Source organism: Macrotis lagotis, chromosome 8 (genome assembly GCF_037893015.1).
Source record: "Macrotis lagotis isolate mMagLag1 chromosome 8, bilby.v1.9.chrom.fasta, whole genome shotgun sequence".
In the NCBI taxonomy this organism is placed as follows: domain Eukaryota; kingdom Metazoa; phylum Chordata; class Mammalia; order Peramelemorphia; family Peramelidae; genus Macrotis; species Macrotis lagotis.
Window position 1 is genome coordinate 100,720,269 of NC_133665.1, and position 71,677 is coordinate 100,791,945.

Genomic DNA, 71,677 nt, shown 5'->3' on the forward strand with positions numbered 1-71,677 from the left:
TGGAATATTACTCCTTGCTAAGAAGTGACAATAGTTTCTGAGATACCTGGGGTAACTTGTATGAAGGGAGCTGAACAAGCAGAACAATTTATATAATAACAATAACATTGTAGAGAAAAAACCAATTTTGTAAGTCTTAAGAACTCTGATCATTGCAGTGATGATCAATTATCATTCCAGAGGACAGAAAATGAAGACTTATACACCTAATAGGAAAATGATGGATTCAAGTTGCAGAATGAGACATATAAATACATTTTTGAACATAACTAATGTGTGGTTTGTTTTCCTTAGGATGGAGCTATGGCTATATGGCTATTAGCATAGAAAACTTTTCCAGTTGAGGAAATTTCCTCTGTGCCATAAGTTTTTACCTTCTCTATGAATTATAGTCTTAGAAAGTTACCTGAAACATTGAAAATTTAAGTGACTTGTACAAGATCACAGCCAGTGGATAACAAGTAGAATTTGAGCCTAGATCTTTAAAACCAGCCCTCAGTCTGCTATGCCAAAGCTGTCTCTCACTGTTTTGCTTAACTATACTTACTTATGGTGAGGGTGGTGGGTTTTTTTTCCCAAAATAACGATTTGTGGTTTCTCAAAATCTTAAATTTCTGTTTCATTTTATATATGGAAATGTTCATTTTGTCAATTTATTATAATCACAGTAAGAAATATCAGTTGCACAGGTATAAGACCAGAGGGATGCAAGCTTAACATCAAATCACATGAAGGTATTTGGAAGGCAGGGTCTTAGTCAAATAAACTCTCAGCATGAATTAATAATGTGATCTTGTTAATGAAAAAGTCAATTTGATCTTGGGCTGTATTCAAAGACATTCTGGAAAAAAAAAAAGATGACAGTCACCCTGTCCCCTGTTCAAATTACTTCTGAAGAACTGAGTTCACAGTTGGGTTCTGCCATTTTAAGATAAACATTAGCACACTGGGGAATATCTACAGAACAGTGATCAGAATACAGTAAGATATGGAAACAGTTCCATTGCAGTATCAGTTTAAAGACCTGAGGATATTTAGGCTGGAGAAGAAAAGACAGGGGGTCCAAGAGAGTTGTTTTTAAGTATTTGAAGAGATATAGATGAAAGAGTAGAGACCCCATGACCAAGGTGAAGTAATAGAGAAAATTTTGGCACATTTCTCAATGGGAAGCCTTTCCTGATTCCCCTTAACTTTAACATCTTCCTTCTGGTGATCGTCTCCAGTTTCTCCTGAATATTGGTTTGTTTTTATATAGTTGTTTGCATGTTGTTTCCTCCATTAGACTGTGAGTTTCTTCGAGAGCAAAGACTCATCTCTTACCTTCTTCATATCACATAGTAGGTGCTGAAGAATAGCTGACACAATATAAAAAAAAACTTTAAAAAAACCTCCAACAAATTTATTATGTATTTTTAATATTCATTTTTTAAAATTGAGTTCTGAATTCTTTCCCTTCCACCTGCCCATTCCCCCCACTGAGAAAACAGGAAATGTGATATCAATTCTGAAATCATGAAAAACAAATCTCCGTCTCTCATCCATGTGGCAAAAAAGCACAAAGAATAAAATGAAAATATAATGCTCCAATTTGCACCTCGATTTCATCAGTTCTCTCTGCAGATAGCCCTCATCCTCAGAAGTCCTTCAGGATCGTCTTAGATCCCTAAGTCTTTGACAGCTGATTCTCCTTACAATATTGCTGTTTATTGCGATCTGGGTCTGCTCTGAGACCATTCGGTCTGTCATTTCTTATAGCAAAAGTGATCCATCAAAATCCTCTATCAACAAGGAAGACCTTTTAAGAACTTCTTAAACATAAATTTCATTTAATGATCATTTCAGTTCCCCAAATCTTGTCTCTCTTTGTCGCTTTTTCTCCTTGTCTGTCTGTCTATCTCTGTCTTAGAAGACACAGCCCTCCTGCCCCCGCGGAGAGTCTGAAAGGAGGTACGGGGTCCCCAGAGATGCTGTCCCGGCCCTTGGAGGTTGCCACCACCGGGGGCGCTGTGCGGAGGGGCCGAGGAGGCCCCCGCAGCAGGGGGCGCTGTAGAAGGGGCTCAGAAGGCCCCCGCAGCAGGGGGCGCTGCAGGGAGGGGTGTCCCCGGGGCTACGGAGCGCCTCGCGGAAGGGCCACTGGTTATGGTTGCGGGGGCTCCCGGCAGGGTGCTGGCGAGGGCTGGGGCGCCCCTGCTCCCGCGGCTGCTGCCGCTGCTGCTGCTCTGGCCGTGCGGCGTCCCCGGTGCGGGCCCTCCGTGTTCAGAGGGTCGGCGGGGCGGGGCGGGGGAGGGGCACCGGGCCTCCGTGTGCGCTGCCCGCGCCAGGCCGAGGCGCTCCTGGGCCCGGCGCCCCACGTGACGCCGGGCCCACCCCACGTGACGCGGGGCGCCCCCCACGTGACGCCGGGGCGCCCAGGGCCGCGCTCTGCCCTCGGCCTGCGGCCTGGCGGGGCCCGCGGAGGGAGGCGCTTCCCTGGCAAAGGAGGGGGCGCCTTCGACGGACCCCCAAGTGAAGCCCTTTCCCAGGCCCCAGGAGCCCCTTTTATCCCCCCAGTGGGAGAAGTCCAGCCTGCCACTTCTCTCTGCCCTGCTTCTCTCTCTACTCTCTCGCCCTCTCTTTGTCTTTCTAGTTTTCTTGTTTTCCTCTCTTTGCTTTCTCTCTCTCTGTCTCTCTCTCTGTCTGCTTTTTTCTGTTTTTCTGTCTGCTTCTCTGTGTCTTTCTCTGTTTTTCTTTCTTTACTCTTTCACTCTCTTTCTGTCTTTCTAGTTTTCTTGTTTTCCTCTTTCTTTGCTTTCTCTCTCTCTGTCTCTCTCTCTGTCTGCTTTTTTCTCTCTCTTTCTGTCTGCCTCTCTGTGTCTTTATCTCTCTGTTTTTCTCTTTCTTTACTCTTTCACTCTCCTGTCTTTCTAGTTTTCTTGTTTTCCTTTCTTTGCTTTCTCTATTTCTGTCTCTCTCTCCGTCTGTCTGCTTTTTTCTTTCTTTTTCTGTCTGCTTCTCTGTGTCTTTCTCTCTGTTTTTCTCTTTCTTTACTCTTTCACTCTCTTTCTGTCTTTCTAGTTTTGTTTTCCTCTCTTTGCTTTCTCTATCTCTGTCTCTCTGTCTGTCTGCTTTTTTCTCTCTTTTTCTGTCTGCCTCTCTGTGTCTTTATCTCTCTCTGTGTTTTTCTCTTTCATTACTCCTTCACTCTTTGTCTTTTTATTTTTCTTGTTTTCCTCTTTCTTTGCTTTCTCTTTCTCTATTTGTCTCTCCCCATCTGTCTTTTTCTGTTTTCTGTCTGTCTTTATCTCTTTGTTTTCCTCTTTCTTTGCTTTCTCTATCTCTGTCTCTCTGTCTACTTTTTTCTCTCTTTTTCTGTCTGCCTCTCTGTGTCTTTATCTCTCTCTGTTTTTCTCTTTCTTTACTCTTTCACTCTCCTGTCTTTCTAGTTTTCTTGTTTTCCTTTCTTTGCTTTCTCTATTTCTGTCTCTCTCTCCGTCTGTCTGCTTTTTTCTCTCTTTTTCTGTCTGCCTCTCTGTGTCTTTATCTCTCTCTGTTTTTCTCTTTCTTTACTCTTTCACTCTCCTGTCTTTCTAGTTTTCTTGTTTTCCTTTCTTTGCTTTCTCTATTTCTGTCTCTCTTTCCGTCTGTCTGCTTTTTTCTTTGTTTTTCTGTCTGCTTCTCTGTGTCTTTCTCTCTGTTTTTCTCTTTCTTTACTCTTTCACTCTCTTTCTGTCTTTCTAGTTTTCTTGTTTTCCTCTTTCTTTGCTTTCTCTATTTCTGTCTCTCCCTGTCTGTCTGCTTTTTTCTCTGTTTTTCTGTCTGCCTCTCTGTGTCTTTATCTCTCTCTCTGTTTTTCTCTTTCATTACTCCTTCACTCTTTGTCTATTTTTCTTGTTTTCCTCTTTCTTTGCTTTCTCTTTCTCTATTTGTCTCTCTCCATCTGTCTTTTTCTCTGTTTTCTGTCTGTCTTTATCTCTTTGTTTTCCTTTCTTTGCTTTCTCTCTCTGTCTCTCTGTCTGTCTACTTTTTTCTCTGTTTTTCTGTCTGCTTCTCTGTGTCTTTCTCTCTGTTTTTCTCTTTCTTTACTCTTTCACTCTCTTTCTGTCTTTCTAGTTTTCTTGTTTTCCTCTTTCTTTGCTTTCTCTATTTCTGTCTCTCTCTCCGTCTGTCTGCTTTTTTCTCTGTTTTTCTGTCTGCCTCTCTGTGTCTTTATCTCTCTCTGTTTTTCTCTTTCTTTACTCTTTCACTCTCTTTCTGTCTTTCTAGTTTTGTTTTCCTCTCTTTGCTTTCTCTATCTCTGTCTCTGTCTGTCTGCTTTTTTCTCTCTTTTTCTGTCTGCCTCTCTGTCTTTATCTCTCTCTCTGTTTTTCTCTTTCATTACTCCTTCACTCTTTGTCTTTCTATTTTTCTTGTTTTCCTCTTTCTTTGCTTTCTCTTTCTCTATTTGTCTCTCCCCATCTGTCTTTTCTCTGTTTTCTGTCTGTCTTTAGCTCTTTGTTTTCCTCTTTCTTTGCTTTCTCTATCTCTGTCTCTCTCTGTCTGCTTTTTCCTCTGTGTTTTTCTGTCTGCCTCTCTATGTCTTTATCTCTGTTTTTCTGTTTTTTACTCTTTCACTCTCTGTCTTCTTATTTTCTTCTGTTTTCTCTTTCTTTGCTTTCTCTTTCTCTATTTGTCTCTCCCCATCTGTCTTTTTTCTGTTTTTTTGTCTGTCTCTCTGCTTTTCTTTCTTTGATTTCTCTATTTCTCTCTGTCTCTCCCTGTGTCTGTCTTTTTATCTCTGTTTTTCTGTCTGCCTTTCTATGTCTTTATCTCTCTCTGTTTTTCTCTTTCTTTCCTTTCTCAGGTTCTCTGTCTTTCCCTGTCTCTGTTTCTTTCTCTCTCAGTCTCTTCTCTCTATTTTTCTCTCTTCACTTTCACCTCCTGTCTTTCTGCCTATCCCTGTCTGATTTTCTGTCTTTCCTTTCTCTCTTCTTTTTCTTTCTGTGTCTTTCTCTATCACTCTTTCTGTCTCTGTTCTCTCTCTCTCTCTCTCTCTCTCTCTCTCTCTCTCTCTCTCTCTCTCTCTCTCTCTCTCTCTCTATGTATGTATCTATCTCCTTCCTCCTTTTCATGTCTGGCTAACTTCTTCCCTAGGCATACCTTGTGGCCAGTATCATCCATTTAGGAAAATCATTCAAGGACAGAATGCTGTACCATGTAAGTGGCCCTGGCATGTGAGCCTGAAAATTCATCATTTGTACTCATGTGGAGGAAGCCTCATTGATACTGAATGGGTGTTAACAGCAGCGCATTGTGTCATGTGGTGAGTTTCCCCCTTTGCCAGACCACACACACACACACACACACACACACAGGAGGAAAACTATTTCAGATATTATCATGAATTCCTCCACAAAATCAGAGAGCTGAAAATACCTTATGTTCCTCTAGGAAAATTGTACCTAAATTTCTCTTCCACTTATCCCACCAATCAATTAATCAAAAAGTATTTATTAAGTGTATCAGACCCTGAGCAAAATATCTTCTGAGGGACCTTCAATATTCCACTTGGCATTCGAAGCCCTTTATAGCTTGGCCCCCCTTACCTTTCCAGTCTTCCTCCATCTTACTCCCTGAAATGTCGTCTGCTTCCATCCAGTGATACTAGTCTTCTGACCAAACAAGACACTTCATCACTTGGCTTCAGGCATTTTCTCTAGTTGTCCTCTATCACTGGAATGCTCTCCCTTCTACACTCTAATGACTTCCTTGGTTTTCTTTAAATGCCAACTAAAATCCCATCTTCTACAGGAAGTCTTCACCAATCCCTCTTAATTGTATTGTCTTCCTCTATTAATCATGTACTATTTGGGGCTAGGTGTTGCAGTGGATAGAGTATTGGCCTTGGAGTCAGGAGGATGGGAGCTTGAATCCCACCTCAGATACTTGACTCTGACTAGCCGTGTGACCTTGGGCAAGTCCCTTAACCCTGATTGCCTTATCTCCAGGGCCATCTCCACTTATCCTGATTCATATCTGGCCACTAGACCCAGATGGCTCTGGAGGAAAATGTGAGACTGGTGACTTAGCACAATGCCCCCTCATTCAAATCCAGTCCATGTGCTTGTCATGGCATCATATGATATCATGGTCTTCTTCAAGATCAAAGGACAAACATCATCATGTCCTATTTAGTCTCTAGGTGGCTTATTTTATACATATTTGTTTGCAAGTTATTCTCCCATTAGACTGTAAACACCTTGAGATCAGAGATTGGTTTTTGTGTTTTTGCTTCTTTTTTGCATCCTGAGTGTAAGCAAAGGGCCTAGTTTATAAATGTTTATTGATTGATTGATTATACTAGGGGGATCCTTGTTCTCAGAGCTTAAAATCTTGTTGGGGATTTAGAATGTATACAAAAAGAGTATATGTAAAATCATGAATCTCTATTTTGTACAGATTGCTTTTAAAAAAGTATATATATATATATATATATATACATACATATTATACATATAAAACCTATAATGAATAATCTAATGATTACATGATATCAAGGGGAGGTGGAGAAGGAAGAGGGGGGGAAATGTGGAACTCAAAATCTTACCAAAAATTGAATGATGAAAACTATCTTTGCCTGTAGTTAGAAAACAAATTTATTAAAGAAATAAGAGAACTAACCCCCCCCAAATAGCATTATAATAAATGTAAAGAATGCATGAAAAGACTTTGCATAGATGCTTACTAGGGTGCTAAGCTCTATACTAGATACTAGAGATATAAACACTAAACAAAATTTGTTTCTGCTTGCAAAGAATTGCTATCCTTCCATGGGAGGGAAACGTGACCGGGAGGGCCAGTCTAGTCTGGAAAATTTTAGATTTTGTCTGGAACAATGGTGGCTACTAAGCAATGGGATGGATCCCAGAGTGGAAGTTCCAGATGGGAAAGAATTAAAGCCTCTGGTTTAACTGGTTCAGCTATTGAGAAGATGACCCTGTGAAAATCTGAAGATGTGTATAACAGATGAATAAGTACAGTTTAGTCAGGATTATAGGAACTCAGGAGAGACAACTTGTTGTGGGTTGAGGGGTCAAATAAAGTTTTTTGGAGGTCTTGAATTTCACTGGGTTTAAAAGAAGGAGCAGTAAGAAGAAAGGGGGGTACCACTGTTCCCAAAAGTAGGTGGGTTGGGAAGAAAAGGATAAGGCAGTGTGACCAAAGTTCCAGATGAAAGGGAAGAGAATGACATTTCTGAAACAAGCAAGAGATGAGTAAAGTTGGAGCTGAGGGTCCACGTGAACAGGTTAAAGGAAGCTGTGAAATCCTAGAAAGATATTTTCATATGAAATTAAGCCAACTACATATTTTATGATGTTTTCTCTTTTTCCACAGGAATTATGATTATACTGTGGAGCTTGGAGATATATATTACAACTCTAAGGACAGTACTGTCGCCTATGTCAAGGACATCATCATCCATCCTTCTTATACAGACTTATTTATCATCAAGAATGACCTTGCCCTTATACAATTGCAATCTCCTGTGAACCTCTCCCGGAAGATTCAACCTATCTGTCTCCCATCTAATAAATTCAACTTGAAGAATGGGACCCGCTGCTGGGTGACAGGATGGGGCCTAACTCAAAGACCTGAACAAGGTGAGAGAGGAGAATGTGGTTGTTGGTCTCCCCAATACAGAGCCAAGAGCTGTTTTTTTTTTCAGCTTAGTCTACAAGATTGAAGCTCAGAGACAGTGGGAGCCCTGGCCTCTGGCTGGCTAACTTCCCTTACCAGGATGACAAGAGCCCTCTTGGAGGTCAGTGGTGAGGGGGCTGGAGAGGGAGGGAGCAGAGTGGGAAAGGCTGGAGCTAAGGGTCTTTAAATAGTTTGTTTAGTGCCCATTGGCCGACAAGAGGTTGTATAGCTTAGTAGGGCAGAAATTCTAAACTTTCATTTGTCATGGGACCCTTTAGGCAATCTGGTGAAACCTATGGAATCCTTAGAGTAATTGAGAGAGCCAGAGTGATTTAGGGCTGGTAAACCCTAAGAAAACTTTCCAGATTTCAGTGTTCAACACTGATCCATTCCTTTGGTCACAACACCCACAGGTAAGGAAGGGTGTGATAATTTATCTTGTTAGAAGGAAGGGAAAGGAAAGCAGAAAGGAAGGAAGAAAGTAAGAAACAGTTGTGTTGTTTAACTGGCCAGCTGTGGGGCAGTTCCTACTGCTCACCCAAGCTGTTGTTTGTCTTTTGTTCCTGAACTGGGAGGTGATATCATGACATACAAATGAACTGGATTTGAGTGAGGGAGGCTGTGCAAAGTTACCAGTCTCACTTTCTCCTCCAGAGCCCCTCTGGGTTCAGTGGCCAGATACAGACTTGGATGATTAGAGATGGCTCTGCTTGGCTCAGACTGAAAGTAAATAGCAATTGTTTCTGTTTGGGCCAGAAACCCTGAGGGTCTTTCCCTCCAGAGTGATCTTTTTTTTTGACTAATCAGTGCCTCTGTCAAACTGAGACTTGTTAAAGACCTTAGCTTAAAGAGGCCAAGTTCTATTGCATCCAGGGCCATCTCCAGTCATTTCTAGCCACTGGACTCAGATGACTCTGAAAGAAAAAGTGAAGCTGGTAACTAACAAATCCAATTCACTTGCATGACATGGCATCACCTCCCTGATGTCATGGTCCTCTTTGAGAATGAAAGATAAACTGGGGGTAGCTAGGTGGAGTAGTGAATAGCAAACCAGCCCTGGAATCCAGAGAATCTGAGTTCAAATGCTGCCTCAGATGCTTGATACTTATTAGCTTAACCCCATTGCCCCACAAAAATGAGAGAGAGAGAGAGAGAGAGAGAGAGAGAGAGAGAATGAAGCATAAACAACATGTAAGACTTAGTATGAAACATAAACAACAACATGTAAGGCTTAGTATGATTGTTTTAAATGTATTAGTGAGAATATTTAGTAATTCAAAGGAAGACAATTATATTTGAATGCAACCTTCAAAATACAGTTAGCCTTTCCACATTTCAACTTTCCCCATTGGGGTTTAACTGCATTGTTGTCAACATATGAAATTAAATGAGAATTTTGGGAGAGTTTTGAGGAAGTTGCAGATGACATGTGCAAACTAGCAGATTACACAGAATCTATGACCAAATATTTAATCCAAATTTTACAAAAATACCCCAAAAAGGAAAAAAATTCAGACTTATTCTCTAGTATGAAGGAAGGGCCAAATAATTTTACATATATTTAACAGATTACTGGGGTGGTAGTTGGGGTGGGGAGAATGCCATGCCCCTAACCCCCTCCATGTGATAAGGTAAATTATATTAAAAACTCATTCCCAGACCCCAATTTAAGAATTCCTAGGGTAGTAATATGAAAATGAAATTGGATCAAGAGAAATTAGGACAAATTTGCTCACATTGTGAGCAGTTCCCTATTGGAACAGGCTGCCTTCAACCAAACTTTTGGTTACTTAAAAGTTTCATGCCAGCTCTAGATGACTATTATCATGAATAAAGTAAAAGGGATTCCCCATCTAGTTGGAGAGAGGACTAGGGACCTCCAAGGCTCCTTACTGCCTTGAGATTCTAATCTCAAAAGACTCAGTGTCTTTCTGACCTTGTGTTTAGCAGGTAAGCAGACAGGGTTATAGGAACTCAGAAGAGGGAAAATTCACTGTGGGCTGAAGGGGTCAGAGAAGTTTTCTTGGAGGTCTTGAAAAGAAGAAGAAAGCAGTGAATTCATGCAAGCAATTATAATTATTATAAGTGGTGAGTCTCACTACCTGTACCCACAGAGTATTTCTTCTCTAGCCCTTTCTCTCCCTCCATATGCATGTCTCTCTCATCTGCCTTTCCCTTCCAGACTTTGCGATTGTCCTCTGCAACTGAGGGACACCAAGGCTTGGCATTCTGAACCATTGGTGGGTGGAGGCTTTGCTTTTGTAGTGAGTTCTGGCTTTGGGGTATGTGCTTGAGCAGGAGCAGGATGTGAATGGTTCCTAGGGTAGCAGAGGCCTCAAGAGAAGACTGGATGGTGTAGAGGGATGGTGACCTTTTGTCTGTATTATTGCCTGTTAATTCCTAGCCTCAGAAGATGACTATCCTAGTCGACTCCAGGAAGCTGATCTATACATCATTGAAAAAAATCACTGCAACAAAATGCTGGCAAAAGCCCTGTTTTTTACAACAGTTTTCCCCATCATCAGTAATGAAATGCTCTGTGCCTATCACCCACAAGGAAAAGATTCCTGCCAGGTTAGTTCCTCCCATGCTCCCTCTACCTCCCCCTCTGCCACCATAGATTCTAACTAAATATTATCAGCAAAAGTCAGGATTGCCTGAATTACCAGTCTTTTTGGACCTTTGCTAACTAAATGGTTTGGGGCCATGGGGTTAAGTGACTTGTCCAAAGTCACACAGCTAGTAAGTGTCATGTGTGTTTTGCCAGATTTGAACTTAGGTCCTTCTGACTCCAGGGCCAGTTTTCTATCTACTGTGCAACCTGGCTGCTCCAACTCAATAGTTCTTAATGTGTGATCCTTAAATGTTTTTGGTAACATTTTGTTAAATGAATTTCAATGTAACTGGTTTCCTTTGTAATCCAATATGATCTGTTTTATTCTTTTAAAAATATTATTTTGAAAAACTTCCCCAAAAGAAGTTAAGAGCACCTGGGTAGAAGATGAATGGTCAGCCATAGAGAAGTGTCACTGCTTTATGGTCATTGGAAAGTTTAGGTCTAGACAATGGAGAAGAAAAAGAGAGAGCTGAAACCTCCCCTCTCCAAAATCTGTGGAGAAGAAACCAAATACAAATAGGGTCCAAAGAGGTAAGATTCTAAAAATAAGTAGATAGAGCCAGCTAGAGGAAGCAAGATGATAAAGTTAAGAGTTGGGGTGAGGAGCTTAAAAATCTATAATTACACTAATTCCATTCAAGTGGAATTGGGTTGTTGTGAGACAGATTGTGTCTCTCTAAATCCTTCTTTGGATTTGAGGTCTATGGTATGGGACCCCTATAATATATTCCTAGCCCTGTCACTAGAAAGGTATATGATGTTAAGCAAACCATTTCTTCCTTTGGAATCTCAGTTTCCTTATCTGTATAATGAAGGAGTTGGATCAGATGGTCTCTGTGATCCCTTTCACTTCTGACATTCTAAATCTTCTGAGCAAATGTCTAGGCCATAATGGAAATAGATAGTTTCTTTTCTCTTTTGCCCCCTACATAAATCCTTTGGACCTCCCTCCTTGGATTTATGACTTTTTGCTTCCTGGAAAAAATCTGGCAAAAAAAAAAATCATTGTGCTGGAAAGATTAAGGATTTCATCAAATTCTCCTATTGAGTGTTTGTGATGTAGGTCCCTGTAGGAGAGCCTGCCAAGGTCCAGAAATCATCTGCCTCTGTCAAGCCTCTGGCAGGCATAAAACCTATGGCGAAACAGAGAACAGGATGGTGAAGAAAAATGGAGGAAAGATGAGATAGGGAGCCATGGCTGCAGTGGGGGTGGGGATTTGAGTTGGTCTCAGGTAGTGACGGAAGTCAGGGAATAATCATGTGTGTGTGTGTGTGTGTGTGTGTGTGTGTGTTAAATTGAGAAGTGGTGGGAGAAGTGGTTTCTCATTCCCAGCTCCTACAGAATCCCTTCTGTGGTTCTTCTACCCTTCCTGAAGTGTCTGGAATTCAGTAAAATCTCATCATTCATCCATACTCCAAGTCTTAAAGTTCTAGTTTCTACTATAACTTTCTCTCTCTTTCTCCAGGGGGATTCAGGGGGCGCTCTTGCCTGTGAAGTTGGAGAGGACACCTGGGTACAGGCAGGGATAGTGAGCTGGGGAATTGGCTGTGGAAATCCTGAAATACCTGGAATTTATACTAGAGTCAGTTCATTCTCCACATGGATCATCAAAACCATAAACCAAAAAAACTCTTCATTTTTGGCCTCTTCCTGTCTCATATGTATCTCGATGCTGCTGTCCCTTTGTGTCCTAATAACTCTGTGACACAGCTTCCTCATGTCCCTGCAATCTCTGCTCAACTACCCTTCTTTTGCCTTCTTTCAAACCCTCCTCAAATCTTACTGCTCCCTCGAAGGACTTCTCAGCCTTCCTTACTTTCAAAACCCGGTTTCACTGAGTGGCAAGAGGATGAGTCAGTTACTGTATGGAAAACACTTGAGAGTTGCTATTATAGGTTGTAATGGTTGTTTTTATTATAATTCCCCATCGAGTAGGTGCCATGATCTGGAGTGTGGTCTTTGGCCATAGGAGATGGATGTAACATAAACCAAGGCAAGCTGTTGGGAAGATGGGTAGAACCTTTGGCTTTCAAAGTTCCTGAGGTCCTCCATCCTCAGCTCAGTTCTTTCCTCCCTTCAAGAAGCCATCAGAATTATTCTTTTCCCTTCTCCCAATCTCTATCTACTCCCTAACCAGAGACTTAAGGTCCTTCACTTCCCCTTTGTTGGATGGATAGGATATGGTTCCCTTTGATCCATCTTGCTTTGATCATTAATGCTTCATGTTAATAAAACTTCAGAAAAGCATGCAGCTGACTGAGAGAAAAGCTATTATCTCTGAGTATAAAGGTTTTGGAAACTGATGATAAACTTCTCTGGTGTTATCCAAATGCCCATCCTCTCATTGAACAAGGCCTTGGTGGTGTTGGTGGCCTGTTTTGTTGCACCCATTGCTTGAAGAACATTGCTGCCCCTGTAAGCAAGGGACTGAATGCCCTCTTCATTGATGGGTGGAAGGATTACTTGAGCTGCTTTAAGAGAGAATTTTGATCACAACCATGTTCTATCTATCATAGAACACCAATATCCTCTATTCAATTTTTAATATGTGTCAGGTCCTGTGTACAGCAATGCAGAAGCAGGCTTGAAAAAAAATAACACAAGAGTTGTCCTCAGGGAGCTTAGAGTTTAATGGGCAAGTTACTCAAACTTTCTGTGCCTCAGTTTCTTCATCTTAAAGTAAGAAGGTTGGACTAGTTGGTTTCTAAGGGTCCCTCCCAGCTCTGAATATATGATGCTATAAAGGAGAAATTTCAAGAGGAGGAAGAGAGAAATTCTCTAAGGTGAAGATGAGGAGGGAATAAACACATTCCAGGTGTGGGAACTGGCCAGTGCAAAGGCATGGAGATAGGAAATATAACATCTTATGTGAGGAATGAAAAAAGGTCATAAATCAGATGGATCATGATGGAGTGCAAGAAATGGGATAATTGGAGTGTGGAGAGAAAAGAAGAGAATCCAGCACAGAACCTTGAGGGACTCACATACTTAGAAGACAGGAGACAAATGATGATCCAACAAAAGAAACAGAGCAATTACAAAATCAACAAGAGAATCAAGACTGAGTAGATTCAGGAAAGACAAGGAAAAGAAAAAATATCCAGGAAAAAGGATGGTAAAGGATCCAAAGTTGCAAAAGGTCATATAACAAGAGAACCAAGAAGAGACAGTTGTATTCACAATTGGCTTGTCTGCTTAAGAATTCAGTCCCCACACCTGGAATGTGTTCATTCCCTCCTCATCTTCACCTTAGAGAATTTTTCTCTTCCTCCTCTTGAAATTTCTCCCTTATAGCATTGCATATTCAGAGCTTGGAGGGACCCTTAGAAGCCAACTAGTTCAACATTCTCACTTTAAGATGAAGAAACTGAGGCACAAAAAGTTTGCATAACCTGCCCATTGAACTACCAAAACAAGAGAACCAAGAAAAGACAGTTGTATTTCACAGTTAGTTTGGCAGTTTAGGAAGACAGAAGTGGAGGGAAGGCCTGAATATCCTTATAGGTAGTGACAAAGGACCCAGTAAATAGTGAGAGACTGAAGGTTTGTGATCAAAGGGGTAAGCTCTTGGTGGAGAGGGAGGGAAGGAGATCAAGGCACAGACAGAGGGGTTTGCTTGGAAAAGAAAAGGCTGCCTCTTTCTTAGAGGCTCATGCTAGGTAGGAGAGAATTGCTGAGGTGATGGAGAAATATTAAGGCATGCAAGAGAGGAGATGATAGGGATCACCCCTGATGACTTTAATTTTATTTTAGAATCAGAGACAAGGTTATGTGCTGAAAGATAAAATTTGGACAATGGGTTTAGAAGCTTCAGGAGAAAGGTATTGGAACAGCCACTGAGAGGACCATGATAGAAACACAAAATAATAGGAATTAAAATATTGCCTTGCTGAAGTATGGGTCCAATTGAGACTAGATATGTGAACTTCTGAAGACATGGTCATCATGTTTGTGTCATCTTCAGCAGTTTTTAATAGCACAAGAGTGGGGAGAAAAGAAAGTGGATTGTCTAGGTTGGAAGATTGGCATATTCTAATGGCTGTAGGACAAAGAGGCAAAAAGGCAACTGCACAGTCAAACTGGTTAATACAAGGTCAAGACTGAGACCGAAGTAGGACTGACTGTGAGACTATGGAAAGATGGAGAATCTGGATATCACATAGGGAGATGATGGCCAGTCTGACATTGACCATTAGGTATTGAGCTGCCCTCATGGAGATGGCCTCTAGTTTGAGATGAGAGCTTCCCTCAAACTTGATAAACATTAAGGTTGAAATCTAGTTCTAGTAATCTGTGGAATCAAATAACCATAAATACCTTAAAAATGGAGAGAACCAAGGTTGAGGGAAAGCTGGAGGGTCAGCATATTATGATTATGGAAGGAGATTTAACAATTCAGGATCATGGAAATGGAATGTTTTTGGTTCATAGTAAAATTTATAGTATAACCCCTCCTGTAGGCCTCTGAAGTGGGGTGGGAGGTCATGGGAACTGAAGAATTATCAGAACCTTGGAGTCCAGAGCAACAGAGGTGATTACTCAAGGGAATCACTTGTCTCCAGTTTCTCAAACCAGTATTGCTCTTCTTTTTCTTGGTGGTCTCTGTGAATATGCTTTCCCATTCTCTGCTTGTTGTTCAGAGGCTCCAGCTCTACCCTCTTTCAAAAGAAATTTTAGGATCATAATTTAAAGCTGAAGAGAAACTTTGGGGTAATCTAACCCCTCATTTTACAGGTGAGAAAACTGAAGCCCTGAGAGATTTGACTTGCCCGACCTGACAAGAGTAGTAATAAATAAAACCAAGGTTTGAACTACAAGCCTCTGACCATGATCCCACCTAGAATTTACTGGATTAAAGAATTTAGGGCTAGATGGGAAGTTGGAAATCATTAAAACAACAATAACAACTCATTGTCCTAGTAAATTCATAGGAAAACTTCATACCATCAAAAAACAGTTAGTATTCATACTATACAAATTGTTCCTAAATATAAGAAAATACCTATCAAGTGCCTTTTATGAGACATATGTAGACATAAAGCACAGAATTATACATGAATGTCATAAATGTATATCAATTCAGAAATTTTAAATAAAATCCTGTCATATAGATAATAGCAACTCATTCAAGAAATCTTTCCTTGTAACCAATTTATACCAGGAATTAAGGATTTTTCAACATTAAAAAAGAAATCAAGGTGATTGATTATATTATAAACAAAAACATTCAAAACACATGATTATCTCAATAGATTCAGAAAAACTTTTGATAAAGTACAACATCCATTTACCCTATAAAGCATAGGCATGGAGGGGTTTTACTATCATAAAGAGCATCTATTTAAAATTAAACCAAAAGTAAACATCATGTGCAAAAGAGATATGCTAAAACTTTTCACAATAAACTGAGGAATAAAACATATATGTCCACCCTCTCCATTATAACTTGATATTGTTCTGGAAATGTAAATTAGCATAAGATAAAAGAAAGGAATTAAAGGCATAAAGATAGAAAAAACTATTCCTATTTGCTGATGATCAGGAAGTCCTAGGAAATCAGCAACACTATTAAATAATACAGTATCAAGATTTCAGGCTACAAAAATAAACACTCAAAAGAGCAGCATTTCTGTGTAATAGTAACAAAAATCCAAGAGACAACAATAGAGAAATTCCATTCCAAATAAACATGTTCAGTAGTTTCAGTCAGATCCAAATCTCCATGATCTCATCTGGGGTTTTCTTTTATTTATTTGTTTGTTTGTTTATTTTTGGTTTTTGCTAGGCAATGGGGTTAAGTGGCTTGCCCAAGGCCACACAGCTAGGTAATTATTAAGTGTCTGAGGTCCCATTTGAACTCAGGTACTCCTGACTCCAGGGCGGGTACTCTATCCACTGCGCCACCTAGCTGCCCCATCTGGGGGTTTTCTTGACAAAGATACTACTACAGTGGTTTCCCATTTCCTTCTCCAGCTCATTTTACAAATGAAGAAAATGAGACAAATTGGGTTGAGTGACTTACCTGGGAGTCACATAGCTAGTAAGTATCTGAGTTTAGATTTGGACTCAAAAGGATGAGTCTTTCTGACTTTAAGTCTGGCTCTCTATGCATTGCATCTCCTACCTGCCTAATAGCTGTAGAATGAGTAAAAAAATCTAGGGAACAATCTACCAAAAAGTTTAAATAGAAGATGCTTTTTAAAAGAAAGAAATAAATACCTAGAGGAATATTCTGTGCTTGTGGGTGGGACATGTCAATAATAAAAATGACAATACTACCAAAGTGAATTTCCCAGATTTAGTACTAGGCCAATCAAATTATCAAAGGGACACTTTACAGAAAAATAATAAAATTCTTTTGGAAAAACAAAAGATCCAGAATAAAAAAAAGGCACTAGTGAAAATAAATAGTGATGAAGACGGAATGGCACTAGTACTTCCAGACCTCAAACTGTGGGTTAAGGCAGCAGTCATGAAAACCATCTGGTACTAGTTTAAAAATAAATATAAAGGAAGATCAATGGAACAGACCAGACAAGGGAGAATCAGAAACAATGGAACTCAATGACCCAGTTTTGACAAATAGGAAAACATAATTCTATTTGATAAAAATTGCTAGGAAAACCAAAAAAAGAAGGATGGTGGAAATTAGGCTTAGACCAATACATTCCACCATATTCCATTTTACATTCTAAATGGATATATGACTAAAATATCAAAGATCATACTATAAAATATGGAGAGAAGCAAATCATATATCTCATAGTTATGAGTAGGATATGTTATCTTTTTTAAAAATTTAAATATTTATTTTTCCAACTACATGCAATGGTAGTTTTCAACAGTCATTTTTTTGCAAGGTATTGAGTTTTACATTTTTCTCCCTCCATCCCTTCCCTCCCTCTCCTCCCAACAGAAAGCAATCTAATATAGGTTCTACATGTATAATCATGCTAAGCATAGATCCATATTAATCATATTGTGAAAGAAGAGTCAAATCCAAACAGAAGAAAAAAGAACATAAGGGAGAAAAAAATTATATCATACATATGACAACTTTTAAAAATTTAAGGCAGTGAGCTTTTGTCTGTATTTAAACTCCACAGTTCTTTCTCTGGATGTGGATGGTAGTTTCCATCACAAGTCTTTTATTTATTTTTTATTAAAGATTTTATTTTAGTTTTACAATTTTTCCCCAATCTTACTTCCCTCCCCCACCCCCACCCCCATGGAAAGCAATCTGTCACTTTGTTTCCATGTTGTACATTGATCCAGATTGAGTGTGATGAGAGAGAAATCATATCCTTAAGGAAGAAACAAAAAGCATAAGAGACAACAAGATCAGACAATAAGATATCTGTTCTTTTTTCTAAATTTAAAGGGACTAGTCCTTGAACTTTGTTCAAACTCCACAGTTGTTTTTCTGGATACAGATGGTATTCTCCATTGCAGATAGCCCCAAATTGTCCCTGATTGTTGCACTGATGAAATAAGCATGTCCATCAAGGTTGAACATCACCCCCATATTGCTGTTGGGGTGTACAGTGTTTTTCTGGTTCTGCTCATCTCACTCATCATCAGTTCATGCAAATCCCTCCAGGCTTCCCTGAATTTCCATCCCTCCTGGTTTCTAATAGAATAATAGTGTTCTATGACATACATATACCACAGTTTGCTAAGCCATTCCCCAATTGAAAGACATTTACTTGATTTCCAACATGTCTTTTAGAATTATCTTTGGTTATTGTGTTGCTGAAATGAACAAGTCCAACTCAGTTGATCATCACCCATTATTAATGTTAGTATGTACACTGTTCTTCTGATTCTACTCATTTCACTCGGCATCAGTTCATGTAAGTCTTTCCAGGCTATTTTGAAGTCTGTTCCCTCATGATTTCTTATAAAACAATAATGTGACATCACATTAATATACCACAATTTGTTCAGCCATTCCCCAATTGATGATACCACTTCAAAAAGAGATGCTATGAATATTTTTGTATTTGTATGTAACTAAACAAAGAATAGGTGTTTAAAATAGGTAACTGATTTCATTATACTGAAAAACTCCTGAAAAAAACAAATTATTTGAAGCTAGGAAGCTAATGATTTAATAGGGCAAAACTATTTGTATTAATTTTTTCTGATAAGGATTTGGTATACAAAAAAAAATGGAAACAATTGACATTCATATAAGACCAAAGACAAATTAAGTGGTCAAAAGATATGAACAAACAGTTCTTTAAAAAATTGAAAACTATTAGCAGCCATATAAAAGGATGCTCCAGATTGCTAATAATAACCTTGAGATTTCATTGCAAATTGACAAAGATGACAAATGATGGGAATGGTCAATGATGAAGGGATTATGGGAAAATTGGGATACTAGTGAATTATGAAAGGAGCTGTGAAATGTTATAACCATTTTGGAAAGCAATTTGGAATCAGGCAAACAAAATGACTGAAATGTCCATACCCTTTGACCCAAAGAGTCCTTTACTAGGCTGTTACCTCAAGGAGGCCATTGATATATAAGAAGGAAGTCCCCACATAGTCCCCCAAAAGCTCTGGAAACAAAGATGTTCATCAATTGGGAAATGGCTAAAATACTGTGAAAGATGAATGTAATAGAATATTACTATGCTCTAAGAAATGATTAATGTGATGAATTTAGAGAAACATGGAAAGATCTACATAAAATATTAAAGAGTGAAGTGAGCAGAACTAAGAAAACAGCATACCCAATGATGACAACAATATAATTGGAAAGGATATATAACTATAAACACAAAATGTTACAAAATTATAAGGATTAAATATGATCCAAATAGGCATAGATAAGAAGAATTTGATCCCCCCCCCAACCTACTCTTTGTAATTGTGGGAGGATCAGAGATAGTGCATGTTTTCAGACTTTTTCAATGCATTGATCAGTTGTGCTCATTTTCCCCCCCAATTTTAAAAATACTATTTGTTATATGGGATGACTTTATGGGAAAAAGAAAGGGAGGGATATTGGATGACATTATGATTTTAAAAAGCCCAAAAGATAGAAGTAAAAACATTATTATTATTATTATTATTATTATTATTGTTATTGTTATTATTATTATTATTATTATTATATGGAAGGTCTATACTTTTCCACTATTGAAAGTAGTTCAACTCTTGGGGAGGGGGAGTGGAGAGAAAGGAATCTTTCCCTCTCCATTAGGTCACATTATGCTTTCCAACTTCTTGACCTTTGTATCCTTAGTTTGTGTACTCCCTTGTCTTTGGGAGAGGTGGGGAGGAGTAGTTTTTGTTTGTTTCTAATAGGAAAGCCTTCTTGTGCTTTCAGTTTTATCCTGTTGGACAATAGCCTATCTTCCTAATAAGTTAGATAACAGAGGGAATGGTCCTCCAGTCCTTCTGTATTCTTTTGCATTCAGGAAAGCAATCTATAAACAATCTTAGTTCCTCACTTGGTTTGAGAAAAGGACTTTGAAAACTTTAAAGAAACATATAAATATGACATCCTCATAATAAGAGAATATATTATTTCAGTCACTGCCAGTGACATACACCAATTCAGCACAACCTGTAAGGAAGTTCCTTCAATCAATAGTCAAAAAATATTTATTAAGTACCTATTGTGTATTTAGACTTGCCAAGCATAAAGTAGGTGCTTCAGAAATACTGACTGAATAAAAAAGAGAAAAGAATTCACATGTACTAAAATATTTATAGCAACTATTTTGTGGTGGCAAAGAATTAAAACTGAGGAATGGCTGAACAGGTTGTAGTATATGAATGTAATGGAATGCTATTACTCTACAAGAAATGATGAGCAAGTGGATTTCAGAAAAACCTGGAAAGAACCAGCTAGGTGGTACAATGGACAGAAAAACCTGAAAAGATTTACATGAACTGATGCAGAGTGAAGTGAGCAGAACCAGGAGAACATTGTACACATGAACAGCAACATTGTGTGATGGTCAATTATGATGGACTTAGCTCCTCTTAGCAGTTCAGTGAATACAGACAATTCTAAAAGACTTGTGATGGAAAATGCCGTCCACTTCCAGAGAAAGAACTATGGAGTCTGAATGTAAAGTATACTATTTTTACTTTTTAAATATTTTTTTGTTTTGTTTTTCATGGTTTCTTCCCTTCTGATTCTTTTTTCATAGCATAACTAATAGAGAAATAAGTTTAACATGGCTATGCATGTATAACCTATATCAGATTGCTTACTCTATTGAAGAGGTGGGAGGGAATGGCGGGAAAGAGAAAAAAACATTTTAATGAAAATGTTATTTTTTTCAATTACATATGAGGATAGTTTTCAACATTCATCTTTTTGCAAGCTTTTGAGTTCCACATCTTTCTATGGTCTTCTCTTCATCCTCCCCTTCCTATAACAATCTGATATAGGTTATGCACATACATGTACACTCATGTTTAACATATTAGTCATGTTGTGAAAGAAGAATCAGAACTAAAGGGGAAAAAGCCATGAGAAGAATAAAAATAAAACATAAAACAAGTTTTAAAAAATGAATATCGTTTGATTTGGCTTACATTCAGACTCTGTAGTTTTTTTCCCTCTGGATGTGGACGGCATTTTCCATCCATACGTCTTTTATAATTGTCCTTGAGGGACTGAATCCATCATAGTTGATCCACCCACAATGTTGCTGTTAATGTGTGTGATGTTCTCCTGCTTATCCTCACTTCACTCAGCATCAATTCATTTAAGTCTTTCCAGGCATTTCTAAAGTAGGCCTATTCATGATAGTACTCCCATCACATTCATATACCATTATTTATTCTGCCCTTCCCCAATTGATGGGCATCCCTTTGTTTTCCAATTCTTTGCTGTACTAAAAGAGCTGCTATAAATATTCTTTTTTAAAAGATTTTCTATTTTGAATTTCACAATTTTCCCCCTAATCTTGCTTTCCCCCCGCCACCCACAGAAGACAGACTGTTAGTCTTTACATTGTTTCCATGGTATACACTGATCTAACATGAATGTCATGAGAGAGAAAGCATATCCTTAAGGAAGAAACATAAAGTACAAAAGTAGCAAAATTACATAATAAGATAACGGATTTTTTTAAATTAAAGGTAATAGTCTTTGGTCTTTGTTCAAACTTCACAATTCTTTCTTTGGATGCAGATGGTATTCTCCATCACAGATAGCCCAAAATTGTGCCTGATTGTTTCACTGATGGAATGAACAAGTCCATTAAGGTTGACCATCACCCCCATGTTGCTGTTAAAGTGTACAATGTTCTTCTGGTTCTGTTCATCTCACTCAGCATCAGTTCGTGCAAATCCTTCCAGGCTTCCTTGAATTCCCATCCCTCCTGGTTTCTAATAGAACGATAGTGTTCTATCACGTACAACTACCACAGTTTGTTAAACCATTCCCCAATTGAAAGACATTCATTTAATTCCCAGTTCTTTGCCATCACAAGCAGGGCTGCTATGAATATTTTTGTACAAGTGATGTTTTTACCTTTTTTCATCATCTCTTCAGGGTATAGACCCAGTAGTGGTATTGCCAGATCAAAGGGTATACGCATTTTTGTTGCCCTTTGAGCATAATTCCAAATTGCTCTCCAGAAAGATTGGATGAGTTCACAACTCCACCAATAATGTATTAGTGTCCCAGATTTCCCACATCCCTTCTAACATTGATCATTGTCCTTTCTAGTCATATTGACCAGTTTGAGAGGTATGAGGTGGTACCTCAGAGACTCTTTAATTTGCATTTCCTCTACTATTTAGTGATTTAGAGCAATTTTTCATATGACTATGGATCCCTTTGATTTCCTCATCTGTAAATTGCCTTTGTATATCCTTTGACCATTTGTCAATTGGGGATGCTATAGATATTTTTGTACACATGGGTCCTTTTCTCTTTTTTTCTGATTCCTCTGAGATACAGACCTAGCCCTGGTATTACTGGATCAGTCTGCACCATTTTATGACCTTTTGGTTGTAGGTCCAAACTACGCTCCAGAATGGTTGGATCAGTTTATAATTGAGGGAGAAAATTTTATAAAAATGAATGTTGAAAACTATCTTTACATGTAACTAGAAAAATAAAATTCTTTTAAGACTTTTTAAAAATTCTGATTGATGGACTCCTGGAATTGAAATGTCTTCATTTTTGGCTTTCTCCAACTCCAATGCCATTTGCTTCACCAACTCAAGAACTCTGTTGTTCCTTTCCTTTTCATGTCTTGATTAATCTCTCTCATTTAAGATCTCCTCTCCTAACCTTCCACCCAGCCAAGAATGACCATAGGTGCCATAGGATTTATTGAATTTCCTTTCATTTTAAGCATCTAAGCAGAGGTTGGATGTCACTCATCAAGGACGCTTTAGATGAGGAAGTTCTTCCCTGATATACAGCCCTTAAAGATTTTTCCCAATTCAAAATGATTTGAATAATTGTTTTCACTCTAAGAGCTGCTACAGAGGGCTTTGACTATCCCTACTACTGGACATGGCTATATGTAATGGAGAGGGTAGGGGCAAGAGAGAAAGGTGATCTTCTAATCAGAACTCCCATATCTATATCATTTTAAAGTTTCCAAAATATTTGTATCCCAGTAATTCTAGGATTGAGGTAGACAGTTTTAAGTCTGATTATCCCTGATTCATAGATGGGTGACAATCAGAGAGGGGCAAGGAACATCCAATTTGCTGGCCCTATAGGGCACTCCTTATAAGGCCACTGCAGAACTCAAAATTCAATAAATCTAGGAGCTTTATAGGAGTGAATTAAATATTTGATCACATTTAACAGGTTAATTTTTACATTGATAATTTTGTATGGCCCTCAAATGATGTTATAAATATCCAAATAGTACTTAGCAGAATAAAGGTTCCCCACTGCTTTTAAGGTATGCACAGCTATTAAGCATCACACCCAACATTCTGTCCTAGGTGTCCTGACTTTAATAACAGTGCTCTTTCCACTCCACAAAATATTTTTCTAAGAGTTAGGGGACTGTAGCTAGAGGGACCCTGAAATCTCCAGCAGCAGAGGATTTTCTATAGGATTCTATAGAGATGGAATTCTGAAGTCTCTAGTTCTAGAGAGCTCTTCATAGAAGGATCCCTGAGCTTACCAGCAATAGGGGATTTATGGAGAAGAATCCCTGAGTTTGCCAGCTCTAGAAGCTTTATGGAAAGGGAACCCTGAGGTTATCAGCTTTAGGAGGTTCTATGGAGAAGGACCCCTGAAGTTATCAGTTCTGGGGGCTCTATGGAGAGGGATCCCTGTGGTTACCAGTTCTAGAGGGTTCTTTGGAGAAAGAGCTCTGAGGTCACCAGTACCAGGGGCTTTGTAAAAACTGGGTCATCCTATTTTTAATTCCTCCATAACTAAGATAGAGACAGGGCTTTGTAATCGTTTCAGCAATAGGGGGCTTTATATTGGATATTTGGGTTGACTGCCAGTGAGGAATCAAAGATGACCCTGAGGTTTCTAATCTGAGTCACTGGCAAACAGAAGTATGAAAGTTGGGAAGAAGGGGAGGGCTTTGGGGAAAAGAGAATGAATCTCTTTTCTTATTATAAGCTGTGTAACTAGGAGTTAGTCACTTAAACTGTGTTTTAATCTCATCTGCAAAATGGTAATAATAGTAAACTTACCTCTCAGAGATGATGTGAAGATAAAATGAGAATATTTATAAAAGGCATTGGAACCTTAAATGTTATGAAAATGCTAGCTATTAATATATTCTTTTGTATAAGCATTGTACCAATTCACAAGTCTACAATTAGAATCCAGGTGGGTGATATTTTTCTGCGATGACTACTCTTATTTTATCATTTTTAGCTAGCTTTGCCAACATAAAGATGGTAGATGGAATTTTGGAGTTGTTTTAGCTTTTATTTCTCTAATCACTGGAGTATTTGAAAAGCAGTTGTTTATAATTTGTACTGTCTTTTTTGAGGATTGCTTATAAATATCTTTTAGCTACTTATTCCTTAAGCATAGCTATGATTCAAAAATTTGGACTAATTCCACAAAAGTTTTGAATGCCACATTACATGTGACATGCAAAATATTTGAGACAAAAACTTTCCCCCAATTTGTTAATTCCTTTTTGTTCCAGACACATTTTTTTTTGGTTGGCAAAGTCTTTTTGTGTTTATATAATCAAATCCATTATTTTTCCCTTTAATTTCTTCTATTTGTCAGATAGATAAAAATCTCCTCTTGCCAAACTGTCATAGTCTTTTTTCTATTTTATTTTAAATTTTTATTATGTGTTTTGAAAAAATGGTAATAGAGGGCACGAGATGGGAATTTAATGCTATTTTTTCTATTTGCTAATTTTATATTACAATCTTTCCTAATAGTTTAAACAGAGTAATAATTCTCCCCCCCCCTTTTTGTGATCTTGGGTTTATCAAACATTACTTTATTTGTGGAGTATACAGGATATTAAAGAAAGACTAGCACCTCTGGTGAGGTGGCTTCTGAGTTTATCTTTGGTGTCTACCTGCCACCCAACTCTCACCTGGGACTCCAAGAAGCTGTAGCAGGTGCAGCAGGCATACCTGGGTAAAACCATTTAGGCACAGGCTAAACTAGATTGAGGATAACCAAACAGGGAAAACCATAGATGAGTTAGCAGAGTTTCTATCCCAAGCATGTGAAGATTTCCCCTAGCAGAATTGGCAGATGAGAACAATTTTCAACAGCCATAAAGGCAGCAGAAGCCTGTACTATGGAATTCTTAGAGCTTGGTTAAACATCAAAGCTGCTAAGGTCATCCACAGCATCCTGAGCTAACTCCAGTTGTCTAGCCACTAGACTCATGACTGGAAGAGAGAGGGAGACTGACTCCTTTGAGCATCTGCTTCATTTAAATCCAATTTATGCAGGAGTCAAAAACATCAGCCATATCATTTTTACCACTCCTGGGGCAATAGGTAAGTGTCAAAGCAGTAAATACAGATACAGTGGGGGTTGTATTCACAATCCTACACATAGGTGGCCCAAGATATAGGGGTGTCTTTTCACAAGTCTGAAGCAGAAATGAGATTTAGCAGCTCCCTGGGTTTCTGAGCAGCCTTTTTGAAGACTGAACTTCTCACTCCTGGGGTGAGGAAGGGGCTAGAAAAGGTGCCCTAAAATTGTCCCATTATACCTAACCTAACCCTGGCCTATTTACCATAGCAAGTGGAGGGTGACAGAGGTATGTGGGTAGGAGAGAAGAGGGGAATCCTACCCTGTGATTAAAATACACCAAACAATGTACAAAAATTTTTGCAAAGGTTATTCCACTTTGTGCATATTTATGAACAACAACAGTAGACCTGAAAACTGAATGGCTTTGTTATGAGAAAACTTATCAGATATCAAAAGAAAGGTGAGATACACAAATTCAGACCTCTCCAATGTTCATATGTACTATTTGTGCTCAATCTGTGATAGAGCCCTCCAAGTTCATAATGATATAATCAGTCATAGTCAACCATTCTTTAATTTGACTCCAACATAGTAGTGTCATTTTGGTCTTCTTTGAGTATGAGAGTCAACAACCTCTAAGTACATCCCTGGTTCTAATTCCAAATCATGTAATCAATAAGTATTTGTGAATGGACCACAACATGCTAGGTGCAGTACTAGATACTGAGAAGATAAATACAAAGAATATAAAAAATCTTTATTTAAGGATTTTACATTCTAATGGTAGATATAGCAAGTATATCCATATATATATATATATATATATATATATATATATATATATATATAGTATAACTATAAGGTGAATAAATACAAATATAGATGCAAACTAATTAAATACAAGATAGTTTCAAAAGAAGATTGGAGAGAACCAGGTAAGTGTTTAAGGAGAAGACAGTGCTTGAGAAATGTGTTAAAGGAAGAGAGGGACTCTCAGAGATGGAGGTAAGGAGGAAGGGAATTTCAGGAATGTAGGGTAACCTCAGAATGCTGGTCAGAGTAGGGAGAAATGTCTAAGTAGAATGAAAAGAGAGATCGGGACCATGTTGAATAGAACTTAAAGAATGAAATGAAGGAGATCTTATTTTATCCTAGAAGCTATTTATTGAGTAGAAGAGTCACCCTAGATTGGTCAGAACTATGTTTTTTAGCACAAGTGGGTGCAAAGGATAGACTGGAGTTGGGAGACAAAAGAGGTAGTTTTAGTCTCCAAGTAGGATGTCCCACCAGTCTTCCTTGTCTGAAACCCTGTCCTTATTCTGCAAGGATTTTCTTGGCAAGCCTAGGCCTTTGAGAAGTTTTAGCCTTGGTCTATTCTCCTAGACTATTTGAGATTACAAGGCCTCTGAGAGAAATATTTATTAAATAACCAATTATTGGGGAAATCCAAGTTTTTCCCCCTTACTATTTCCTCATTCTCTGCTAGTTCAAGCTAGCATCTTAAGACATTATTGATAATGATAATGGATTAATTTCTCCTCAATTTTGTTCTGACCCCATCCATGTGGGGAAGCCCAATGTGTTCTACTCAGGTATAGGTGAGTGTGGGTAGATCCTTGCCCAAGACTGGGGGGTAGTCTGGGAGTAAGAGGAGTATAATCAATCACTCACAATTCTCTCATTAGAATAGGTCAACCTCTCATATTATTCACTTTCTCAATAATCATTAACCAAACAGTTGATTACAGTCAGGAACCTCTCGCCATTTCAAGGTCATATAAGGGTAGAGAAGTGTCATAATCCATTTTTGGTTCATGAGAGATGGTCAAAGGATCATCCTTTAATTAATTATCCACTAACTGATGATTAAAATGATTAATTATCCAGAAATTATGTCTCTTGAACTTCTTCTACATCACACCTCCTTGACTTCCCTCTTGCTCCTGCTGATCCACACCTTGCACAGACCCTTAGAGCATGACCCTCACAACCACCTTGCTGGACCTTATGATCTTACTTCAAAACTCTGCAAATGGGAAGCATAGATGCTTCACTCAAACCACTGCTACCCTGAATGCAAAGCTGTGCAGCTGATTACAGACCAAGTCAAGGGGACAGGTTCTGGTGATGAGAAGATCAGTCTCCCAGACTCCTTGATTCCAATGACCAGATTCTCCAGAAAAAAGGGTCTTTAATCCTATGGAAACTTCCAATACAATTTTCTTTTAGGAATTTTCATGATATCTAGAACAGAAGGTTAACAAATATCATTCAAAAAGTCATCAAAGATTGAAGAATGCAAAAAATCTTTAATTTTAGCTAAAGATATAAACAGTAAATTTATATAGCATTTTATAATTTGCAAAATGTTTTATAGATGCTATCTCATTTGATTCTGTGATAGTTGTGAAAATGTTAAATTCTGACAAAGCCAAGAGTTTAAAACAAATTGTTCTTACCAAATTCTTAATTGTATCCAAGCTAGGAAGCAGCTAGGTGGTGCAGTGGGAAGACCTGAGTTCAAATCTGCTCCCATGTATTTACTCACTTTGTGACCCTGGGAAAATCATTTAATTTCCTTCAGTCTCAATTTCTTCATCTACAAAATGGAAATAATAGTAGTAGGTGCCTCATAGGACTGTTGTGAGGATAAGAGATAATATTTGTAAAGTGCTTTTACAGATCTTCAAGAGTTAGAACAAAACTCGATGATCTGGTCACACCATGTGCATCTCGATTTCTGACCCAGATCCAATTAGTCCTCACATTTTTATCTCTAGGTTTGGTGGCATCAGGAATATGGAATCAGAGGACTCTATTGAATCTCAGTGTTGCTGCTACTAGTCATGGATCTCCAATTAAGCACTTTTATCTAGGGCTCAGTTTCTTCTATAACATAAAGAAATTGGACTAGATCAATAGTTCCTTTTTTTCTACAAAGCAATGGGATCAAGTGACTTGCCCAAGGTCATACAGCTAAGTAAGTGTTAAGTGTCTGAGGCTGGATTAAATGCCAAGGTTGGTGCTCTAACCACTGTGCAACCTCACTGCCCTAGATCAGTAGTTCTTGAAGTGGAATCTAGGAACACCTGGGAATCCAAGATTATTTCAGAGGATTCACAGGGTCAAAACTATTTTCACAATGATTCCAAGATGTTTTAATTTTTGATTTGGTAAATATTGATTAATTTTAAAAAATTAAATTTAATTATTAAAATTTGGTAAATATCAATAGACATAATCCATCTTTTTAAAAGTTCTTTGAGGGAGTCCTCAATAATATTAAGAGGTTAGAGGTGACTTGAGGCCAAAAGTTTGAGAACCACTGGATTTGGTGATCTCTACATTTCCTTTCAACACTAAATCTTAGGGTTCTTTGCCCCGAGTCAAAGGCAGAGTTTTCCTGGGAATTTCTTATTTACTGGGGTCTATAGGCAAGAGATCATTTCCAGAAAAGATGGAGAAGAAGGGGTAAACATAATCTCTTTATAAGGCAGGCATTTAGAAGAGAGATAGGATTGGTTCCACTTGACCCTAGTAGGTAGAACTTACAGTGATAATGGGGTGAATAGGGAGCTACAGAGGCAGAATTCCAGAGAATATGAGGAAATCTTTCTTCTTTATCAGATTTGTTCAATACTGGAATGGGCCATCTCAATAGATGGCAAAATCCCTTAACTGGTGATGCTCAAAGATATATAAGACCTTTTTGCTAAAGATATTGTCCTCGGGATTCTTATTTATGCATTAGATCAGGCTACATGACCTGCTCCCTCACATGGTGGTCCCTTCCAACTCTGATAGCCTGATTTAACCTGTAACAACACCACTCTTTTCAAAGGTCAGATTTTTCAAGAGGCTTACAGACTTCATGGACTAGTATGGGGAGAACTGAGTTGCCACCTTGGATTAGTAGAATCTCCCTAGAAGGAGCAGACATTGGATCAGAGTTGCCAGTTCTGAGTCCAGTAGTTTCAAAACCCATGGTCAGTCCAGAGGAGCTTAATGCATTTAGATGGGGTCTGGTCCCACTTGATCACTTTGAAATGGTTGGGTGCCTAAGCAAAAGACTGGGGTGCTATGAGAGCAGCCTCCCCACTTGAGAGGAAAGAAAAGAAAGAAACATTCACTATGTACTAGCTACTGTGCTAAGGGCTAGAAGTACAAACACAAACAAAATGAAAGTCCTCTTAAGGAGCACATATTGTAACAGATGAAAGCATCCCATGAAAAGGAACTGAAAAATGAAGGAATTAGGGAAGGATACAGGCATCTTGGAGCATGGTTTTGAAGTCCAAATAGACAATATCAGAGCTAAGAGACTAAACCACGGAAAGAAATTGAGGGTGTACTATTCCTATCCACTATAAATTGGTCTCATTAATTGGTCAGTGGAGCTTGAGTTCCCAGAATGCCAAAGCTCCTGAGTAAAGGTTCTGGTAGGTGGAGGACCTTTTAGCATTTTTTGGACCATAAGTTGGCCCAATGAAAAGGGGCTTCCAGCCATTTAGTCATTCCTGAAACTATCTTCCTCTTGGATCCATCCCTCAGGAGGCACTTTCCACTCTAGGCTTTAGTAGACAGTCAGCAACAAACCCTTTACCCTATGTCTTATTAACTCCCAAGATTCCTTGTTGTTAATGGGTGTTGTATGTCCGATGTTTCCAGACCACCTTCATTTTGAATTACTTGCATGTGGCAGCCAGTCATTGCTTTCTACTTTCATTTAGCACAATTCCCCCTAGTTATTGCCCAGACTTCACCAATGTCTTCATGATTGTACCATCACTATGATCCTGGCAATCCAATGTCCTCTCTGATGATCCCTCAGATCCAGGTCACAAACCATTCAAAGAATCTCATCTGGCATTCATACCACTCTCAGGAGGCATCCATGCTTTTCTTGAACAAAACCATACCATAACCACAGACCCCCTTCAATCCATGATTGGCATGCCTGAAATTGATGCCAGTCCTTTTGGATCAGTTGGAATAGGTTCTGTTTTCAAGAAGCTACACTTGGAAGAATAATTAAACCTAATATGAATTTGCCAAGAGGAAGAATGGAAAAAATACATTTCAGATGTGGTCCAGAAAATGCAAATGTCTTGTGAGGATATTTGGACTTTCAACCACAGCTGCTTCTTTTTGGTGATTCACAAATGCCTTTTTTTTGAAACCTTGCAGATGAGGGTGTGATGTGTACCTCAGTGTCATGCTAACCTGCTCTCTCCAGAGATCATTCACAAAACATCCAATTCTGGTGCAACTCTGTGAATATTTCTTGGAATTGAGGTTTAAAAATGATCACTTAGCTATGAAGAGATGAAAATCTCAGGCCATATTGTGGGTAAATAGGTGGCACAGTAGATAGAATTCCAGGACTGGAGCCAGGAAGGCTCATCTTCCTGAGTTCAAATCCAGTCTCAGACCCATACTAGCTGTGTGACCCTGGACAAGTCACTTTACTCTGCCTCAGTTTCTCCATCCAAGAAAATGACATTATCTTTTCCTAGAAAACCCCAAATGAGATTACAAAGAGTTGAAGGATTGAAATAACTGAATAACAACAGCAACAATGTGGGGCATTGTGGAATTAAAAGAGGATACTCTTAAAAGGAATAAGTCATCCTGATGAGATTGTGAGGGTCCTGTATCAGTTCCTGGTATGTTCTAGTCTTTGGCATGGCTTCACTGTAGTCTTCTCATCACTTGCTGTCCCTTTCTCTGAAATGCCCTCAGAACTTCTAGTGACCAAGTCCAGCAGAGACAAAGTTCTAGAAGCACAAAGGGACTTGGGCTCCAATTCTAGTTTTGCTATATATTCCCCATCTGACCTGGGGTGGGGTGGGGGATGGATCCAAATGTTTGCTGTAAGTCCCCTCTGGTTCCTAGATTCCTTCCCATGAATGTGCCTTCTTGATATGTAATGCTATTCTGCCCCTTCCTTGACTCAGTCTACCAAGTCCCAGTGATATCCACAAAGTCAAATTTTCTCCCTAGTCTTGCTTGTTAACCACATACATTTTTATGTAGACATCTGATAGCTTTCATTGATGGTCCTTTTCTTAGATTTATTTTTCTGTGAATTTCCAGATATCTCTATTACTAGTCTTCTTATACAGGGCATCTCTATGGCATATTCAGTACTTATATGTAGGTAGTTTTTCCTCTCTCCATTTTTCATTTTAAAGGTTTTTTTAAAAAATGAGGTCAACAGGATTCCAAACAAATAAATTTGGAGATTTAGTCTCCCAAACCCCATTATTCAAGGATTGTGTCATTATTTTGTATATTCTCTTTCAATGACCTACCCAATTTTTCATTTTTTTAGTTTTAATTTAAAATATTTAACATATTAGAGAGTTTCCTATGCAGCCATACTTCTGTTAAACACACCTCTTTTTCTTTTTTTCATTAGAATGAATTCCATTCATGTCTTCAAAATATCATATGAAGAGTCTTTCTCTAAGTTTCCCTTTTAGAAAAGTTTTAGGTAGTGGCATTCTCCCCATCTTTTTTGCTGAACTTAAAAAAAAATCTGTTTTCCTAAAGGTTAAAAAACTTGCTAGAGAAGTCAGTCAATTAATCACCACTCATTGATTAAGTGTTTACATAGTGCCAGGCATTGTTTTAATTACCAGAAATGCAAATAAAGGGGAAAACACCCACAAACCCTGGGTTCAAAAAGTTCACAATCTAATGGAAGATCATATCTATTTTTGTCCCCAGCACAGAAAGGTGTGTCTGACAAGAATGGGAGATCTGGACAGTAGCCATTTGTTTCCATTCCACCTGAAATCACAAAGAAGTTCTTCCATCCAGATCTCATCTCACTTCTTTGCCTTTTTCCCTGGGGTTTGTTATGCCTTATAATTCCTCTTTCTTTCCCCAGGAAGAGTTTGGAGATTTTCTTGTCGGTGAATTTCAGAAGACACAGATCCAGGTGGGGGTTGTGAATGTGAGAAGAGACTGTGGAAGTGAACATTTTTGTTTGATTGCTCAGTTCTCTGATTGGATCATGGATCACTTAAGCTCCTCAGTTTCTACCCAGGTAGCCCCTTCATGAAGGCCCACTTTTCTCTGTGCTGTTGCTCCTGTCTCACCTGATGACCTAGTATAGTCTTTTCCTCACCTCCCTCACCTCCTACCCTGACTACTATCTTCAGCAATCTTTAGTCCTTTGCAGTTTAGTCCTCTTCAGTTTCTTCAAGGTCTTGACTTCTCAGATGGCCAAATCCCAAGAGGATGAGTGTCTAGGGGTAGGGAGTGGGGGTAAAAGATGGGTGATGAGTACCAGAGCTGAGTGAATAAACTCTGGGATCTATTCAAATAAATAGAGCAAGAAGGTCATTTGTTCTCTGTGAGGCAGGAAACAAGACTGGAATGGAACAAGGGTAATAACCCATTGTCGTGAGAGCAGAAGCTTATGGAGTACTCTCAGGTTTTTATGGGTCATCATTCTATCTTTTCAGAAAAAAGAAAAGTCTCTGGGACCCATGGTATAAGTCCTGAGAAAGGAAGAATTAGGAATGAGACTCTAAGAGTAGGAGACAAGATGGTAGCAATTAAACTTGGCAAGTGAGTTTGCCAAAGCTTCCCTTAGGATTGATGGAATGAGTAAAGGAGAGAGCCTCCTATCTCCAATCCAGTTGGCCAACAGTCAACAAGAATTTATTAAGTGTTTATTATATGCCAGATGCTATGCTAAGTCAATGTTGTTAAAATAAAGACAAAAATAGTCCCAGGTCCCAAAGAGCTCGTTGTCTGGTTGAGGAGATATCATGCATACAATTCTGTACAAATGAGAAATAGAAAGGACATATTATAGATAATTGACACAGGAAGACACCAATATTAAGAGGGAATGGGAAAGGCTTCCTTCAAGAAGCCAGGGAAGTTCAGAGAAGAGGAGAAGGGAAAGGGTATGGGAGACAGTCAAGTGAAAACATTGTCAGGAGACAGAGATCATGTTTGAGGAACAGCAAAGAGGTCAGTATCATTGGATCTCAAAATATATAGAGGAAAGCAAAGACTGGGAAGACAGTATTGAGCTGGGTTACAAAGGCTTTATAAACTCAACAGAGGGTTTTGATTGGAGGGAGGAGGTGTGACCTGGCCAGATATTTGCTTTAGGAAAATAGTTTTGACAGTTGAGAAGAGGATGCATTGGAGTGGGTAGAGACTTGAGGCAAATGTCCTCTCAGGATAATCCTTCCTGTCAGAGACTTGACTCTAAAATATGATGTTCAACCCCACAATATAATGCAAACCACCACAGGAAGGCAGGGAAGGGAACGAATGGGTCTGGGGAATGGGGGAGTCAAGGGAAGAAGAAAAGGACTTTAGTCTTTCCAGATTCCTAAAGAATACCTTTCATTCTTGGCTCAGGTTGACATTCCTAGAGAAGACCTCAGGACCCCTGCTTCCCTCTCTCTTATCCCAGGTAACCTCCTGCTCTGCCTTTCAATTGACCCATTGGCTCCTTTGTTGATATGTTAGATATAGGATATATTTGTTTATAAGATATCTAGGATATAGGTCAACTTTATACCATTATTTAGTTATTAATGCTATGTGTTCACAAAATTTCAGAAAAACATTCAGTGGAAAAAGATAAAAAGCAAAACTAAACTCTTACCTTTGGAATATTGAGATGTTTAAATCTGTGATGAATTTTTCTGAATTAGAACTTCCATCTTGTTGAGCCAAGTAATATTCTTTTATTTCTTTTGTCCATATGACAAAAGACACCTTCAGAGCCAGGTAGAGGTCTTTTGGTCTCTGGAGCCAGTCATATTTGAATTCTCCCTCAGTGTACTGAGATGGAGAGTTTCTATGGGCTACCCTCCCATCAGACTACCAATGTTATTTTTCAGATATGAATTCCATAGTCGTCCAGGGAGGTAAACAGTTATCTAAATAATTATATTTTCATGGTGGGCTCAGATCACTTTAAATTTTTTGATGTAATTATATCAATTATTGCTATGATCCCATGAAGTTGAGACCACAGATACATTTCTATGAAGAAGCTTGCTGACATTTAAGCAATGGAAATGATGTGGGGAAGGATGGGTCATAACCAAGAGATGTATCCAGAGAGGGACTAGTGGGAAAAGTATAAAGCTATTGATGAGGGAAGTCTAAGTGACAAGTGTGGGACATAAACAAGGATATTATTTGAGTTCTACCACATGTTGGTAGATTGTCACACACAGACAGAGTTCTGTGATCTGCAAGCAGCTCTTAGGTACTACTCTTGACCCTACTCACCCAATGATGTCTTGCTTATTTTAAGCACTGACAAGGACTCCCTTGCACCATCCCCCTCCCAAGAGGCTACAATCCTCAGAACTGGATTCTACATGAAAAATTCAGTAGGAATGAATAACCAAAATATCCTAATAGGAATGCCCATTGTTAAAATTTCAGAGTGAACATTCATACCTCAGCAATAAGCAAGCCACAAATCAGGGCTCAAATAGATTTAAGAAAATATTAGTAATGCATATTAATCTTAAAAGTACATATATCCGGAGCAGCTAGGTGGCATAATGGATAGAGCACCGGCCCTGGAGTCAGGAGTACCTGAGTTCAAATCCGGCCTCAGACTCTTAATAATTACCTAGCTGTGTGGCCTTGGGCAAGCCACTTAACCCCATTGCCTTGCAAAAACTAAAAAAAAAAGTACATATATCCATATATATAAATATGGATATATATATATATATATATATATATATATATATAAATATGACCCATCCTTCCCCACATCATTTCCATTGCTTAAATGTCAGCAAGCTTCTTCATAGAGATGTATCTGTGGTCTCAACTTCATGGGATCATAGCAATAATAGATATAATTACATCAAAATTCATGCCTCTACTCAGAGCACACTGGTTTGTTGGGTTGTTTTGGTGTTTTTTCCCAGTCCCAAAAATGGACTTCCACCTCAATTCTGCCCACCCCTCAAGATCTGGCAGTCAAGAGTAGCTGAATATTGCCCAGCTGAATATTGATGGACTTGCAAACAATCTTAGAGACCACCAAGGCCCCATATAAGGACACAGTTGATTGTCACCGTACCCTTAGCCAGTTCTTACTAATCAAAGGCCAGATCCTGATCTCAACCAGGATCTTCTATGGTAGGTGACTTTCCCTCAAACTGGAAGCCTGGAACATGTGGGCCTGCCCAGTACCACAAGGAGAGAATCCAAGAACTTCCATTGAAATTCCCCTTGAAAACTTGTGGTAATCTCTTTGTAAGGGATCTGGAAGGTTCACAAGGGCCCCACTTTTTGTTTTAAATAAGCAACTTATTGTGAGCAACAGTAAACAATTGATACCATCCATTAAACTTGCTTTGTAACTGTTTAAATTTAAACAAAGGAATTTTAATGCATGAAAATGTCAACAGCTTTTCTACATTGCATTTCTACATACAGGGATGGGCTAATAAATGTTTAACAAACTCAGGTTCTGTAGGAGCAAGGTACATATATATATATGAATTGAGGTGGAAGTCCATCTTTGGGACTGGAAAAAAACACCAAAACAACCCAACAAACCAGTGTGCTCTGAGTAGAGGCATGAATGCAATTGTTAAAATAGAACTTAGTAGAAACAAGTAACTCAGGCCAATTACTCTGGTGCTAATTAATGAAGCATATGCAGGACTACTCTGATGAAGGCCTAGAACTCTTTGAAAATAGCAGCATTTCCATTTTTCTTCAGCCAGGAGGCCCATGCATGTGGCAGTCTCTGCATAGACATTTAGCACTGATGGATTCCTCAACCATAAATTGGGTTGGATCCTGCCTCCAGGGTGGTCAGGCCGGTCTGGGGGAAATCAATAATTTGTGTACAACCACATAAATATAAAATACAAGCAAATTAAACACAAATTAATTTTGAGATGATGGCATGATTAGGAAAGACCATATTGGGGTGTGCTGGAGCCAGCTCTAACCTGTAGGAGCCCACTGTTAAAATTTACACCACAAAAATAAGCAATTCACAAATCAGGGACTCAATTTGTTGTCTTTTTTCACTGACTAGATTTAAAAATATATATGCATTTCCCCTCCCAGAAAACCTGAGTTTGTTGAACATTTTTAGCACATCTCTACATGTAGAAAGCAATATATGAGTTGAAACTAAGAGTCAGGGGTGCCTCCTTTTTGTTAGAGAAAAATTTACATTTTTATCATTATCTTTTGTATTTCTATCACCTTCATTTCTGAATATTTCCTCCCCAGTAAATAGATTCTCCACTTTGTGAACCAACCCTTGTAACCAAAACAAACCAATAAACAAAAATTTAAAAGAAAGAGAAAGGAAAAAAAATCAGTTCAGTAAAATTAGTGAAAATATCAACCAGGTTTAAGTATTCCATACTCATAGCTCCCCATCTCTATAAAGAAGGGAAGAAGATGCATTTTCTCACATATATATATATATGTAAAATATATATAATATATAAGATATATAAGATTTATATATGTATATATGTATGTATATACATATATATAAAATTTGGTGACAAGTTTAGTCCTTATACTTGCAAAGCATTCACAGAGGGCTATTGTTATTCTTTCTATTTACATTGTAGACATTGTATAAGTTGTTTAATTGGTTATATCTACTTCACTTTAATAAGTTTATATATATATATCTTTCCATATAAGTTTTTTCTGTATTCTTACTACTTTTTATTAGTATACAGAATTTGCAATATTTCCAGTTTTTCCTACCACAAAAAGTGCCTGTATGATTTTTTTTTTGAAGTAGATGAACCTTCTTGGAACTCTGGACCAAAAGGTATAAATGTTTTAGTCACTTTCTAAAAAAAATTCCAAATTGCCTCACAGAAAGGTTTTAGCAATTCATGGGAAAGACAGATTTTTTGAGAAGTGGGAGACAGCATTATAGGCTTGGAAAAGAAGCTATGCCAGGGTTGTAACACTGACCATTGAATATGGGAGCTTCAAAGAGCAACAGATAAACCACTATAGAAGAAGAAAATAAGAGAGATCAAGTCAGAGACTTGGGAGACACCCATAGGTAGTATATATAATCTAGCTAAAGATCTAACTAAAGAGACTGAAAAAGAGTTTTTCAAATAGGTAAGAAGAGAACAAGAAGAAAGCAGTATTATGAAAATCTAAAGTGAAAAAATGCAAGAGGCGAGGATTATCGATATTACCTGATATTATAAAGAGATCAAGAAGGGTGAGGATTAAGAAGTCATTAGATTTAGAAATGACTGAACAAGTTGTAGTATATGATTGTGATGGAATATATTATGCTATAAGAAATGATAGCAGGTTGCTTTTACAAAAACCTGGAAAAGTTTACATGAACTGATGCAAAGTGAATTAAGTGGAGCTGGGAAGATATTGTACATAGTAACAGCAATATTATAAGGATGATCCACTGTGAATAACTTCATTATTCCCAACAATTCAATAATTCAAGCCAATTCCTAAGGACCTATGGAGAAAGAACTGATGAAGTCTGAATGCAGATTGAAGCATACTTTTTGTTAAACTTTCTTATTTTTCTTGATTTTTTGTCTGTTTTCTTTCATAACATGATTAATATGGAAATATGCTTTGAATGACTATATACATCTTTATCAAATTGCTCAGTGATGGGAGGGGGAAGAAAGGTGAGAGGATTTGGAACTCAAAATTGTAAAAAATGAAGGTTAAAATTTGTTTCACATGTAATTGGGGGGAAAATAAAATATTAAAATTCAAGAAACCATTATCTGGCAATTAGAAGACTTGGCCCCCATCCTAATCTCTACCTTTCAACTCAATTCAGCATTTTATTATGTGCCTACTATAGTGATATAGCCAAAGCTCTTTGCCTTGTTCAAGATTCAACAAGCATTTATTAAGCACCTACTGTATGCCACACCCTGATAGGTCCTGGGAATACAAAGACAAAATGAAATAATCCTTACCTTCTAGTTTACGTTCTTTGGAGGAGACATGCACACACATTATGCACATACCCAATTATTCATAAAATGTAAGGTAATTGGCAGGGAGTGGAGGTCGGGGCTAGGGGAGGCACTAGAAACTAGAGTGGAATGGAAACAGGAAAGGCCATATGTAGGAGGTGATGCATTCCATGTTTGGGAGAAAAGCAGTACAAAGACACAGAGGAGGGAGATGTACCTGTCCTGTGTGAAGAAAAGCAGGAAAGCCAGTGTCCCCAACTAGATAGATATGGTACAAGGGAGAGTGGAACAGTATATATGGGACTTCAAAGTGCCCCAAGACTCACAACTTCCCCATGAGATGGGTAGACCAAGAACTACAACCCTTCTACGGATGAATAAAACTGAGGTTCAGCAACTCACCTGTGTTTGTATGGCTAATGTCAGAGTCACACTATGTAGGTAGAACCCCTGAATCCCCATCTAGCCTCTTTCCCTTCTTCCTTCCCCGGCAGCATGTGGTCATCATCAACCATTGTACAGGATCTCCATTGGAATGGAAACTTTTAAGAAGAAATAACCAGAGAAGTTATTTAGTCTTTTAGTCATGCCCCACACTTCATGACCCCATTTGCATTTTTCCTGGCAAAGACACTGGTTTGTCACTTCCTTCTCCAGCCTATTTTACAGGTAAGAAAATGAGGCAAATGGATTAAGTGACTTACCCAGGGTCATACAACTAATAAGTGTCTGAGGCCAGATTTGAATTCATGAAGAGGAATTTTCCTGATTCCAAGTCCAGTAACACTGCCCCATGGAGTTGCTCATGGCAGGTGAGCCTGCAGAATAATAACCCGCATAGTTATGGAGGCTCTCCCATCTCCCTACAGTGGGTAGTAACTGCTGCCCACTGCGTCTTTGGGTGAGTTGGTCCATCCCCAGACCACAGTAATGAGTGGAGGAGATATGTGGTCAGTACATCATTACTTAAAACTCCAGAATAAGCATCTCTGGAAGCTCAGACTTCATCAGGGTCCAACATTGGATGTAATGGGAAAGATCAGAGAGATGAAGATACTTTCCTTGTGTGCTCCTGGAAGGAGACCACCAATACTTCCCTCACACACCCATTCATTTCTGGTTTTTTAGTCAAAGTTTTTTTTATTTATTATTCCAACAAATAGCAGCAATAGTTTTCAATATTCACCGTTTTGTATGAATTTGAGTTCCACACTTTTCTACCTCCCCCCTCCCCTGACAGTGAGCAATCTGATATAGGTTAACATGTTAAACATATTTCCATATTAGTAATGCTGATTCACATTCATTTCATAAATACTTTTGGCTCATCTTTCACAAGTAGGACCCTGTGGGAGATCTCTACCTTCAGAGAGCTTGGAGCATAATTGGGGGGGGGGCGGGTATAAGACCTAGAGATCCACAGAAGAGTTTTGGGGCCAGGATGGTCAGCAAAATCTTTTTGGAAGAGGTGAGGCATGAACTGGATAGACCTTAAAGAAGCAGAGAAAAGAAAGGAAGATATTACCAACCCAGGGGTAGGTAGAGGAAGAGATGGATTAATATGAATGGGAGGAAGAATGGAGGGAAATGTGTGGTATGTGTTCATTTGTGGGAACTGAGAATAATTAATAATGGTAATAATAATAATAAAGACATACAGCACTTTAAGATTTTCATATATAATTTCATATGATATAACAATCTTGTGGGCTAGACATTATTCCCTTTTAACAGAGGAGAAAACTGAGTTAGAGAGAAAGTAAGTGATTTTCAGGGTTATACCACTAATAAGTATCTGAGACAAGAAGTAAGCCCAGATCTTCCTGACTCTAAGACTGGTGCTTTGTAAAACCCTGTCATGCTGTGGGGAGTAGCTGGAGGTCACAGATGTCTTCACATGCCTAGGAGAAGAATTTAGACTCAATATTTTAATCCATTGAAGGAAACATATGCTGAGCTGTGTGTGAAGGGGAATATGTGTGTGAGAGTATATATGAATGTAAATGTATGTGTCTGAGCATGGATATGAGTGTATTTGTATGACTGTGAATGAATGTGAGAATGAATGTGTATGAGTTTGTGAGAATACAGATGTGTATGTGCGAATTGTGTGAATGTTTGAATGTGTGAATGTACGTGTGTATATATTATTTTCTCTCTGTTATAGGAATTTTTATTATACTATGAAGCTAGGAAACAACAATATCCTCCACAATCCTGAACACACCATGTTGATTCCCATAAATGACATCCTCATCCACCCTGAATACACAAAATTTCAATTCTTCCAGAATGATATTGCCCTTGTGCACTTGGTTTTTCCATTCAACTACACAGCCCACGTCCAGCCCACCTGCCTCCCTTTGCCTGGAATGAAAGTGAAGTTTTAAGTGAATTGTTGGGTCACAGGTTGAGGCTACACCTATGCCTTTGGTAAGGGAAGGTCAGAAAGGAATAGAGTCTGGGGAGGTCACTTGTCATGATCATATGATATCCTAGCCCCCATCATTACATCATAACAAGGGTGGTCTAGATGAGAAAGGAGAGTATTCCAGGCATGGAAGAGAGCCAGTGAAAATGCTCAAGGTTAAGAGATGGAGCAATAGAGACCCAAGTGTTCCATGCCAAGGGTCAGGGCCAAAGCACCTGAGAATAGTGTCCAGGACACTGGGGCTCTGAGATACTTCTTCCCTTTAACATGGCATGATGCCATTCTAAACATACAACTGAAGCAGAGGGTGATTTATCCCTCTAAGCCTTTTTTGCATGAGATTGGTTGTGGCTTTTGAAGAATCAGCTATAGCAATAGTTGCTTGGTATTCCCTGGATCTTGTTCATGGACCAACAATGTTGGTCAGTGTTACTGGATCAAAGAGCTCATGTATATGCATGGAGGGAGGGGTAAAGAGAAATTACTTACTAAATGTGCTTTACTGTGTGCTAGGTTCTTGGAATACAAAGATAATTGCAAAAAAAGACCCTGCCTTCAAGGAGTTTACCTTCTAGCAATGGAGCCCTCACATATCTTTATATGATGAGTACATTTTTAAAATGAATACAAAATAAACAGAAAGTTGTTGTTTGTCTTCATTTTCAGAGGACTAATGACATCACAGGTTGACGTCTTGACTGTGAATTGTATTAAATGAGGCAGAGTTGCACCGTTATCAGTCTCATTCTCTCTTCCAATTTCAAAGTTCAGTGGAGGGAGCAGCTAGGTGGCACAGTGGATAGAGCACTGGCCCTGGAGTCAGGAGGACCTGAGTTCAAATCCAACATCAGACACTTAATAATTACCTGTGTGGCCTTGGAGAAGTCACTTAATCCCATTGCCTTGCAAAAACCAAAAAAAAAAAAGCCCAATGGAAAAGCAGAAGTCAGGAAAACTAGGATGGCCCAGGTTAATGCCCTTGGAGTCTTTGATGTCTGACCAAATTCTAAGGGCTCCACGGGACCTGCTTCAGTGACCTTCATGTCTGTTGAACACATTGTTCTCATCCACTCATTCCACTTGAGGAAGTCTTCAGACTTGGGGTAAACATCCCCCTAACTCACCTTTGAAGCAGAGAGGGATAGAGGTCTTTCCAGGCCCCCAAAGAAATCCTGTGCAAAAGAATGTAGGTGAGAGATGAATGTCAGTTGTGAAAAACAGAAGAAAAACAATGTGACTGCATCATTGAATGTGGGGAAAAGAACAGTTCAGCAAGGAGAACAATGTATAGTGAGAATCCTTGGAAAGATAAGTTGAGTTCAGGTTTTGAAGGACTTTAAAAGTCAAAGAAGAATTTATATTTCTACTAAAAATATAATGATCCAAAAATGTTGGTAGAAAGAACCCTAATCAGATTCCATATGGATCTGAGCAACACATTTTAGGAATATGGAAGAAAAGTTCTACATTTTAGTCACAAGTTTCTCGAGACAATATATATCTTCAACTCTCTGGGTATATGTAAATCTATGTGTATATAGATATATAAATACACATGTATATATTTATATACATAAATAATGACAATAAGTATTTATTGAGCATCTATTATGCTAAATTCAAAGAAAGGCAAAGGACAGTTCCTATTAACAAGACCTTATTTACAGTCTAATGGAGGCTACTACATGTATTCAAGACAAATTGAAGATAATGGATAGAGGGAAGACACTAGCTTCATGTGTACAACATATGTAGATATATACATGTGTGTGTATTTTATGTGTATGTGCACGTGTATAAGACATAAATATCTTTTTGCTTCTTAGAGGGAAATTCAAACTGAAGAATCCCCACCCCCCCATCTAAACTCTCCTTCCCAATCATCCTATATTTTATTGTATCCAGAATAAAGACAAAATTCCATAGTCAAGATTCAGCAAAGTTTCAGAGTTTATGTAACAGTCTCTGCTGATTCGTTAAATTGAACAATCAAAAGTCACTTTAATTTTGTTATCCCCTAGGGAATCATTTTCCTAAAACAAACGAATTCCCTTTTGCACTGCCTCTAAAGATTTTCTTTTTTTACCTTGTTAAAGGTGAACACTTTATTCTAATTACTTTAGTAAAGAAATCTTGAGCAGATCAGTCTCTTTTCCTTTGGAAAGGGGTTAGGCCTTCAATAAGAATGATTTTAAAAGACTAACCAAGAGAGACAGAAGAAGAAATCCAAATTAAAATAACTTAAAAATGTGTAAATAATATGGAAATCATCTATCTAATGATTGATGACTACAGATTTATGATGCAATTGAGATTAGATATTGCCATACCACTTTTATTTATTCTTTTTCTTGTCTTTTCTAACTTTTAGGTTATATTCTACCTTGTTATTTCTTTCTTTAATTCTACTGTAGAGTTGTATAAAATATCCCCCTAATTAACTGATAGGTATAGCAATAAATCAATAAATGAATTCAAATGGTTAAAAGAAATATTTTTAAAATATTTCAATATAGGACATTGTTTCATAACTAATCATTAAAAAGAGACTGATAAGGGTTTACATTGCGATTAGATCACACCAAACTAATGTTCTTTCTTGATATCAGTCTGTAATATACAACCTAAAAAATTAAGGGATGGCTCCATGGGAAAGTCTTTAAGGGAGACAACCAAAGTGGGAAGAGGATTGAAATTACAAGAATTGGTTGAAGGAATTAGGGATATTTAGCCCAGAGAAGACAAAAAGAGACCTAAGAAAGTTATAATTAACTGTCTTTGAATATTAATTTGAAAGGCTGTACCTAGGGAAGAGGGCTTGGACTTATTTCATTTAGGTCCCATTGAACAGGCTTAATGAGAACAATGGACATGACTGGGAGTTTGATTTTGGTTTAGAGCAAAAAACCTTTCCTATTGAGATGAAATAAAAACTACCTTGGTTGGTAGTGAGCCACCTGTGACTAAAGGTCTTTCCACTGAGACTCAATGACCAGTTCCCCGATAAAGCCAAATTATGTGTATATTTCAAAGCTATAAAATTTTGAAAATAATTCAAATTATGTCCTTCATATCAAATTACAAAAGTAAAGGAAAAAATTTAAAAGCTTAGGAATCATGACAAAGACTATGAAATGAATGTGAATGTGTCAAGTCTATAAAACACATAATAGGCACTTCAATGAAAAATAGACCACTGTTTCTTCCTCCTTTACACTTGGTTATCACAAATTCAAGGAAATCCTTATGGAGATATGGACTGAATTACATGATGGTTCTGAGGGTTTAGTACTACTGAGATACTGGATCCTAGATGAAATCAGAGCAGAGGCTTGAGGCTCTAGGACTGTCCCTGTGGGAAGAATAAAATTGGGTAGTTATACTTTATTGGTTTCAACTTTATTGGTTCTACAGGAACTGCAAGAGAATAAGTAGACAAGGAGCTTATCCCCTTCCTTTTGGAAAACATGGAGAAGTAATTGGGGACTTTTCTCTTCCTGGGCTCCTGCTATCTGTAATAATGGAAAGAATATGGAATTTGGAAATGGAGGACCTATGTTCAAATCTTGGTTTGGTTACTTTCTATTTTCATGATTAAGGCAATCCCATAGAATTGAAGCTACTTGAGGACTTACCATTCATAATGTCTACAATAATACATAGTAAATGCTTTAACAATGTTTGTTGAATGAATTAATGAAAGATGTTATGTTCCTTCTCTGGGTCCCAGTTTCTTCCTCTCTGTTGAAATATTTTGAAAAGCAATTTGAGATATTTCCCACACAATCACTAAACTGATTGAGAAAACCCTTTTGATTCAGCAATACCACTACTGGATAGAGCAAAGATAGAGGAAAAGGACCCACATGTACAAAGGTATTTATAGCAGCCCTTTCTCTAGTAGCCAAAAATTGGCAACAAAAGTGGGGAAACTATCAGTTTGAAAATGGTTGAACAAATATGCTGGATTCAGAAAAACCTCGGACTACTTGTATGAACAGATGCAGAGTGAAATACATAGAACCAGCAAAACAATTTGTAAAATGACTCCAATATTGTTGAAGGGCTTCAGAACTCTCAAAACAGTGACCAATTATGACTTTGCAGACTTTCTCTTTGCAGAGAAGTGGTGGACTAGGGATACAGAAAGAGATCTACCCTTCCAGACATGGGCAATGTGCTGATTTGCTTTGTTTATTAAAAGGGAAGAAAGGGGCTGCTAGGTGGTGCAGTGGATAGAGCACTGACCCTGGAGTCAGGAGTACCTGGGTTCAAATCCGGTCTCAGACACTTAATAATTACCTAGCTGTGTGGCCTTGGGCAAGCCACTTAACCCCATTTGCCTTGCAAAATCCTAAAAAAAAAAAGGGGGAGGAAAGAAGTAATAGTAACTCGTGATAGATATGCAAAAAATTAAAAAGGAAGAAAATGGCTTTAATAAAACATTAAAAATATACAGGAAAAAAACAAAAACAATTAAGAATGGGGCATAGGCTAATTTTGTTTTGTTGTTGCTGAATCACTTCAATCATATCTAACTCATGACACCATTTGGGATTTTCATGGCAAAAATATTAGATTGGTTTGCATTTCCCTCTCCAGCTCATTTTAAAGATGAAGAACTTAGGCAAACAAGGTTAAGTAACTTATCCAGGGTCACACAGCTAGTAAGTGTCTGAGGCTAGTTTTAAATTCATGAAGATGCGTCTTTTTGACTCCAAGCACAGTATTCTAACCACTGCTACCTTGTTAAATTTAATAAACATTTTAAAAAGCTAAACTGTATTTAATAGAAGTTTACAACTTCATATATAATGCTCATTTTTTATTCTTCAGTGATAATAATAACTGCTGGCATTGATATTTGGCTTTATGGTTTGAAATGCAATTTATATATTATCTTATTTGATCTTCATGACAACCTGAGAAGTATAATTATTATTCCTAACTTACAGATGAGGAAACTGAAGCTAAAAGAGAGACTAAGTGACTTGCCCAGGTCATCAAACTAGTAAATGCCTGAGGAAGTGTTAATCAAGAGTTCGTCCTGAGTATGAGTCTAGCAACCTTTATCCATTATACTATATAGTCACCTATATTTTGGGAAATGCCTTTCATAAAAAAAATTCTTGTGTTTATTGATGATTAAATTTATAATAAAAAAAGTTTAATAAAGCCTAGAATAAATGACTGTCAGGGTCTCTTCCAGGTCAGAATCTGAGGATTATCCAGTGTTCCTGGTGGTAATTCCTTACCTTTCTAGTGACCCACACAAATCAAACCTGCTTCCATTCTAAATAATAACCTTCCTTCATTGCTGCAAAAGGAAGTCCCTGGGATAAATGGTGTGCAGACAAATAAGATAATACATGTAAGCTACTTGGGAAATCTTAAGACCTGCATTTAAGTGTGCTATTGCTTTGATTGTTATGCACTTGCTTCAATATTTCAAAAACTCTATACTTTCATCCACATCTATACTTCTTCCACTCAGGTAAGTCACAACCTCTCAGTATCATAGCCCTTCCTGAGTTGCTCTGGCAAAAATAATTGCCTGGAGGCCAGTCTGGTGATGAACTTCTCCACACTGAGCTAGATTGGTCTTTGGGTACCTGGTATATTATTTTATTTTATTTATTTGTTTATTTGTTTATCTTTGTTTATTCATTCATTTTTCAAGGCAGTAGGGTTAAGTGATTCACCCAAGGTCACACAGCTAGGCAATTATTAAGTGTCTGAGGATGGATTTGAACTCGAGTCCTCCTGACTCTAGTGTTGGTGCTCTATCCACTGCACCACCTAGCTGTCCTCTGGTGTGTTATTCATCCTGTATTTGAAATTTTTCCAGGTTGGGAATAGCTTGCCAGAGCTTTCTTTCAGTCAGCTGACATAACCTGCAATAGACCAGGAGACCCTCCCCATCATGGCCATCACCACCCTTTCCATGCAGTTCTATGCAATAGGTAGGTCTGCCTCACATCAATCTTCTGTTGGTTTAGATTGGATATTGGAATGAAAGGAGATACTTGTAGATTATTCAATAGTTAACAAAAGAAAGCTTACTTTATGACATATATGCAGCACTGAGCTTGGGTAAGCTGACCTTCCTCACCTCCATACGTAAACCCATCTAGCCAGTAACGCAGGGTACAGTCACTTGTGAAGTCTTGGGACTTCTACCAATTCTGAAGGTCACCAATTCTATGTGGGCAAAGAACCTTATTTATATATTCATTCATTCATTCGTTTGTTATTTATTCATTCATTTATTTATTTTTAAAGGGTCTTTTCACCTCCTTAAGTGACAAAAACTCAAGCAAGTCACATCTTGACCTTCAGTACTCTGAGCCAATCTAGTTCTTAGATTAGCTATGTAATCTTTTTTGAGTGAAAAACTAACTTAACCTGTATTGCAGAAGAAGTAGAGAATTCTGGTGGATAGTGGTCTTACTACATTTTAAAAATGTGGAGGGCAGCTAGGTGATGCAGTGGATAGAGCACCGGCCCTGGAATCAGGAGGACCCCAGTTCAAATCCAACCTCAGACACTTAATAATTACCTAGCTGTGTGGCTTTAACCCCATTTGCCTTGCAAAAATGTTAAAAAAAATAAAATAAATGAAAAAATAAAAATGTGGCACCTAGATGTGATGTGGTTCAGTGGGGTTATCAATAAACTTTTTAAAATGTAGTCTAAGAGAGGATTATTTTTTTTGGAGGGGGGGCAATCATTTACCAACATTGTGAGATGCCACCTTATTGTTACTTTATTTGGAAGTTGTCATGCATCAAAACCCTTCCTCCGCAGAATTCTTTCTGGATAAAGTTCTACCTAACCAATGTCTCTCCCACCTCATGTCTGCAAAATAGCCTTCTGGTAGACCCTTATAAGACTTTAAATTTTCTTTTAAAATTTTAACTGATTCTATTCATCTAATGTTTGAGCCAGTCAAAATCTTATATATTTCATGTAGATGACCAGTGCTTCCTCCTAGAGTCAGTTTGATAAGTATGCTATCTTTCCCTTTATTTGAATCACTGAATTAAAAAAAAAATGTTTAACAGCACAAGGCTAAGGACTGACTCCCAGACCCCTTCAGTGGAGACCTGATTCTAAATAATCACCAAACTATTATTGATTCCTCAATCCATTCCAAATCCACCTGGCTCTATCTATTTCCAGTTCAGATCTTTCCATCTTGTCCACAAAAATATTGTATGTTTTGTTAAAATTAATGTAAACTGTATCTACATCTTCCTCTTGACCTACTATATAAAAAAGAGGAAATGAAATTATCAATGAATTGCTGAATCTCAGAGATAGAGGGGACCTCCAAAACCACAGCAGTGTGTTGGAGTCAGCTCCCACCAACTCTAGAAACCTGTTAAATTGTATAAGCATTTATATTTTGGAAATCCATAATTCTACAAATCAGGGTTTGACTTCTTGTTCTGTTGATTTTCAACAAACTATACCTGAAGGTTAATTCTAGTCATCTTCGTCTGCCTGTTTTTGTATAGTTGGCTAGCTAAGAATGATTTAACAAATATTTTTAAATATAATAAAATTTTATTTTTAAAACATAAAAATCATTCTTAGTTTCTGTACAAAAGACAACCCATTCCACTTCAGACAGGCTCCAATTGTTTTTAATCAATGGCTGGATCTAGATCTTCAGGGGTTTGTGATGTGGGTTCCATTACCTCATTTTAAAAAAATTGTTAACTGTATTTCAGTATAACCAATTTCCTTTGTAGGTCTTTGTATTTTAATTTATGCATTTAAAAACATTCTTCGATGGGATTCATAGGCTTTACCAAACTACCAAAAACTACAGTATTCAAAAAAGTTGAAAACCTCTGGTCTAAGAGGTGACTCTGCCCATTTTTAAATCCATAAAATCCTTACCCTGGAAGTCTAAAGGATTGTTCTTATACCTACAAATGCTTGGCCCAAGGGGATTTTGCTATTGGTAATAGCACTAAGAAGTTTAGAAGCAGATCACATCCTGAAAGATGAAGCTCCAAGAAGGAGGTTGGCCCACAGGGACCAGCAAAACAGCAAACACACACACACACACACACACACACACACACACGCACGCACGCACGCACACACGCACACACGCACACACGCACACACGCACACACAAAAGGAGTCCAGTATTTGATCTTAGTTCTTTTGGAAGTTTAGTTATAAATGGAATTTTCTTTATATTGATAAAGAATAATATTGCCTAAAATCATCAGCAAGCATTATTTGTAATTGGAATAAAGCTAGAAGGCTTTCCTTAGATATTCTTTGTGTAGTAATAAAAAAATACTTCCTTTGTGTTAATAAAGGAATATTCTCTAGTATTAGTACCTAATGATGATACACTCTATATAATCCTACCTTTATCACTTACTTTGCATACACTAATTCCAAAGGTAGGTCAATTCCCTGTGTGTGTGGCACAGCAATCCAGGTACAGGTTCTTCTTCTCTTTGACTCTTTGTCTTTTGCTTTGGGGCTCTCTTAAATATGATATTTAACAGAGTCATGTTGGAAAGAGCTCATAATTAAATTTCCAGTGTAAGCATTCACACCTTAGAATCTAAAATCTGGGCTTTGTTTATTGTTTTGCTTAATCTCTAACCTTAAGATAGGGATAAAAAATGTTAATAAATGTAGATTAAATTCAAAAGTGTATGAGGTATATATACACACACACAAACATACACACATATATATCAGCACATATATATCTGTCAGTTAGGTGGTATAGTGGATAGAGCACTGGGCTTACAATTAAGAAGACTCACCTTTCTGGGTTCAAATCCAATCTCAGACACTTAGTAAATCTGTGACCCTGGGCAAATTACTTAACCTCGTTTCCTCAGTTTCCTCATCTGTAAAATGAGTTGGAGGAGAAAATGGCAAACCACTCCAGTATCTTTGCTAAGAAACTCTCAAAATGAGGTCACAAAGAGTTGGATATGATTGAAATAACAGAACAACAACATATATACTTATACATAAATTTTATAACATACCTATATAAAGGTATCTAAGAAGCATTATTTATGTTTGTGATTATAATATCAGATCATTTTATCTCTTTTTAAAATTTTTAAAATTAAATTTATTTCTTTCTGAACTTAAGGAAAAAAGCATTTCCATAATATAGTAGAATGGAAAAAGAGATGATTGTACATAACAATGCAAATATATTATTTACAACTCTCCATTCTTTTTAAATATATAACAAAGGTAACATGTAACTTTCTTCCCCCCCTTTTTTCTTCTTTTTCCTGCCCTTCCTCCCCACAAATACAAACATATATGTAAAACCATTCTATACATATTTCTATTTGTCAATTCTTTCTCTGGTTACAGATAGCATCTTCCTTCATGTGTCCCTTGAAGTTAATTTGGATATTTACAATAATTTAAAACATATTATTGTTACTATATTCAATATTCTTTTGGTTCCATTCATTTCACTCTTAATTATTTGGTTTAAGTCTATCTGTATTTTGATTATTGAGCTCATCATTTATTATACCACAATAACATGTCATCACAATCATATAACTTTTTAGTCATTCCTCAACTGATGGGGGATTTTCAGTTCTCTGCCACCAAAGAGAGTTACTATACATATTTTAAAACATATAGATTCTCTTTATCTTTTCCTAATAATCTTGGGCTAGTATGGGCATAATTGCTGGGCATAGTTCCAGATTGCTCTCTAAAATGGTTAGATTGCTTCACGGTCCCAATTTCCAATGTTTGTCTTGTTCCACTTCAATCATTTTAGCCAGTCTGATCGGTGTAAAATTTATGATTTTATCTAGATCATTTTATCTAGTCCAATAGTGATCTAGAGTATTTTTTTCACATGACTATGAATTGTTTTGATGTCTCCATCAGAAAACTGCCTGTCCTTTGACCATTCATCGATGGGTTTTTATAGATTTGATAAAGTGTGTTATATAGGTGAGAACTTTAATCTGAGGATATCTATTTACCAAAATTTCTGCTTTCATTCTGATTTGGCTATATTTATTTTATTTGTACAAACTCTTTTTAATTTAATATTTTGAAATTATCCATTTTACATCTCACACTGCTCTCTATCTTTTATTTATTCATAAATTGCTTGCTTATCCATAAGTCTGATAATTAATATATTTCATGTTCTTCAAATTTTCTTATATCTTTCTTTATATTTAGGTCATGTATCCATTTTGATTTTACTTTAGTAAATAGTTTAAGATGTGGGTCTATACCCAATTTCTGCCAGACTGATTTCCAGTTTTCCCAACAATTTTTACCAAATATGAGTTATTATCCCAAATATTTGAATCTTTACACTTGCCAAATACCAGGTTACTGTATTTATTTGCTGCTGTAAATTATGTATCTACTTTGTTACACCAAAATATCTTTCTTTTTCTTAGCAGTGTGAGATGGTTTTGACAATTACAGCCTTACAATATAGTTTAAGGTCTAGTATTGCTAAAACCTTTTCTTTATATTTTTAATTAGTTTCCTTCTTATTCTTGACTTTTTATTCTTCCAAATGAATTTTGTTATTGATTTTTTTCTAATTCAGTAAAATGATTTTTTGGTAATTTCATCAATATGGTATTGAATATATAAATTTGTTTAGATAAAATTGTCATTTTTTATTATATTGGCCCTTCCTACCCATGGACAATTAATATATCTCCAATTATTTAAATCTGATTTTACTTTTATAAATTTTTTTATAATTTTGTTCAAATGGTTCCTGGGTTTATTTTGGCAGATACACTCTCAAGTATTTTATATTATATAGCTATTTTAAATGGGACATCTTTTACTATATCGTTTTTCAGAGTTTTATTTGAGCTGTATAGGAATGTTGAAGATTTATGAGGATTTATTTATATTTTGCTGCTTTGCTAAAATTATTGTTTCAACTTTAGTTGAGTCTTTGGAATTTGCCAAGTATATCATCATATTGTCTGTAAAAAGAGATGAGGGTTTTATTACCTCATTCCCTATTCTGACTCCTTCTACTTATTTTTCTTCTCTTATAACTGTTGCTAGGATTTCCATTACAATATTGAATAATATTGGTGACAGTGGGCATCCTTGTTCTATACCTAATCATACTGGGAAGACTTCTAGCTTTATTCCCATTACAAATAATGCTTGCTGATGAGTTTAGGTAATTATTCTTTATCAATATAAAGAAAATTCCATTTATAATTAAACTTTCAAAAGTTTACTTTAAACAGAAATGGATATTTATTAAAAGTTTTTCTTCATTTATTGATATAATCATATAATTTTTTAAAACTTTTATTATTGATATAATCAACTATATCATTAGTTTGTCTTATGTTTAACCATCTCTGCATTCCTGGTATAAATATCACTTGGCCATAATATTTAATCTTTGTAATATATTGTTGCAATCTTTTAACTAATGTTTTATTTAGGATTTTTGAATCCATATTCATTAATGAAATTAGTCTATAATTTTTTTCCTCTGTTTTTACTTTTCCTGGATTGGGTATGAGTATCATTCATAAAGGTATTCCTTCTTTGCCTATTATTCCTAATAAGTTATTTAATATTTAAACCAGTAGATCTTTAATGATTAGATAAAATTCACTTATAAATCTCTCTGGTTCTTTTTTTTTTCCTTTTAGGAAGCTCATTTATGACCTATTCAATTCCTTTTTCTAAAATAGGTCTATTTAAATACTCTATTTCCTCTTCTGTTTAATCTAGACAATTTATATTTTTGTAAATATTCTTCCATTTCACTTAAATTGTTGAATTTATTGGCATATAATTGGTCAAAAAACTCTTTATAATTGTTTTAATTTCATCTTCATTAGTGGTATATTTACTCTTTTCATATTTAATACCAGTGATTTGGTTTTCTTCTCTCTCTCTTGGGTCAATTTAAAAAGTGATCACAGCCAGTTCTTCAGAGTTAACAAATTCCTGGAGAAGTCCATTGTTTGATTTCCTCATCACCTGCCACAACTAATCTCTAAACTGTTGTTTTTATTCCAGATACACCCTACCTCCCCATCTCTAGCAAATAATACCAAATAATCCTGAGGTTAGTGTTAAATTTGTTTAATAAATTAAAGAAAATGAGCTAGAACAAAAAGAGGGGAGCCAACAGAATATTGGAGTAGGAGAAGATGAAATGTTTAGTATACACAGTGGAAACCTAGAAGATTTTGACTGTAAAGAGTAGGAAGAGGCTTCTTGCTTAGATGACAAAGAAGGGGCAGATAATCACTGCCTTTCTTTCCCTTGGGCTCGGGGCCACTGGGAAAGGAAAATGTTTAGAGATGTGGGTCTCACCCAAAGCAGATTCAGTCTGCCGCAGAGCCATCGCATCTCCTGTGCTCCACTACTATCAGGGGTTCCCACAGTCTTTCTGTGGGAGGCAAGCTCTAGAGAGGAAACTAGTTCAACACTGTCCCACATGAATGTCTCTCTCTGGATGGAAAATCAGCTGGCTCCTTTCAAACAGTGCTTTTATTTTATATCGGCAGGAAGTAGACTTAGGGGGAACATTTTAGAATGTGTTAACATATGTATGAGAGCAACTAGGTGGCACAGTGGATAATACAGCACCAGTCCTGGAGTTAGGGAGAACTGAGTTCAAATGCAGCCTCAGACATTACTACCTGAGTGATCCTGGGCAAGTCACTTAACCTCTGTTTGTCTCAGTTTCCTCATCTGTAAAATGATCTGAAGAAGGAAATGGCACTTTAGTATCGTACCAAGAAAATCCCAAATCTGAGTCAGATGTGACTGAAAAGACTTATCAGTATATCAGCACGTATATATGTATGTGTGCAAGCATGTGTGTGCATACATGAACCATCTATACATGCATATGCATGTGTATGCATGCACACATGTATTCGGTGAGTGCACTGTGTGCGCGTGTGTCTTGCATATGCACAGTATGTGTGCTTTAGACATGCATGTGGGTGCATGCAGCTATATGCACGTATATGTACATGTGTTCATACGTACACATGCATATGCATGTGTGTGGATGTGTATGCATATATGCCTTGTGTATACATGTATATATGCATGTGTATATAAAGGTATATGTGTTTATATGCATGTGTGTAGATGCACTGCATATGTGTGCATCTGTGTATGTATGTGTATGCATGTGTGTGTTTGTGTACATGTGCATATATATGTAGTATGTGTGGTATGTTACTTTCTTCCTTGTCTCTCTTCCTCCCTCCCTCCTTTCCTCCCCTCCCTCCCTCTTTCTTTCTTTTATCTATTCCTTTTTTCCTCTCTTTTTCTCTTCTCTTTCTTTCTCTCTTTTTCTTTCTTTTTTCTCTTTCTTTTTTCTTTCTCGCTTTCTTTTTCTTTCTCTTTTCTCTCTTTTTCTTTTCTCTCTTTTTCTCTTTCTTTTTCTTTTTTCTCTTTCTCTCTTTCTTTTCTCTTTCTCTCTTTTTCTCTTCCTCTCTCTTTCTCTTTTCTTTTTCCTTTCTTTTTCTTTTTTCTCTTTCTCTCTTTTCTCTCTCTCTTTTTTCTCTTTCTCTTTCTCTTTTCTCTCTCTTTCTCTTTTTTCTCTTTCTTTTTTCTCTTTCTCTTATTTTCTTTTTCATTCTTTTCTCTTTTCTGTTTCTCTTTCTTTTTCTTTTTCTCTTTCTCTCTTTCTCTTTTCTCACTTTCTCTTTTTTCTCTTTCTCTCTTTTTCTTTTTTCTCTTTCTCGCTTTCTTTCTCTTCTCTCTCTTTCTCCTTTTCTCTTTCTCTTTCTCTTTCTCTTTTTCTTTTCTCTCTTTTTTCTCTTTCTCTTTTTTCTCTTTCTTTTTCCTCTTTCTTTTTTCTCTTTTTCTCCTTCTCTTTTTTCTTTCTCTCTTTTTCTTTTTTCTCTTTCTCTTTCTCACTTTCTCTTTCTTTTTTCTTTCTCTTTTTCTTTTCTCTCTCTCTTTTCTCTCTTTTTTCTCTTTCTCTTTTTTCTCTTTCTCTCTCTTTCTCTTCTCTGTCTCTTTTCTCCTTCTCTTTTTTCTCTTTCTCTCTTTCTTTTTTCTTTCTCTTTCTTTCTTTCTTTCTCTCTTTTTCTCTTTCTTTTTCTTTTTTCTCTTTCTTTCTCTTTCTCTTTTCTCTCTTCCTCTTTTTCTTTTTTCTCTTTCTTTCTCTTTCTCTCTCTCTTTTTCTTTTTTCTCTTTCTTTCTCTGTCTCACTTTCTCTTTCCTCTTTTTCTTTTTTCTCTTTCTCTCTTTTCTCTCTTTCTCTCTTTTTCTTTCTCTTTCTTGCTTTCTCTTTCTTTTTCTCTTTCTCTTTTCTCTCTTTCTCTTTTTTCTTTCTCTCTTTTTCTTTTTTCTCTTTCTCTCTCTTTCTCTTCTCTCTCTTTTCTCCTTTTTTCTCTTTCTCTTTCATTTTTCTTTCTCTCTTTTCTCTTTTTCTCTTTCTCTCTTTTTTCTCTTTCTTTCTCTTTCTCTTTTTCTTTTTTCTCTTTCTCTCTTTTTCTTTTTTCTCTTTCTTTCTCTCTTTCTCTTTCTTTTTTCTCCCTTTCTCTCTGTTACTTTCTCTCTTTCTCTCTTTTCTCTCTCCCTCTCTTTTCTCTGTCTCCCTCCCTCCCGTGCACTTCCTTGCGCCCCTTGGCAGACGGCAGGCACGCAGAGGGCAGGGCTGCGGGGGCTCCCGCGCGGGTTCTGCTCTGCCTTTGTCCGCTCCTCCGCACCCCAGGGCTCCCGGGGGGAGGGGGCGTCGCGGCGTGCCCTCCCCCTGACCCGTGCCCCCTAGCTCCTCCCCCGGCTCGCCGCCTCAAGATGGAGGGCAGGAGGCTCGCCGCGGCCTCCTGTGGGAGAGCCGGGCCCGAGCCGCCACCCCCAGAGCCCCGGGGTGCCCCCGCGGGGCCCAGCTGCCTCCCCAAGGCCGGGGGCCCGAGGGCACGGCGCCCAACAGCCGCCCTGGGCGTCCCAGTGCCCGCCGGCCTCCTGCCCTCCCTGCTGCTGCCGCTGCTGCTGCCGCCGCCGCCCGCCTGCGGTGAGGCCGCCCGGCCCGCCCCTCCCCCTCCTCCGGCCCCGCCCCGCCCCGCCCCGCCCCGCCTCCTCCTCTCCCCCGGCCCCGCCCCTCCCTCCTCCCCCCGGCCCCGCCCCTCCCTCCTCCCCCCGGCCCCGCCCCTCCCTCCTCTCCCCGGCCCCGCCCCTCCCCCTCCCCCGGCCCCGCCCCTCTCCCATCCCCCGGCCCCGCCCCTCCCTCCTCTCCCCTGGCCCCGCCCCTCCCTCTCCCCTGGCCCCGCCCCTCCCTCCTCTCCCCCTGGCCCCTCCCCCTCCCTCCTCCCCCTCCCTCCCTCCCCTCCTCCTGCTCTCTCCATCACCTCCATCTCCCCTCCTCCTGCTGCCAAGTCCTGTTATCTCACTTCCGACTCTCATGTCCCCTGGTCCTCTCACCTTCCCTCTGGTTATGTCCTTCCCTCTCAACACCTCTGAGCCCTTCATTCTCTCCCTTTTTATATCCATGTACCACATACCGCCCCAATTTCCCTCTCTTCAGTATTTCAAGCATCTCATCTTTATGGCATCCTTCTCCATTATCTTCCCACTTAACCCACTCAGACTGATTTGTAATCCTTAATTCACTTTTCATCATCATTAAATCCCTCATATTTCCCCCCCCTCCTCCAATCTCCCTGCTTCACCTGAGTCCTGTGTCTGAAGATCAAACTTTCTGTTCAGCTCTGGCCATTCCAACTGGAACATTTGAAATTCCCCTGGTTCACTGAAAGTCCATCTTTTCCCCTGGAAGAGGACGTTCAGTTTCGCTGGGTAGTTGATTCTCGGTTGCATTCGAAGCTCTTTTGCCTTTCAGAATATTATATTTCAAGCCCTATGAGCCTTAACGTAGTCCTGTGTGATCCTGACGGCAGCTCCATGGTATCTGAATTGTGTCCTTCTGGCTGCTTGTAATATTCTGTTTGACTTGGGAGTTCTGGAGTCTGGCTATAATATTCCTGGGGGTTGGTTTTGTTGGATCTCTTTCAGGAGGAGATCAGTGACTCTCTCAATTTCTATTTTACCCTCTTCTTCTAGGATATCTGAGCAATTTTCCTGTAGAAAGTCTTTTTAAAATGAGGTCAAGGTTCTTTTCCTGATCATGACTTTCAGGTAGCCCAATAATTTTTAAATTATCTCTCCTGGATATGTTTTCCAGATCAGTTGTTTTTTTCAGTGAGATATTTCACATTTTCTTCTAGTTTTTCATTCTTTTGGTGTGAATTATTATGTCTTGATGTCTCACAAAGTCATCAGCTTCCTTTATCTCCATTCTATGTTTGAGGGATTTGTTTTCCTCAGAGAGCTTTCTTATCTCCTTTTCCATCTGGCCAATTCTGCTTTTTAAAGAATTCCTCTCATTAACTTTTTGAACTATTTTATCCATTTGACCCAAACTGGTTTTTAATATGTTATTTTCTTCAGCATTTTTTTGGATCACCTTGACTAAGCTGCTGACCTGGTTTTCATGTTTTTCCTTCATCTCTCTCATTTCTCTTCCTGATTTTTCTTGTACCTCCCTTACTTGATTTTCAAAATCTTTTTTGAGCTCTGCCATAGCCTGAGCCCAGCTCCTATTTTTTTGGAGTCTTTAGATGCAGAAGCTTGGATTTTGTCATCTTCTTAGTGTGTTGTTTTGATCCTCCATGGGACCAAAGTAATTTTCTGTGGTTAGGTTCCTTTTTTTTTTTCTGTTTACTCATTTCCACAGCCTGTGCCTGGGTTGGGGTGCTTAATCCACTCTTTATCTCAATCTTACTCTCATCCCTACTTCCATTATCTTATCTTATTCTCCTGTTACTTCCACCCTCCTATTATCTTACCCCTTCTGGTATTTATTCTTTCCCTGTCCATCTTACCTAGATAGCTTGGTGTTATTTCAGTCTTTCAGCTCTCTCCCCTCCTGGTCTCTCTCCTAGTTATTTCACCTACTCATCTCAGCTCTTAAAATTCTAACCCTTCCTGGATTTCTGCCTCCTCTACCTACCTTACTTCCTTTCTCATTCTAGAGTCTTCTGCAAATCCCCTTCCCAGTAATTTCACATCTGTTCTACTGTAGCATTCCTTCCCTATGATCTCCTGTTATTTTACACCTTTCCTTATCTCCTTCTCCCTAGTTATTGTATTTCTTCTCCTTTTATCTCAGCCTGACTTTTGCCTCACCCCATTCTAGTCATTTCACTTCCTCCAATTATCTCACTTCTTATCAGTGTTTTTCTTTTTCCCTTACCCTCCAGGTTACTCTGATGTCCAACCAGGTGGGTAGAAAATCACCTCTCCAGAACTGGAATACAGTTGTCTGGGCCCAAGAATATCTATGCCTCCATTTCTAGGAGAGACCTAGGATTTGGGGAAGCCAAGCCATTCTGATGGGGTAGGGCAGGGCCTCCACTGGGATTACACTTGAAAAATACAAGGAAAATGTGAGTCTGAGGCTAAGGGGATGGGGCAAATCATACTGTAAAATCTGGCTTAATGGTGAAATTTAGCCCAAATGGGAGAAGACAGAGTACAAGAGAACCATCTAGGAAAAAAGTGTAGCTAAGCATACTTACTAGGCCCCCATTACAGAAGCAAGGGATCCTAGACAGAAAGAAGGAAATGCTTTCCAACATGTGGTACAACCAATCCAAAGAGATGTGTATGAGGAGCAAAAAAAATCATTTTAGCTAAATCACAGAGTGGGTAAAAAGAAATCATGTATATGATAAAGATGAAAAAGTAGATTAGCATCAGTTCATGAAGGACTTTAAAAAACAGAAGTCATAAGGAGCCACTAGAATTTGAGGAGTGGAGTGAGTGGAATAACCCAGTCAAACCTGCCTTTGACAGAAATAGCTTTGACAATCAATCAATCAATCAATCAAAAATCAATCAATCACTCAGACCATGAATTGGAGTAAAGAAAGAATTGAGGTAAGGAGACCAACTAGGAACTATTACCATAGTCCAAGGTAGGGAAGGGAACAACATTTAAGAGTCTTCAATGTGCAAAGTGTTTTACAGATATTTCATCTGATAGGGGAAAGTAATCAGAAACTGAGAAAGGGTCAAATACAAGAGACATTGTGGATGTAGCAAGGATGTAACAGGATTTGACAACACACTGGACAGGTGAGGTGAGGGAGAGAGAGGGAGGAGTCAAGTATAATGCTGAGGTCTTGAACCTGGGCAGCTAATTGGATGGGAGGGCTAGGTGTATATATATATATATATATATATATATATATATATATATATATATATATATATATATATCTCCGGACCAGATGCAATCTAAGGCTCCTACATTAATAACTATGCTAAACATAGATCCATATGCATATTGATCATGTTGTGAGAGAAGAATAAAATCCATATGGAAGAAAGAAAATATTAGAGGGGGAAAAAAACAACATAATACATAAGACAGCTCTTAAAAATTGAAGATAATAAACTCCACAGTTTCTGCTCTGAATATGGATGGTATATTCTATCACAAGTCTTTTAGAATTGTACCACTGAGGGGTGGCTAGATGGCACAGTGGATAAAGCACCAGCCCTGGAGTCAGAAGTGCCTGAGTTCAAATCCAGCCTCAGACACTTTAATAATTACCTAGCTGTGTGGCCTTGGGCAAGCCACTTAACCCCATTTGCCTTGCAAAAAAACCCCAAAAAACCTTAAAAAAATTGTACCACAGAAATGAACAGTTGATTATCACCAAATGTTGTTGTTAGTGTATGTAATGTTCTTCTGGTTTGTTCAGGTAAATCTTAATTCAGATACATGACAGGAATCCAAATCTGTTGAATAACTAACTTTTCACCATGGCTTTTCATGGTGGTGGTCACTGGCGGGGGGTGGGGGGGTGGAGGGAAAGGGGGATGGGGTGGAGGTGGGGATCACCAAGACACAAATGTTCACACATAACCCTTTTGAGGTCAGAATCCAAGGCACAGCTGGTTCTGGCCAAGTTCTCACTTGGCCAAGATTTCACCTTCTCCTAAATGACTCCCAAATCCTCTCTTCCACTCTGGCCCTCTCTACACACACTTCCCAAGTCCCACATGGACTCAACCTGTCCTAAATGATAACTTCCAATCCACACCAAGTCATGAATGGCTCTGTCACAGGCTGTTAATTCTCTTAACTCCACAAACTAATTCAGTCCCTTTGATCACAATCACTAGACTTCTCAGACCATGACTTTTCTTTTGACACCTTTGAGGATCAATACTCATCCCAAAGCTCCTTCTGGTGCCCTTAAAAATGACTTAGAAATGACAAATAGCTCCTTTTGCCTTAAGGACAGAATGGATTCCCTGTTTTCCAGGGTTCTCAGCCTCTGCCTCTCTGCCTCTTTATGTCTCTCCTCTGTCTCTCTGTCACTGTCTTTGTCTCTCTCTCCTATCTTCTCTTACATCCTCTCTCTCAATTTTGTCTATCTCCTTTTTTTCATCTTTCTCCCATCTTTTTTCCCTCTCCTTTTTCTTTCTTCCTCTCTATCTCACTAATTCTCTTCCTTCCTTTCTTTCCCTCTTTCCATCATTCTCTCTTTCTTCTCCCCTTTTCTCTATTTCTCCTTTTCTTCCTCTCTTCCTTTCTCCTGCCCTTCTCTTTGCTTCCCTCTTCTTTTCCTTTTTCCCTAGATTGTGACCATTCTGAATGGTTGAAGACCATAAATATGCAAGATTCTATGGAGTACAAGTGGCCCTGGCAAGTGAGCCTGAGACAGAATCAACACCATGTGTGTGAAGGGGCCCTCCTGGGCAGTGAATGGGTGATAACAGCTGCCCATTGCATCAATAGGTGAGGCAGCCGATCAGCATTTTAGCTGGTGTAGGGCAATCAGGTTTCTGCCTAGAGGACAGCCCTTCAGTGTGGTAAAAATAGCAAAGTTTGGGGCGGCTAGGTGACGCAGTGAATAGAGCACCGGCCTTGGAGTCAGGAGTACCTGGGTTCAAATCCAACCTCAGACACTTAATAATTACCCAGCTGTGTGGCCGTGGTTAAGCCACTTAACCCCATTGCCTCGAAAAATCTAAAAAAGAAAAAAATAGCAAAGTTCTTCACTTGCACTTTGCAAGAAGAATGAGTTAAAACAGGAAGCTACCCAAGGGTGTTCAGTTTTGTCTCTTTCTCTCTTTCTCTCCCTCACTCTGTCTCTCCTTTCTCTCCTCCATCTTTATTTCTATCTCTTTCTCTGTCTCTCTCTCTTTTCTCTCTCTCTCCCCCGCCCCTCTTTCTTTGTCTCTGTCTCTCAGCCTCTCCTTCTCAGCCTTTGTTTCTATCTGTCTTTGGCTCTGTCTTTATTTCTCTCTCTCCTCCTGTCTCCTTTTCTTCTCTCTCTCTCCCTTTCTTTCTTTATCTCTGCCTGTCTCTCCTTTCTCTCCTCTCTGCTTCTATCTCTGTCTTTATCTGTTTCTCTTTTCTTCTCTCCTTTGCTGTCTCTATCTTTATTTCTCTTTGTCTGTCTCTGCCTTTGTCTCTGTCTTTCTACTCTGTTTCTGTCTTTGTCTCTGTGTCTCTGTCTATCCTTTCTCTCTCTCTCTCTCTCTCTCTCTCTCTCTCTGTCTCTGTCTCTGTCTCTGTCTGTCTGCTGTAGGATTGTCCAGTCACTTCCATCACCCCTATCCCTACCTACCTTATTCAACTGCAAGTGAATTTATTCTAGGTGCAAAAATTCCTACTTTTAATTCTGTGATTGATATCCAGGCTGAGGAAGCACCTGAAGAACGTTGACTGGGGATTCTTAAAGATGTTGTCATTGACACACTAAACAGGACTTACATGACTCCTGAGCCTTTGTCTTTGGGAGACATAGATCTAGCTCTGATTTACAGGGAGATTTCAGTCCAATTTAATCCCAATAATAACTGAGCACTGACCTCATTGAGTAGAGAAGTGCATGGGCATCTTGGGTGAAAAAGGAGGGTGAGACAGTTTATCCATCATTGCTCTGAGACAATGTAAGGAGTAACTTGATTATTTTAGGGAAAGCTTCCTGCCAGGACTAAGGCTGCAATATGGGAACTGGAGGAGAGGGAAGATGAAGAGTCCAGCCACAGGACCAGAAAGGCATTCTCCTTTGTCCAGCCCCTCTTGACCATTTTCACAGCTGCTCCTTCTCATTAGCATGGTTTGATTTCTCTTGAGAGAAGGCAGTCTCTTCTGAGGTGCTGATAGGGTGATAAGGGCATCCTACCATCAAGATACATTTAACTCTCTCTTTCTTAACAGCAATTTTGATTACTCAGTTATGATAGTGGACACAAATCTCTCCTCCTATAACTCCAACACCTTCCTAATAATCCCCGTCATGGATATCCTCCTTCATCCAAAGTACACTAGAAGGACCTCAATGATTGGGGATATCGCCCTCCTTCGCCTGAGTTATCCTGTGAACTTCACCAAATATATCCAACCTATCTGTCTACCTCCCCCTTTGTTTAATTTGAAGATTGGGACCCAGTGCTGGGTGACAAGATGGAGTGAAACAAGTGAGAAAGGTGAGAAAGGTGGACAGTGATCCCCCTCTGAATTGGGGTGAGACAGTCCTAGAATCAAGGGGACCTGAGTTCAAATTCTCCCTCAGATGTTTATTTGTTGTGACCTTAGGCAAATAAATGAATTGGGGGTGGGGAGGGCTCTTCTGTAAAATGAGAGGATTTGACTTGATCAACTTTAAGGCCTCCTCTAGTTCCTAATTTATAATTTATAACTTAATACTCCTATAAAAATTTCCCTTTTTCCCCTAGCCCCAATCAGTTTTTTAAGAGCCACATTGTTCTATACCAACTGTGCAGTTACATCATTGAGACAACTACTAGTGCCCCCAACTGACTTGAGATTTTCCAATGAAAACCTTTATAAAGGCCAGAGGGATGCTGATGACCATGGTCCCAAAGTTCTAAATAACTACTATTGGTGTAGGGTGCCAGAGTTGTCTGTAGGACCATTCTTTGCTTCCCTAGTCTTCCTTTCTTGGACTTCCTCTTTCCCAGCCTTTTTTTCAGCTTTCCATATCCCCTTTGGAGGCAACTCCTCTTCTCAACCTTATGTTAGCATTTTCTTTTCAAGAATTAGTGTGGTCGGAATACCACAAAAAAGGCAAAAGACCTGAATTTGGGGATCTTGACTTGTTTCCTTCATGACTTTTTAATAATAACAGCATTGCATAGGTATATAACACTTTTCAGAGTTTTCCTCACAATAACTGTACATATGACAAAATTAATTCAGCAGAGTAACTTTGTAAGATCACATGCCCATGTTGTCATTTTGCCTCTTTTTGTAATCTCTAGCACTTATGGTCCTTGGAACATAGTAGGAATTTACTAAATATTTAATGATTGACTTACTGATAGGACCAGGACTCCTGACACAAATGGTATGCCAGAGCCCATTCAGGTGAATATGTGAGAGCCAATTATTAAATGTTCAATGTGAATTTTGTACCTCAGGAATTTTCATACACTTGATTTATCATTTTTATTGTTTATCTAGTCTTAAGTGATGAAAAAGTGTTACTAATTCAGAGTAAACTTAAAAGTATGTCCTGCTTGCACTTTTCCCTCTCTAGAGGGACACACTGGCACACTCCTACCTGACTCCCAGGTCAGAGTTCTTTCCATTACACCACATTGACTCTTATCCCTAGGTTCAATTTTTGGTGGCGATTGCTTCTCTATTCTATGCTTTCAGCTGCTTCCTAGGACAAACCATATGACTCCTAGTCAGATCCTCTAACAATGACATCCTGGAATTTTAAGTTCTATGATTCCAATAGGTTATAGACAATGCTTAGTAATTCTTCCTGACAGATCCCAGGTTTACAACCAGGCCCACCACTTCATAAGTATAATGAAAATTGGATTTAAAATCAGAGGATCTTGGTTTAAATAACAACCCTGTGGCCATGGATAAATCAGTTAACTTCTTTGGGTCTCAGTTTCCTCATCTATAAAAATGAAAGGCTGATCTAGATGATCTTCAAAGCAATGCCCTACTCTGTGTCTATAGATCTGTCATCTCTGTCCTGATCCAGACTGTTTGGATTCCAAATTAAGACTTCCCTGGAACAGTGCTGAGACAAAATAGAATGTTAGAAGGAAACTTGGAGGCCACCAGAATGATGTAATGGAAAGAGTCCAGGATTGAGAGAGACAGGAGGTTTGAACTTAAGTTCTAGCCCTTCTATTTATTAGCCATGTGACCCTGGACAAATCTTGTCATTTGTTGGTAAAACAAAATTCTAGATGAGATCTCTAACTACACAAATAATTTGGCTCTCACTATTCACACCTGGAAACCAAATGGATGAACAATGCTATGCAACTGGATGGACCAATGGATATGGTTTATCAGCATGTAAATCTTAGATTGAAAATGGACAATGAATTTGACTCAGTATTTAATAGAAGAAAGAGAATGGACTAGATTGACTTTGAGAACTTGCTCAGTGTTTCTGTCTGAAACAAAAGCTTACCCTTTTTTAAAAATCAGTATTCTTCAGGTGGTATCATATGACCGTGAGTCAAAGAATACTATAGTCTCTAAGTAGTTAAAGCTATAATTCAGCTAAATGGCCATGGAGAGGCATATGGTGGGTCTGAGCAACCTCTGATATATGGATAGCATCCTCCTATAATTGTCTGATTCTAAAATAAGTTTAGCTTTCTTCCCTGAAGAATTGTCAAAAGCAAGAGACTGACATAAGGATAGCAGAAAAGAGAAGAAGATACAAGAGAGAACGCTAGCCAATAGATGAGAGCCTTTGTGCTCCATTACCATCCATATAATTTAAAGAGATCCAGAGAAAGCCCTCCTCCTCACCCAACACTCTAGGTAGACCAGTCCTCCCCCTCTACCACTATGGAGGATTTAAGGGAGGATATTGCCCAGAAAGAAAGGGCATGGCTAAGGAAGGGTCTGCAGCCACTGGAGGAAGTATCACCATCAGTGGGATCATAATCATAACCAAGCACTGATAAATTATCCTTGCCTTTTCCACCTTATTTCACATTTGAGCCATCAGTACAAACGGTCTGGTTTGTAGAAAGGTCTTTGGGTCTGAGGCATGCCTAACTCCCCTCATACCCTCTATGGCCCCTCTCAGGGACCTGACTGCTTATTTCCTAGTTACTAACTTGTTTTATGTCCTCTGGAATGAAAGTGAATTGAGGCTTCAGCCAGAAGGCAGCAAGCATTCTTTGTCTTTCCCCAAGTCTTACTTTAGTTCCATTATCTTTTTATTTTTCTTTATTTTTAATTAAATTTAAATAACTAACCAAAAATCTATTTTCTCTTCCTCCCACGCCACCTCCCTTGGGAAGGTATGGAAGAAAAGAAAATCCTTGTAACAATTATATACAATCAAGCAAAATGAATTCTGTCATTGCCTGTTTTTTTCCAAGAGAAGTGTTTGAATCTCCTATAACACAATGTGGGAAAGTTCTGTGGGGGCATTCTCAATTATCCTTTCTCATATCATTAGTCCCTGCTTAGTTTTCCATTTGTCCTTCAGTTCAGCACAAAATCATGGAAGGCAGACACTAGAAGCTGGAACTTCTCTAGAGATGGTTGAATTAGTTAAACTGAGACTTAGAGAGCCTTATATATTACTTAGGTTATATACTACTTAGTGCTGGGTCAGGTCTAAACCTCAAATTGACTTCTTGGCAGGGTCAGGAAATGGGAAAGAGTTTTCCCATTAGGCCATGCAATCTACAAATTTTATCAAATAGTATAAACATTTATTTAATGAAAGAGGAGAGAATATTCACTTTCTGACCATCACACTGTCTTCCCAAGGCAGATCGACCATTATGCTCCAAGATCCAGGGGACAAAAGTCTTCATCGTTAACTACAAGAGGTGTGACCAACTTTACCACATGACTCCCCATTCACCCCGCTATATTACTTTTGTTATGAGATTTATGGTTTGTGCTATGAGCCAAACCAACAAAACTTTATGCAAGGTGAGTTATCTGCATCTTCTGAAGGCAAAAGTCAGAGCCCCAACCCCCATGGCTCCCTTAGGCACAATACTGACAATAATATTTCCCCCAAGAAGGATTATGGAAAGTATTATTAAATAGATAGGTTTTGAACACTTAGAAAGAGAAGTGGAAATCCTTAGATCCTAGCAAAGGTTGATTAAGGAAAAAAAATTATGCTAGACTAGCTAGCTTCATTCATTTCCTTTTTGACTTTGATCTCTGAATTATTAAATTATGCATGTTAGAATATAGTTGGATTGAGGAAAGCATTCTCCAATGCCTCTTGAGAAATTGTTTTTGTGAACAAGATGGAGAGAGTAATATATGAATGTTATAGTTAAGTGATTTAGAACTATTTGAAAGAGAAGACCCAACGGGTAGTAATTAATGGATTGGCATCACACAAGAAAAACCAAAGCTCTATCTTTGGTACTATTTTCTTCAAGAATGTCATCAAAGCAGGGCGGCTAGGTGGCATAGTGGATAAAGCACCAGCCCTGGAGTCAGGAGTACCTGGGTTCAAATCCGGTCTCAGACTCTTAATAATTACCTAGTTGTGTGGCCTTGGGCAAGCCACTTAACCCCATTTGCCTTGCAAAAACCTAAAAAAAAAAAACCAAAGTCATCAAAGACTTGGTTGATGTTATATGTGTCATATTCATCAATCTTGCAGGTAACACAGAGCTGGGAGAGATAGCTAACATGTAGGATAATAGTCAGACAGTATTATAAAGTCTTGTATTTGAGTACCTTAAATTGACAGCACAAGAAGTTGTGGCTGGAAAAAAAGAAAATGATCTTGTATGGTATAGGTCCAAGCATGGTATAGGTCAATGATGTGATATGGAAGCAAAAAATTCTTAGGATGCATTAATAGGAACACAGGGTCCAAAACAAGGGCAGCAAGAGTCCCACTATCTGTTTAGATCATGTTTAAAATGAAGACTGACCAGCTAGAGAAAATTGAGAAAGAAATGAGACTGTTGTTGAGGGGAAAATGAAGACATATTATATTAGGAATTAGTGAAGGAATTAGTGAATACTTATTTAGCTTCAAGAAGAGAAGACTTGGGGAGGAACATAATTGTCTTAAAATATTTGAAGGCCTCATATACTGAAGAGAGCATAGGTTCATTTTGTTTAGCTCGAGAAGGAAGAATTAAGATCTTTAGGAAGACATATGTGGAAGACTGTCATAATAGACATACAGAAATAGGATGAGCTTGCCTTAAGAAGTTTTAGGTTCTTAATCAGTTGGGAGTGAACTTGATGACCCCTTAAATTCTATGAGTCCACCTTCCTGTTCATAACCTTTGCCTTAGATAGGATTTTTTTCTGATGATGCATGACCCCTACTCAGATGAGGTATAGTGGAAAATGCTGATTTTGTAGTAAGAAGATTTGAGTTCTGGTTTTGGCTCTGTCATTGATTTTCTGTGTTGACCTTAAGCCAGTCTTGGTCTTGACTTCCTCATCTGAAATGTGGAAGGGTTGAACTAGATGACTTTCCAAGGTCCCATTCAGCTTTAAATCTATGATCTTATCTTTCAAATCTCATCTCTGCATTGACCTGGGTGACCTTTCAGGGTTTGATGTCAGAGTTCTCTCAACTATAAAAATGAAAGAATTGTTCTAGAGTATATATGCTAACTTGATTGGATAACTCCAGAAACAGACAAATGAGAATAGTTACCCAAAAGTCCCGAACCATCTCTCCTATCTTCTCATTAACCTGGCCCTAAGGGGGGTGATAAGGCCCAGTAAAACCTGCTTTTTCTCCCAGGAAGTCCCTCCACAGGGAATTGAGACTCCTGGGTCCAGAACAGGTGTTCTTCCCCATGCCTACCTCAGCCCTGTTCTGAATCCTATTGTCCTTCCTGACTAATTGGCTAATAACTTGTGCAATATTTATCTGTGTATGTATGCAATGGAGAGCAAAGAGCCCTTTAACGTGATTGTAGAATTTCAAGAAATGCACTGAAACTCAAAGTGGGGAATGATTTATCAAGATCACCCATGTCAAGTTATAAGGTCAAAGCAGAGACTTGAACTGAGGTCTCAACTCCCAGTCTATGATTCTTTCCATTGAATCCTACCTAGGAAACATCCAGATGAGGAAAGCCAGCTGGCCTGGACTACCCAATCCAGTGATCTCTGTGGTTAATTCTTCTTTCTTTCCCCAGAGAGATCCTGGGGGGATCCTTGTCTGTGAAGCTGAGAATACCTGGATACTGGCAGGGGTGATGAGCCGGGCTAAATCCTGTACCCAGCTAGAAGTGCCAAGCATTTATGTCCGCATCAGCAAGTTTTCTAGCTGGATCACTGGCCATATGGAGTTTTCGGCCTCCCCTCTTCTGGACTTCTCTTGGATTACTCTCCTTTTTGGGCTGCTGCCTCACCTTTTTTAAGCCCTCTCCTCTCTTCACTCCCTTTCCTCAAGCTTCATAGCCTTTCCTGTAACTGGGCCCCAAGAAGGGAAGTAGTTGAGATAGAGGAAACTGGACAAGCCAAGGGGTTGCATCAGAAGATAGGGTCATAAATCCATTTGAGACCTGTGGAGCAGGAGGCAAGGTTAAAAAGAAAAGGGGGTCCTGGGAGAGGACTTGGGGGGGTATCAAGTGTCATCTTATCAGGAAGGAGGTCCCCATGTCCTTTGGTTACCTTGGGGAACCTCTGAAGAAGAGGGGATCAGGAATGTGTCTCTAGAGTGAAGAGGAAAATAGCCATGATTAAACTTGCAGAGAACAACCAAGTTATCTGTCTCTTCATTTCCTAGAATGGGGAGGATAGGATGGGGGAGGGGAGACCTGGAAGAAAAGGCTTCAGGTTCTGTCCAGAACAAAGCAATGAAGTCCCTGAGCATGTGCCTGGCTCTCAGGAATTATAAAAAGGCTGTAGACCATCAAGTCTGGGATGAAAAGAGGCAGATGGGGAAAAGGTAAAGGCTTTCCAAAACTCAACTTTACAAGATGGAGGAAGCATGTGTAAATGGAAGGCATCTGGAAAAGATGTGGGAGCTTAAAGAGACATCAATCCCACATGAGAAACCAAGGAAATTAAGATGATCTTAGTCTGTATCAATGAATGACTTCCTAGATCATGGAGGTGATGGTCCCACTGGTCTTTGCCCTGGTCAGATCACATTTGGATCATGTTCAGTTCAGACTCAGTGATGAGCATTTAGAGGAGAGTGACCAGGGAGGAGAATGGAGACCCAGCCAAAGGAAGCACTGATGAAGGAACTGGGGAGATTTATCCCCAAGAAGAGAAGACTTAGGGGGGCTGTCTTCAAGGATTTAGAGGACCATGATATGGAAGGATAGACAATGGAGAGCAGAGGATAGAGAGCCAGTCTTGAAGTCTTATGTCTGGCTGTGCAGGACATGGCAAGTCCCATAACTTCTCAGAGCCCTAAGACTCTTTGAGACTAAGTTGCAGGGAGGGTGCTAACCTGAACCAATAGAGGGAGTTTCCTCATCTGGATATTTCCTACATAGGATTCAATGGAAAGAATCATAGACTAGGAGTTGAGACCTCAGTTCAAGTCCCTGCTTTGACCTTATAACTTGACATGGGTGACCTTGATAAATCATTCCCCACTCCAGGCTTCAGCGCATTTCTTGAAATTCTGCAATTGTGTTAAAGGGCTCTTTGCTCTCCATTGCATACATATGCAGATAAATATTGCACAAGTTATTAGCCAAATGCCATAAGGTGAGGTCGGATGAGGGAAATTGAGAAATCAGGAGGAACTTAATAGAGTAGCTTGTCTACTCTGCCACCAGCTTGCTATGTTGCCTAGAGTTGATCACCATACTTTTCTGGGCTAATTTCCTTCTCGATGAAATGAGAATTATGCATGCAGTGAGGATGGGGTGCTTCATATGTTAATTGTATGCAAGTCTGTGAACTTTCTTCCCAGAACTGGAAATCATTTCTTTCTTTCCTCTCATCCAAACCCCTGAATCACTGCAAGTCTCATAACAACTCTAGAAACCAGTGTTAATATATTATCATCTCCATTTTATAGATGAAGAAATTGAGGCAGAGAGAGGCTTGCCCAGCTAGGGAGGTCTGAGGTGAGATTTGGACTCATGTCCAATATCAAGTCCTATGCTTGGTATACTGGGCCACCTAGCTTCTTAAAGTCCTACTGCTAATACATAGGTGCTCAGGTTTTACTGGTAACTATTTAACAACCAGTTCTCCAAAAACACTTTTAAGATTAATCTCTATTGTTAATATTTTCCATCACTTTACGTCTAGACAATCAACAAATCAACCCCTAATTAGTAGCATCTGCTCATTTTTGAGATGTAAATGTAACATTTTTTGTTAAGTTTTAAATATTAAATTATTGATAGACTGAATATTTTGAGTGGAAATTGAAAAGAATTGAAAATTTAATAATCAGTTCTCTTAATTAGTATGTGCTGGCTTCAGCATGCCCCTGCATAGACTTGACATTGTTTTTGAAGGCCCCACCCAGCCCCTAGCATAGCACCTGTATGCAGTGGATGTTGAATAAAAGCTGCCTCGTTCAGTGAGATTGTCTCTCCCCTGTTCAAAAATACCTAGTAGTTTTCATTTTATTTAGGATAAAATAAAAATACAAAACTGAGCCGTTAAGGTCTTCCACTCTAGCTCCTAATTACCTTAACAGCCTTCTGCTGGCAAAGAGGACAGTTTAACTCTGGCCTCACCACCTGGGCGTGCCACTTAGCCTCAGCTGGCCTCAGCTCCCTCATCTGTGAAACGGGTGAGATGCTGGTGCCCGCCTCCTGACGAGAGTCACGTACCACGAGGGCCAAATGCGATGTCGTGTGCAAGTGTGTGTGTGCAGAGTGCTTCTGCGTCTACTTCTCAGGTTTGAGGCGAGGAACAGCTGGCACCTAAGGAATGTTTGCTTCTCCCTTCAGGCACTTGTGCAGACAGACCATCCCTGTGCTGGAAGAACTCTTTCCACATCACATCTAGATCCCTGCCACTACTACTCTCACCACCACTACCAGCACTATTACCACCAGTTCTACTACTACTACGGCTACACCCCCACTACCATTACTACGACCAGTACTACAACTACCACTACTGCTACTATCACCACCAAAACCACCACTACTACCACCATTTCTACTATTAATACTATCACCTCTACCACTACTACCACTACTACTGCTACCACAACTATCACCACCACTACCACTACTACTGCTACGACTACCACTACTACTATTACTACTCCCACCGCTACTACTCCCACCACTACTACTGCCCTACTACTACTAGCACTACTACTATTACTAGTACTGCTACTACCACTACTACCATTACTACTACCACTGCCACTACTACTACTACTACACCACTACTACTGCTACTACTACCACAACTACCATTACTACTACCACCGCCACTACTACTACCACTACTACACCACTACTACCACTACTACTACCACCGCCACTACTACTACCACTACTACACCACTACTACTGCTACTACTACCACTACTACCATTACTACTACCACCGCCACTACTACTACCACTACTACACCACTACTACCGCTACTACTACCACCGCCACTACTACTACCACTACTACACCACTACTACTGCTACTACTACCACTACTACCATTACTACTACCACCGCCACTACTACTACCACTACTACACCACTACTACTGCTACTACTACCACAACTACCATTACTACTACCACCGCCACTACTACTACCACTACTACACCACTACTACTGCTACTACTACCATTACTACTACCACCGCCACTACTACTACCACTACTACACCACTACTACCGCTACTACTACCACCGCCACTACTACTACCACTACTACACCACTACTACTGCTACTACTACCACTACTACCATTACTACTACCACCGCCACTACTACTACCACTACTACACCACTACTACTGCTACTACTACCACAACTACCATTACTACTACCACCGCCACTACTACTACCACTACTACACCACTACTACTGCTACTACTACCATTACTACTACCACCGCCACTACTACTACCA

General features: G+C 38.7%; 2 protein-coding genes across 5 annotated transcripts; both read left to right on the forward strand.

Annotated features, from left to right (window-relative positions):
* The first annotated feature begins 2,078 nt into the window (after positions 1–2,078).
* LOC141495895 (putative serine protease 45) lies at positions 2,079–38,140 on the forward strand. Of its 4 annotated transcripts, XM_074197761.1 has the most exons (7): positions 2,079–2,239; positions 5,110–5,278; positions 7,351–7,616; positions 10,058–10,227; positions 32,093–32,251; positions 33,589–33,643; positions 37,327–38,140. In XM_074197761.1, the coding sequence occupies exons 1-7, from the start codon at positions 2,140–2,142 to the stop codon at positions 37,371–37,373; spliced, it is 966 nt and encodes a 321-aa protein (XP_074053862.1). In that variant the 5' UTR covers positions 2,079–2,139; the 3' UTR covers positions 37,374–38,140. The 4 variants fall into 4 exon arrangements, with proteins under 4 accessions (XP_074053862.1, XP_074053861.1, XP_074053864.1 ...); XM_074197760.1 differs by lacking the exon at positions 37,327–38,140 and having other exon boundaries at positions 33,589–33,835; XM_074197763.1 differs by lacking the exon at positions 37,327–38,140 and having other exon boundaries at positions 32,093–32,143; positions 33,589–33,835.
* Positions 38,141–55,336: 17,196 nt separating this feature from the next.
* On the forward strand, positions 55,337–68,395 carry LOC141494908 (putative serine protease 45). Its single transcript, XM_074196036.1, has 6 exons — positions 55,337–55,630; positions 57,876–57,896; positions 60,268–60,427; positions 61,859–62,127; positions 65,436–65,599; positions 67,804–68,395. Exons 1-6 carry the CDS (start codon positions 55,414–55,416, stop codon positions 68,026–68,028), a joined length of 1,056 nt encoding a protein of 351 aa, XP_074052137.1. The 5' UTR covers positions 55,337–55,413; the 3' UTR covers positions 68,029–68,395.
* Positions 68,396–71,677: the final 3,282 nt, after the last annotated feature.

What these genes read in the sequence shown, in the direction of transcription:
- LOC141495895 (XM_074197760.1), top strand. Translation starts at nt 2,140, where the DNA reads ATGGTTGCGGGGGCTCCCGGCAGGGTGCTGGCGAGGGCTGGGGCGCCC. An exon ending in GCAGCGCATTGTGTCATGTG is followed by an intron (nt 5,279 to 7,350) that starts GTGAGTTTCCCC and finishes CTTTTTCCACAG; the next exon opens with GAATTATGATTATACTGTGG. An exon ending in GCTCCTCAGTTTCTACCCAG is followed by an intron (nt 32,252 to 33,588) that starts GTAGCCCCTTCA and finishes TTCTTGGCTCAG; the next exon opens with GTTGACATTCCTAGAGAAGA.
- LOC141494908 (XM_074196036.1), top strand. Translation starts at nt 55,414, where the DNA reads ATGGAGGGCAGGAGGCTCGCCGCGGCCTCCTGTGGGAGAGCCGGGCCC. An exon ending in GCCGCCGCCGCCCGCCTGCG is followed by an intron (nt 55,631 to 57,875) that starts GTGAGGCCGCCC and finishes CTTACCCTCCAG; the next exon opens with GTTACTCTGATGTCCAACCA. An exon ending in GAGTGAAACAAGTGAGAAAG is followed by an intron (nt 62,128 to 65,435) that starts GTGAGAAAGGTG and finishes TTCCCAAGGCAG; the next exon opens with ATCGACCATTATGCTCCAAG.